Source organism: Phyllopteryx taeniolatus, chromosome 11 (genome assembly GCF_024500385.1).
Source record: "Phyllopteryx taeniolatus isolate TA_2022b chromosome 11, UOR_Ptae_1.2, whole genome shotgun sequence".
Taxonomy (NCBI): Eukaryota; Metazoa; Chordata; class Actinopteri; order Syngnathiformes; family Syngnathidae; genus Phyllopteryx; species Phyllopteryx taeniolatus.
In genome coordinates this window covers 2,649,569-2,710,516 of record NC_084512.1, presented here as the reverse complement: position 1 = coordinate 2,710,516, position 60,948 = coordinate 2,649,569, and the positions used below count along the sequence as shown (strand labels likewise).

Genomic DNA, 60,948 nt, shown 5'->3' with positions numbered 1-60,948 from the left:
CTAAAGCTGACTGGAAGCCAGTGTAAAGACTTTAGAATTGGAGTAATATGCTCTGACCTCTTTGTTCTGGTCAGAACCAGAGCCGCAGCATTCTGAATGAGCCGCAGCTGTTTAATGCTCTTTTTAGGGAGTCCAGTCAGAAGACCATTACAATAGTGAAGTCTAGTTGAGATAAAAGCATGGATGTGCTTCTCCTGGTTTGCTTGACACATGCAAGCCTTCACTCTCGATATGTTCTTCAGATGGTAGAAGGCAGTTTCGGAAACTGATTTGATATGACTGTTTGTTAGATAAATTGTAGAAGTTATCATTTATTTGCTTAGCTTGCATTAGTATTATGGACGATTTTAGATGTCTCGCCTTCGAAAAGATGACTCAGCATCATCCGATGGAAGGGCGCCTGGACCAAGGACGTGATCGGATGTGGTCGGGTCGGGACAAGTGTTGGTCCAATATTTTGTGTTGTGTCTTATTGCTTAGAATACTATGTCTGGGAAAAACCCTCTTATTATCAAATATTATGTGTCGTGTCTTATTGTTTAGAATACTATGTCTGGGAAAAACCCTCTTATTATCAAATATTTTGTGTTGTGTCTTATTGCTTAGAACATTATGATTTGTAAATCCCTCCTATTTCAAATAAATACAGGAGCGAGGGGGGGGGATTGTTTAGAGCGTGTTGAGAGGCTGTGATCTGAACAATCTCCCATACGCCCTCCTCATGAGAAAAAGAAACCAGTGTCTTCATTCCTTTTGTGTCTATTTTTTATAATGTTGGGTAAGATAAATCCAACATTAAATTGGTCCTTCGAGCCGGATGTCAACACACCCGAGGATTCCAGTTGTGGAGCCGACTTCCAGTTAAGAGACCGTGGCACGGCAAGTAAGACCCTTTACGGGACTGGTCTTCGTTCTCCTCAACTGGGATCTGAAGGTTGAGACAATCCACAGGATTGAAGATGAGTGGTGAGTTAAATTTTAAAAAAAAATTTAGGAAAAAAGGATTAAAGAGTGAGTGAATTGCGCGACGAAGAAGTCTGCGGCAGAACAAACCTTGTGTAATACTAGTCACTGGCAAGTGGTCAGATGGACGACGGAGTCCGATAAAATCCGTGGGGACGGCGGGGTCCTGTACGTACTTAAATTCCGTATTTCTGTGTTTCTGTGTTTCCGTGTTTTCGTGTGTTTATAAAAACGTTATTAATATCGTGTGTATGTGTAAAAGTATGAATGTATAAGACTGGATTGTAAGTGACAACTGGGTTTGGAAGCAAAGGCAAGAATTCTCCGCCCCAATTGGGGTAGAAGCTTGAGAATTGCCAAAACTCAGACATTTATTGTCACCCTGTCATTTTTGAATAAAGTCAGTATTTAGGTCACTCTATGTGCAAATGAACTGACTTCCAAATTCACAAAAATGGGAATAAATAACAGTAAACTGGATCAAAAAATAGACCTAACGTGTAAAGATTGGAAATATGTTCAACTACAAAACCATTCCAAAATAGAACATTTAAACACGTGGATAACCAAATACGGTTTCGCTGGCCAGCTAAATTCGCAAAAAATAGTTCAACTTCAAAACGAAATAAAGTGTCGACACAAAAATGATATATCACAAATACAAAAAGATGGATTTGACGACTTACTCTTCTGGTTAAACATGGCGTCTGAAAGAGAAAAAGGAGGGGAAAATAAGAAACACTTAACAAATGAACAAAAAGAGCAGGAAGGTAGACATAAAAATATGTTGTTTCAAAGACAGGAAGATGACGAGACAGGACCAATAATAAGAATTAGCGAGAAAAAGATAATTGAAGAAAGTTGTAAAAAAAATAAGGAAACAAAAGCATCAGCAACCTTGCACCCGGTTTTGCCACCTCATGAAAATCCTCCAACTCAAGAGGCACAAACACAACGAATTTTACGATCGGGAGGGGTACAAATGAATTGGTCTAAAACTATGGGAGAAACATTTTCTCCCACTCCCAAAATAACAAATATAACCTCAGACGAGGGAGACATGGATTTATTTCCGATAATTGAAGTGACAAATCCAAATATACAAGAGGACCAGAAAAAAAAATATTTTGGTCTATAGGACCTGGACTAGGCGGCACGGTGACGACTGGTTAGAGCGTCTGCCTCACAGTTCTGAGGTCTGGGGTTCAATCCCCGGCCCCACCTGTGTGGAGTTTGCATGTTCTCCCCGTGCCTGCGTGGGTTTTCTCCGGGCACTCCGGTTTCCTCCCACATCCCAAAAACATGCATGGTAGGTTAATTGACAACTCTAAATTGGCCGTAGGTGTGAATGTGAGTGCGAATGGTTGTTTGTTTGTATGTGCCCTGCGATTGGCTGGCAACCAGTTCAGGGTGTACCCCGCCTCCTGCCCGATGACAGCTGGGATAGGCTCCAGCGCGCCCACGACCCTAGTGAGGAGAAGCGGCTCAGAAAATGGATGGATGGATGGACCTGGACTAATGAGGATGTGAAAAAGGCCGTAGCCGGCATCACACCTTATCAACAACAGTTAAAAAATGCTTTACATGCGAATTCGAAAGAACACATTAACAGATGGGTAGATAAACATTGGATAAACCTAGCAACTGGCCCTCTGGAGGAATATGTTAATCATGCCCTCCACGCAGAAAGAGTGTTAGACAAAAAAAAAAAAAAAAAGAGAAGATAGATGTCTTCCTCGACGAAGAAGCAGAAATATACTATCAAGGCAGAGAGAGAGATAATTTTAGAGGACGCGGCAGAGACCATGGGAGAGTAAGATATGGTAGAAATCGAAATTATTATGATAATACCATCTGTTGGTGCTGTGGAAACAAAGGCCACATTGCACGTGACTGCCCTAAAAAAAATAAAAATAAAAGAGAATACGGACAAACTACCGCATGACTAGGCCAGCCTGCTTCCCAACTCAGCAAATCCTCTTGTGTAAACATTACAGAGAATGAGGAGGTGGATTTCAATTTACAGGACATTCTGAGTTTGGACACTGAAAAACCTGAAATAACCAAATAATAATGCATTCTTTTCAGTACCAATAGAAAATTACAGTCAATTTTGGTTTGCATTCACATTTGAGAAAAAAAATATATATATACATTTACTAAATTACCGCAAGGTTACTGTGAAAGTCCAACTAATTATTCACAAGTTATGACAACACGCATGTCTTCTGGCATCTACAGATGGAGAGACATGCAAAGATTCATTGACTTTACTGCATCATCTAACAGAAGAGGGACATAAAGTTAACAAAAATAAATTGCAATGATGTAAAAGACAAGTTAAATATCTAGGCCATAATTTAAGTATAGGAGGAAGGACTATATTAGAAGACAGGAAAGCTATAGTCTTAAAAAATCCTATACCACAGACGAAGAAACATATAATAATAATTTTAAGTCTGACAAATTATTGTAGAGCATGGATTCCAAACTATGCAGAAATTGTTGCACCATTGTCAAAATTAATGTATGAAAACAACCTTAAAATGACATCACGTGTTTAATGGAGTACAGAGGCAGAAAAGGCCTTCTGTGACATTAAACAACATTTGGTGTCCAGTGCTGCGCTAGGCCTTCCAAAATGTAATGATAAAACATTCATTCAAATGGTAGATTGTAAAAGCTATTGCATGACCTCCGTACTTACACAACAATACGGTGATAAGCTAAGACCAATAGCTTATTTTTCAACTAGAGAGCAGTTCACCCTTAAGGTCCCACATACAGTGTCTGCTCTCCTATTGCAAACCAATATGGCGTTTTTATCACCGGCAAGACATTTATCTTGCATTGCCATCTTGCTGTCACAACCACATTTGACTGTTGAGCGATGCACAACCTTAAATCCAGCCACACTAATACCCTTACTTGATGAAGGCACGCAGCATGATTGACAGGAATTGGCTGAACAAGCTGCTGAATTAGTAGCATTACCCGAGGCATGCAAACTAATGATAAATAAAGATGGTACAATCTATACTGATAGCCAATATGAGTATTCCACAACAAGACCGTAATTATTGTGAAAAACAAAGTGCAAAACTACAAAATGAAATTTACATTAGCACAGAGAAAAAAAAAATTCAAAATGGGCTGCTATATTGAGCCATGCTGTGTCACATGTCTCAACCGGAGGGATGGTGGCACAGATAGATTGACACTTTACAGCCCTAAAAAAAAAAAAATAGCAGTAAGAAACACGTGGGTTCATTTAACACACTGTAAAAGAGTCATTTCAGCTGAGTACTCAAATAGGGAAGGTGAGCTAAAGTCTGATAACGGAGCGGGAGCAGATGTGTAGATTCTGAAAACGCTTGCTGGTCAGTGAAGAAAAAAGACACCAACCCTTTTAGTGAGAACTCAGCAGAAAGGCACACCCACGTTGGTTATGAGATTCGCTAAGTTGTTACGTAGCAACTTTGGCTACTATGATGTTGGTTTTGTTTTTGTGGTACATGGGACGTCCCACCCTAAATGATACAACCCATTTTTTTTTTGATAGAAAATCACCTACCAACTGGACCAATATGACAAACCCTCCATCCATTTTCTGAGCCGCTTCTCCTCACTAGGGTCGCGGGCGTGCTGGAGCCTATCCCAGCTGTCATCGGGCAGGAGGAGTACACCCTGAACTGGTTGCCAGCCAATCGCAGGGCACCTGGGAACAAACAACCATTCGCACTCACAGTCATGCCTACGGGCAATTTAGAGTCTCCAATTCATGCATGTTTTTGGGATGTGGGAGGAAACCGGAGTACCCGGGGAAAACCCACGCAGGCACGGGGAGAACATGCAAACTCCACACAGGCGGGGCCGGGGATTGAACCCAGGTCCTCAGAACTGTGAGGCTGACGCTCTAACCAGTCGTCCACCGTGCCGCTATGACAAACCCAATAATAAAAAAATTTGAATCATTAACTCGTGTCAAAAGGAGTACAGATAATGATCAAAATTGTGGGCATGGCCTCCAAACGCGGCAAAAAGGTTTAATATTTTGTGCTCCCCCAAAATCAAGCTGCTTTAATCATAATTCCATATGCGGCTCTCACCAATGATGCTCAAGAGAATGGGAAAGAAATTTAACCTAAGCAAAACGGTCCATAGTTTAATATTGAAATATGAATCAAATCACCCAATGTGTTTGATAGTGAGCTTGTGGGCATATACTTTTATATAAAAGATCCCCACTTCCAAGTAGCATTGTGTTATGGGAACCATGTTAAACCAAAAATGCCATTAAAAACTTCAAATAAAGGTGGACAAATTTTAATGGTTAACAACATAACTACTGATGATTGGTTCCTTGTTGTCACAGGAGTTTCAAGACAAAATAACAATTGGTTACTATTGATGGAACAAGCAGCAAATGTAACGAGAAAAGATTGTGTAATTTGCATGGGTCCCAGGCTTTTGTTGCGCATAGTTCCGGCACAATTATCACAAGATTGTATTATTCCATTCATGAACGCTACTGTACCAACTAAGAGGTGTAAATCATGGGATCCTATATATCCCGTAACAGAAGCAGATAAACACAAACCGATGTTTTCTACTTTAGTAGCACCAAATAATTTCACTTGTATGAACATGATTAGTAAAGGGAAAAAATTAGGACCACTGAACGACACACAGTGTAAAGTAATCTTAAAAGTCGGACCAAATTTTGTGCCAGTGTCACGGAGCGACATCTGGTGGTGGTGCGGAGATGATAGACTGTTTGACAGATTACCTAAAGATATAGCTAGATTATGCGCTATTATCACTTTGATATTGCATGTGTCAGTATACCCTATGCCTGTTCAAGATTTAATGGAAAGGGCACTAATGTTTTTGTCCAATCTAGAACATATACAAAAAAGAGATTTGTCCTGGCAAGGGCAAAATAATCCAACATACATCGACGCCATAAGTGTTCCTCGTGGGGTGGCGAATCAATACAAATTGGCTGACCAAGTTGCAGGAGGATTTGAGTCTTTCATATGCTGGTGGTGTACGATTAATACAAATGTTGATGGGATAAACTACATCCACTTCAATGTACAGAGATTAGGAAATTGGACTCAGAGTGGGTTGAAAGCTGTGCACGAGCAGCTCAAGGACGTTCCAAAGACCGCATAGCTGTCGACATGCTCCTCGCAAGAGAGGGAGGTGTTTGCGGTATGTTTGGAGAACAAACAATACTGCTTCAGATGGCAGCTTGACCAGAGCCATCGATGGTCTACGGACCCTCAATCAACACTCCTTGTGGGACAGCTCGGATGGACGTTTTTGGTAAATATAAAACCCTAATTTCACCAATATTGATATCAATTGCTGTTTTTGCAGCCATTCTGACATTATGTGGATGTTGTTGTATCCCATACATTCGGGCATTAATCAGTAAATTAATCACCACAGCCATAACCCCCATGGAGAAATCGTATGGAGCTGATGTATCCATTACTGTATGATGATAATGATGATTATGATGATAATGATGATTTTGCTTTAACTGATTTGTTTCCTGATACAGATGATTACGATGTTTAAACTACAACATTCATATATGACAAGTTTACTCTAGTGTAAATGTATTTGTTTCATAAAAATGATTCTACAGTTAAAAATCGAAATGAAGTGACTGTAAGATGATATGAGAATTTGTGCAAATACATGATAAACAGGAGGGAAATGTTAGATAAATTGTAGAAGTTATCATTTATTTGCTTAGCTTGCATTAGTATTATGGACGATTTTAGATGTCTCGCCTTCGAAAAGATGACTCAGCATCATCCGATGGAAGGGCGCCTGGACCAAGGACGTGATCGGATGTGGTCGGGTCGGGACAAGTGTTGGTCCAATATTTTGTGTTGTGTCTTATTGCTTAGAATACTATGTCTGGGAAAAACCCTCTTATTATCAAATATTATGTGTCGTGTCTTATTGTTTAGAATACTATGTCTGGGAAAAACCCTCTTATTATCAAATATTTTGTGTTGTGTCTTATTGCTTAGAACATTATGATTTGTAAATCCCTCCTATTTCAAATAAATACAGGAGCGAGGGGGGGGGGGATTGTTTAGAGCGTGTTGAGAGGCTGTGATCTGAACAATCTCCCATACGCCCTCCTCATGAGAAAAATAAACCAGTGTCTTCATTTCTTTTGTGTCTATTTTTTATAATGTTGGGTAAGATAAATCCAACATTAAATTGGTCCTAACCAGACCAGAGCCGCAGCATTCTGAATGAGCCGCAGCTGTTTAATGCTCTTTTTAGGGAGTCCAGTCAGAAGACCATTACAATAGTCAAGTCTAGTTGAGATAAAAGCATGGATGTGCTTCTCCTGGTTTGCTTGACACATGCAAGCCTTCACTCTCGATATGTTCTTCAGATGGTAGAAGGCAGTTTCGGAAACTGATTTGATATGACTGTTGAAAGTCAGGTCGGAATCTATCAGAACACCAAGGTTTTGGACTTGGTCTTTGGTTTTTAAAGAGAGTGACTCCAGGTATTTACTAACAGCAATCCTCTTCTCTTTATTGCCAAAAACAATTCTCTCCGTTTTATTGTGGTTTAATTGAAGAAAATGTTGGCTATCCAGTTATTTATCTATCTTGTAAACGTATGACATGATTTCACACGTCCCTCCTTAGTCATAAATGTAAAACATTTTCATACCAAGTGGAAACACCCTATTATATATTAAATGTGATGTATTCTAAACATTTGCCTCTTCAATATGCAATAATGTAACTAACATGTGAGGCTTATTTTTTTCCTTAAATTTAAAACACTTAAAATCCCCTTGCGCAAGAAAGATGTGCAGTAGGCAACATAGAAATATCAGACTGTCCACACTTTTCAGTTTGGTGTCAAAAATATTTAGTCTTGGCGAAGTGGAAGGCAGCAAAATGAGTTCCCATGACAGGAAAATGTGGGATTGAACACAGTAATCAACCTTTCCATCTTAACACTGGCCCTTAATTACTTTACAGATGCTAAGACAATGCACTCTCCTCATGCTTTATCAATGATAATTCCAGAAAATGTGTTTGAAAATCCATTCAAATACAGAAAAGAAAAAAGCAACGAGAAAGATTTTAAATTTCTTATGTGGAAATTTTAAAAAATAAATCACTGCTTTAGAGACACATTTGGTGTCGTACAGATATTCATATGAATCATTTATCATTTAGTATAATCCTGTGAAATGGTATTTCTCTGCCTTTATATATTATTGCAACATTATTGATATTACAACACATTCCATTAAGCTAGTTCATTCTGGTGATGTTTTCTGTTATACAGCTGAAGTTGACTTGACATACTGTCACTAACGACTTACCTGGTTGCTGACGCTATTAGCAAAATGGCCAAAACACATGTAGATGATATTCCTAGAAACATTAACTCACCACAACTTCCAACTTTCCTGATGAGTGCTTTACCAAAGCAGATGGATACTTTCTTTTTTCTTTTTCTCACTCTTAGTCCGATTTGCATAATTCCTGTTCAAATGGGCGAGGCGCAAAGTGCAGCAGCAAGCAGCCCAACCTAACCTTAAATTGTGCAATCATTCACCAACTGGCTGGAGGAGGCTTTGAATTGGGCATGTTTCTGTCTCTCTTCAACATCTCCATATTTATCTTTCCAGACACTTTTAATATGCACTCTATTTTTCCATAGTTGGTCCAATGTTTTAAATATTTGTGAGTCACAGATTTAGTTTCGCTGATCGCATGAAACCGCAGATGAAGAAAAAGCGACGGGGGGGATTGGTGGGTGTATGAGAGCACACAGGTACACATTCTTCTACGCGGGGATGTACAGTAACTAGCTAGCAGCTGCAATACTAAAATCAAGTGCGCAGCTGCAATTTGTTCTTTCTAAAATTTTGCGCCAAATCAAAGTCAAACAACTATATATATACATACATACATACATATATACATATATATATACATACATATACATACATATATATATATATATATATATACATACATACATATATATCCATCCATCCATCCATTTTCTGAGACGCTTCTCCTCACTAGGGTCGCGGGCGTGCTGGAGCCTATCCCAGCTGTCATTGGGCAGGAGGCGGGGTACACCCTGAACTGGTTGCCAGCCAATCGCAGGGCACATACAAACAAACAACCATTCGCACTCACAGTCATGCCTACGGGCAATTTAGAGTCTCCAATTAATGCATGTTTTTGGGATGTGGGAGGAAACCGGAGTGCCCGGAGAAAACCCATGCAGGCACGGGGAGAACATGCAAACTCCACACAGGCGGGGCCGGGGATTGAACTGTGAGGCTGACGCTCTAACCAGTCGTCCACCGTGCCGATATTTATATATATATATATATATATATATATATATATATTTATATATAGCCAGCCAGAGTACCTGGAGAAAACCCTCACAAGCACAAGGAGAACATGCAAACAGATTTGAATCCCAAACATCAGAACTGTAAGACGCATTTGATAACCACTCATTCACTGTGCCGTTGTTGGAAACATAACAATAATATTTTGGTACGAAAATTTAATTGTTTCCAGGGAAAAAAGAGGTCCAGCATCAACTGAATGATTGAGTGAAAGTGCCTCAATACTTTTTGTCAGTACTTATAGTGATGGTACTTTGGTTGACATGTTCAAAGTAGAAGGGTGAAGTCTAATTGCTCTTAGCCAATATTTCTTTTACAAGTACAACAAATATGATAAAATACCAACATAAAGGGACAATAATATCTGAAAAGAACATGAACGACAACAATAGCGGAACAAGAAACAAGCTCAATTAGTAGCATTATTTTCCAAACATAAATGAGGGAAAGATGCCGTGATCTTGCCTCCATCCGTGGACATTAGATAAGTTAACTTTTAGTCACATTGAGTCAAACAGTCATGAGTCAACAGAATCTAAACTTGCCTCACAAGTGGAATAGCCTTGATGGAGCTTGATTTCTTAATGGCTCACTTTTATGTTGTAGTGCGTTTCACGAAGTTCGAACAACTGACATTCTTCTAAGACACATTTTTCAAAATGAGAAGACCAAAAATACTCAGTAGACAGAACATCTGCTCGTCAGTTTTCAACCAGTAGGCTTCGTAGCCAGAAAGCACATCATTGTTGGTGCACAAAAATATGATCGTGACTATGTGCAGTACAATAGTTGGCTAATACACAATAAGGCATGATATGCTCATACAACCCCAATTCCAATGAAGTTGGGACGCTGTCTTAAACATAAATAAAAACAGAATATAATGATTTTCAAATCATGTTCAACCTATATTTAATTGAATACACTACAAAGAGAAGATATTTAATGTTCAAACTGATAACCTTTATTGTTTTTAGCAAATAATCATTAACTTAGAATTTTATGGCTGCAACACGTTCCAAAAAAGCTGGGAGAGGTGGCAAAAAAGATTGAGAACGTTGAGGAATGCTCATCAAACACCTGTTTGGAACATCCCACAGGTGAACAGGCTAATTGGGAACAGGTGGGTGCCATGATTGGGTATAAAAGGAGCTTCCCTGAATTGCTCCGTCATTCACAAGTAAAGATGGGGGGAGGTTCACCTTTTTGTGAACAAGTGCGTGAGAAAATAGTCGAACAGTTTAAGGACAATGTTCCTCAACATACAATTGCAAGGAATTTAGGGATTTCATTCTGCACCTGTTATAACAGCGTGGTTTCGTAGTACAACCCCAATTCCAATGAAGTTGGGACGTTGTGTTAAAATAAAAACAGAATACAATGATTTGCAAATCCTGTTCAACATATATTTAATTGAATACACTACAAAGACAATATATACAAGGAATTTAGGGATTTCATCATATACAGTCCATAATATCATCAAACGTTTCAGAGAATCTGGAGAAATCACTGCATGTAAGCGGCAAGGCCGAAAACCAACATTGAATGCCCGTGACCTTCAATAAGTACAGTTTGGCGCTACATCAGTAAGTGCAACTTGAAACTCTACTATGCAAAGCAAAAGCCATTTATCAACAACACCCAGAAACGCTGCCGGCTTCTCTGCGCCGAGTTCATCTAAGATGGATTGATGCAAAGTGGAAAAGTGTTCTGTGATCCGACGAGTGCACCTTTCAAGTTGTTTTTGGAAATTGTGGACGTCGTGTCCTCCGGGCCAAAGAGGAAAAGAACCATCCGGACTGCTATGGACGCAAAGTTTATCTGTGATGATATGGGGCTGCGTTAGTGCCAATAGCATGGGTTACTTACACATCTGTGAACGCACCATTAATGCTGAAAGGTACATACCGGTTTTGGAGAAACATATGCTGCCATCCAAGCAATGTCTTTTTCATGGACGCTTCTCCTTATTTCAGCAAGACAATGCCAAACCACATTCTGCACGTGTTACAACAGCGTGGCTTCGTAGTAAAAGAGTGCAGGTACTAGACTGGCTTGCCTGCAGTCCAGACCTGTCTCCCATTGAAAATGTTTGGCGCATTATGCAGCATAAAATACGACAACGGAGACCCCGGACTGTTGAACAGCTGAAGCTGTACATCAAGCAAGAATGGGAAAGAATTCCACCTACAATGCTTCAACAATTAGTGTCTTCAGTTCCCAAACGTTTATTGAATTGTGTTAAAAGAAAAGGTAATGTAACACAGTGGTAAACATGAACCTGTCCCAGCTTTTTTGGAACGTGTTGCAGCCATAAAATTCCAAGTTAATGATTAATTGCTAAAAACAATAAAGTTTAACAGTTTGAACATTAAATATCTTCTCTTTGTAGTGTATTCAATTAAATATAGGTTGAACATGATTTGCAAATCATTGTATTCTGTTTTTATTTATGTTTAACACAACGTCCTAACTTCATTGGAATTGGGGTTGTACAATGCAAATACTCCAGTTATGGATTCTGCAACACATACTATATGACACTTATCAATGATCCAAATAGAGGGAACGGCTGGTGTGTTTGAATGTGTTTGAAGAATTAATGGTGTAAGGCAGATATTGTTTTGTAAACATCAGCCCTGCTGCAATATCTTCTGAGGTGACATTGGCAGATTGTCTAACACCTGAATCATTAGTGTACAAAAGTTAATGATGTCCCATGATAAATCCAGAATAGGGATAAGATATCCGGCCAACATTTTAAGATTAGCAACAATAAGTTACAGCACGGGTCGCTATATACAGTATTGTATGTACAGGGTCTCCGAACTCCACACTTCCTTTTTTAACATTTTGTTTCAGGTGTCATTCAGAGGCCAACAGCATTTGACATCTTAGGCTTTGTGGTTTTCGTCAGCATATCCTTCCCTTGCCCATGTATTGACATAGAAGCAGGGCTGCAAAATTGACTTCAAGTTGTTCAGAGGCTACTCAGGAATGTGAGGTCGAGAGAGGTAAAGCTTTATCACTCTCCGAAAAATCTGCTGAATTGAGCTGTTGTTGATGCTGCGTTACAGTGCAGCTCTCCTGATAGACCTTCTTTGCCTTTGCACTCATGCCTGGTCAAGTAGTTCAGTGTTTTCATCAATGGTGATCGTAGCAGGCCTTTCGCTGCATGGTTTGTCAAGAACAGATCCTTGAGAAACTTGTCATGGATAGCGTAAATTGTACTATGCGTTGGAGCATTTTGAAGGCCCTAATGCTTCTCAAACTGTTGCTGAACTGCAGTTGGGGACAAGAAAACTTGTTCAAACTAGTTCAAAGTTCAGTTCACCGTTCCAAAAATGAACTAGGTCATAGTTATTTTTTGTTTTTTCTCAGTATGTTGAAGACTGGCTACTCCCCTTAAAATACTGTACTGGCATTTCATTTTCCTATTGTTGCTAGCCATTCAGTCCACACAAGTAGCCAGCTGCAGCTTTCACCCTGCAATCTCAAAAATATGAGGAAAAACGTGTTGCTTGAATGAAACTTTTTAAAATGAGGAATTCAAACCAACAGGAGTTTTCTCCTTAATGTGCAAACAAAAACACACAACACAGTATTAGAGGAACAATGTGAAAGGACATTGGTAACTTTGCATTCCTTGCAGCTCTGGCTGACAATATTAACAAAATATTTTATCTATTCTTATATTACAAAACAAAAATAAATTCCATGTCATCGCAGTTTTAAGTAAAGTATTCTTATACAAATAAGTTTCCTAGTATTAAATTTTTATAACTATGTACTGTATTACAAAAGAACCACCGAAGAACACTTTCACTCCCATTTATGCAGTGTCCCTGAACGCACCTCGGGTTCTCACGCAGCTGCGACATGCTTTTCGTGAATGGCGGCGGTGGCCGCACTGAATTGATTGCCAAATACAGCGTTTATCTGCCGACATATGAAGGCTCGTATATAGTGTGTTCAGAGGGGTTTGTCCTGGAAGTCTCTAAACAAAACTGGCACTCTTGAATGAAAATGAACTTTCGTTCAAAAACCGTTCTTTGACGCCAGAATGAGCTCATTCATGTCTGTCCAAATGATATCTGAAATGAAATAGAAAAAAGGAAGTGTATCGTGACTTTTGCGACACCCTGTATTTCTAGCAAGTTTTAATACTTATGCTTTTATGTTTTTTTTTTTTTTTTTAAAACGATCACATTTGACTACTTGCCTTTGGTTTGTATGTTTGTCAAACTTAATTTGGGTGTACGGTGGCTGCAATTCATATATACTTATAAAGAATACCCCAAAAAATCAACAAAAGAATAACACAAAAACATCCAGTTTGTCCTCCCTTACCCGTTATTCTCATATTACCGACCGTAGTGTTGGATTTTAGTTGTACAATGTAATTGTGGACATTTTGACCATTATCATTTTTCTTTACTTATGTTTGTAAAAAAATAAATAAAATAAAAGGCATTATCCACTAACACATGCGCCAGGCCTTTGAAATAAACAGGTGACCTACAGTATGACAATACTTTTTTTCCACTTTTATTTCCCATGTTCTATCTGCGCATACAATTATAATTCAAACAGTAACAAATTCAGCACGTGTTGGGTTTGACCCTACACTCAATAGTTTCACGGTACTCCCACTCAATAAGTAGGTCATATAACTGTCACTGACACAATCATCCACAATTTTAGGCAATTGAAGCTAGAGGGAAAAACATCACATGCAAATTGGAAGTATTGGAAACACGGGACAAAAAAAAAGCCTTTCCATGACATCAAACAGACATGAATTCGGTGACTATTTGAAATAATTAGTCAACATTTTCTTCAGAACACTTCTACTGTCTACAAAGTGCTTTTTAAAAAAGCTGTCTATAACAAATAAGGCTGTTGGCTGTTACACGGTGCGCTTGCAAACAGATGAAGATCCACTTTGGTTTTCCTTGGTACAAGCGCTAATAAGACAATGAACAGAGAAGACTGAACCCAAGATATTCACATAGAAACATCTTGGCTGCTTTGTTTTGTTGGTGTTTTTTTTCTGTGTACCTTGGTTTTATACAACAAAATAGATCCTCTGAACCCTTGTTCATGTTACCCTGCATGGCTGATTCCTCTTAGTCATAATCATCATAATCCGGATCCATGTTTTCACCTTGATAGTAATTTCCCTGCGTGGAGTAGGACCTTGTCTTCATTGAACAGTTGGTGTCCATCAAAATAGCCTGAAAGAAAGAAAATGTGGATTCATCTATGACAGTAGATGTATGATTGTAGTGCTGGTGTCAGGCCAAAAATTTGTATGTACAAATTTGATCAATTTCATATTTTTTGATCACAAATCGATACTATTGGTCAGTCCCCGGTGGGTATGTTACTATTATTATTATTATTTTTTTTTTTTACAAATTATTGACCAATATGACGTGTTGAAAATGGTGATGTTTTTGAAGCTGCGAGGTTTCTGCCTAATTCCAGTGATTTCTTAGTTCACAGAAATACAAGTGCAGCTTTACACGCACGCACACACCCACCCACACACACACACACGCACACACGCACACACACACACAATCGATCGATCTATCTATCTCTATCTATACACAGTATACGACTATACACATACAGTATGAGGTGGTTGGATTCTTTGGGAGGTGGTGTCTGATTTTTATCCAGATCCAAATAACTCCAAATTTATTTCACACCCTTCTGCAAAGTTTCACAGAAAACAGCTGTGTAATTTTAGGGTAATCCTGCCCAAAACACAAACAAACAATTAGCGATTAAGACAAACTAACTCTATTGGAGCCGGTATTCTCACCACCACCACCAATGAACTACCATTTGCTTCAAAAAGAACACACCCAAACAAAAATGCTTACGAGAAAATCAAGAAGGTCAAGAAGGATCTGAGTCCATGTACAGACAGAAGAAATGACTGTAATGCTACACTGGCCAATCAACAGACAGTAGAAGGGACTGTAACTCTAGACTGGCAGACTAGGGTGGTGGTCCCTCTTTTTAGGGGAGGAGACCAGAAGGCGTGCAGTATCCAACTACAGGGTTATTCCATTCACACGATGGAGAACCTCAGATCCGGCAGGTACAATGTGTAACATTGGCCCAGCTCTATAGCCTCACAAGGATATTGATGGGTGCACCTTTATATGATTTGAGGACTTAAAGAAGACATTCACTTGTGTCCCCCATGATGTTCTTTGGGGAGTGCTCAAGGAGTGCAGGTCTGGGGCCTGGTTCTGTGGGCCATTCCATCTTTTACAATCAGACTGGGAGCTTGGTTTGCATTGCTGGCACTGGCAGTTAAACGTCTTCACTGAGGACGATGCATTTTGGCAGACTGCCCTTTTTTACCTGCTCTGTTTATTATCTTCATTGACAGAATTTCTAGGCCAGCGTGTTCTGTCCTCTTGCAGACAAAGTCGTCTGATTGCCTAATCAAAATATGACCTTCAGTGTTTTTTCGGGCGTTTTTAGTGTTAAGCCTCTAGTATGAGAATGTTAGATGGCACTAGTGCTCAAAATAGATAAAGAAACGTGTATACCGTATTTTTATACCGCACTTAAAATCCTTAAATTTTCTCCAAAAGCGACAGTGCGCCTTATGTATGAAATCTGGTTGTGCTTACTGACCTCGAACCAATTTTATGTGGCGCTCAGAAATGTGTCAAAATATTTTAGTATGACTTTGGTAAACTACGAAGCCGGACTGTCGGAGCATTACGGAGTAATACTCGCGGAGTAATACTTACTGTACTTCAACATAATATTATGGTGTGTGTATAAGTGACTTATCTGACTGTTTTGTTTCGCTGAATGCGCCTTATAATCCGGTGCGCCTTATGTATAAAACAGACCCGTTCATTGATAGTGTGCCTGCGCCTTATACATCACGGAGTCCTCAAATCATATAAAGGTGCACCCATCAATTTCCTTGTGAGGCTATAGAGCTGGGCCAATGTTACACATGACTACGTTATTCACAAAATGGATGCACACACATATGGAGGAGTAAGCAGGACACAGAGACTGCCTGCAACACCACAGTGCAACAGTTCATGTTACATATACACATCAAACACATTTTGACAAATTGTATGGCCAGATTGCGCTCTAATAATGAGTCGATAAGGACAACTCTTTTTTTTGGGGGGGGGGAAGTGGACTTGCCGCTGGAATGTTTATTGAACCCCTGTACACAATTCCTGGAAGGAACATTGGGCTGGACTTTCTGGAAGGACTTCAACAAATTAGCTGACATGTATAAAAATGAGTCTAATCCTGTACTCTCTCGGTTTTATTGCAATTAAACTCATTTGAATCCTCAAGTCCAAGTCTTTACACAAGTTTATGTCATATTGTATAAATGTTTGGGAAGACATTTGCTCTAACACTCCTAATAGCAGGCCATGGCGCTCAGCCAGAAAAAGGTGTATTGTGCCCACCAGGTTGGGATTGAAGTTTTGCCTTAGGTGCTATACTATAAAGTATCTTGGGGTCTTGTTCATCAAAGAGGTATATAGATTATGATTGACAGACTGAGCATTCCAGTGTCCGCAGAATTGCATCAACTATCAGACTGTAGAGAGAGCTTTGCCAAAAGGTAAATGTCTCAATTTACTGACCAATTTATGTCCCAACCTTCATATGGTCACATGAATTGGGTACTGAGTGAAAGGACAAGGTTGAGGATATGAGCAGTGGAAATGAGTTTTCTTCTCAGCGTGTCTCAGCTCACCCTTGGAGATAAGGATGAAGTGCTTGGCTATTCCGGAGGGATTCAAAGTACAGACGCTGCCCCTGAAAATTAATATGAGCTAGTTATTTGGAGAGTTATTTTGGATGGCTGCTGGACCTTGGTAAGGTGTTCCAGGCATATTCAAGAGAACAGGGAGACATCGGGGAAGACCTAGGACATGCTCATGCGACTATTGCTTACAGCAGAAAAACGGATAAATGGAGTAGGAGCTACATAGGCGATACATTGGTTGCTATTGGTGATGAGATACAACTGTTGCAAAAAAGTGCATAGAGGGTTTGTTTCAAAGTCCCATACCATTGGGACTGGTTGGAGGGGAGAGGGGGGGGGGGGGAAGACAAGAGGCAGAGCATGGATAAGGGAGTATTACATTTCATCCAGATGTAACATAGAGCCCTATGAATACTTCTGGAAGATAGTTTTCTGGGGTGAACTGCGTTTCTCACCACATCTCATAGAGGAAGTGCCTGACAGGGTGGTGTGGCTTTCGTTGATCGGTAAGCCAAATACGACCACTCTTTTTTTGAAAAATGGTCACTAGAGGGGTTAAAAAATTGCTAAATATTGCGACAAAGTTGCTATGTTGGCAACATCGGTGTCAGGGCTGCTACCTCAGCACCTTGAACTCCTCCTTCTTTTGGGAGTGTGTGTGTGTGTGTGTGTGTGTCTCCCGCGTCCCGAACCCTAACAATTGGTGGTTAATGTGTGTGTGTCAATATGACTTTAATTTGTCCATTATCTATTCCTATCAGAAAGAGTCAGATATGATGATACATATTTTATATTTTCGCATAAATGCTCCTTCAAGTTCATAAGATATAAATCTTTAATAATTGTATCCACTATGGCGTTTTTGCGGAAACATGAGTCTTTTTAACATGATAATGCAGTGTTGGTAATTTTCTTGAACTAGATTTCAGGACTACAGTATTTCTCCATGTTTGAAATCTTACAATTTTTTCCTCTTGTCCAGGTGGGTTCCTGAGGAAGAGGCAAAGGGGGGCAAATAAAATGTCCACTATTCCAATAATGGTCATCAACCAAGGGAAGCCAATACTTTCAGCTATGGAGCCTCCGATAGATGGCCCTAAAACAGAAGAAGATCAATGTGATAATTGCCACTTTGTTTAAAGAAACATTACACTACACAGCTTAAACTGACTGTTAGTAACTCAATCTGAAAAGCTTGAATGATTGTGGGTTTCAAACAAGCAGCCAATGAAACAAGCACGAAAAAAAAGAATTTGTTGCTAAGTTGTCCTCTCAATGTACTTCCCATGAACTGTTGAGGTGCTACCTAATTAAGGCACCAATGGACCAACTGCTCTGCTTATGGGGTGCCATTTGTAAAGCGCCTGACGTGGAAAATAACAGCAACATTTTGTCACATTTAGCTTCAAACAATGACAATATTTGTCAACATTAATAATTGAATCCAAATATGAAACGTTACACCTAAATGTTAAATCTAAATGGTAAATATATATCTACAAACCCCTATTCCAATGAAGTTGGGACGTTGTGTAAAACCTAAATAAAAACAGAATACAATAATCCTTTTCAACCTATAGTCACTTACTACTGTTTTTTTGTTTTTGTTGCAAATATTAACCAATTTTGAATTTGATGCCTGCAACATGTTCCAAAAAAGTTAGGACAGGGGCATGTTTACCTCTGTGCTACATCACCTTTTCTTTTAACAACACCCAATAAGCGTTTGGGAATTGAGGACACTAATTGTTGAGGCTTTGTATTTGGAATTCTTTCCCATTTTTGCTTGATGTACAACTTCAGTTGCTCAACTATCCGGGGTCTTTGTTGTCCTATTTTGCACTTCATAATGTATCACAGATTTTCAATGGGAGACAGGTTTGGACTGTTGGCAGGCCAGTCTAGCACTTGCACTCTTTTACTGCGAAGTCAGCTAACACTAAATAAACTAATAGCTGATACGCAAATTAAAACTGCTGATACCTGGAAGTATCAAAATAAAAGCTCAACGTCAGCATGTTTGCCCTGTCAAATAACGTATAAAATGTATAATGTATAAAAATAAACATCTTAAATGCACTCTTGGGCAAACTGTAGATTATCATAATAACTACCTGAAATAATTAATTTGGATAAACTTTATTTGACGAGTACTTTGTGTTTGTAGTCTCTTTTATTGTGGTGTTTCCGGTTATTTACATATAAACTAGATATTTAGTTCCACTCGAAACACTTAGATTTAACATTTATATTTATATTTAAGTTTTAGATATTTATTTAACGTTTAGTTTTAACATTTAGATGTAACAATTAATATTTGGATTTAACTATTTAAATTGTACCTGTGCAGAAAAGTCACTCTCAAAAATTCACGTTTTTAAACACGATTTGAAACTAAGTTTAACAAAATGTTGCTGTTATTTTCAGCCTCAGCCGCTTTACACCCCATACTCTGGAGCATGACACTTCTTGTCTCAAAACCTGCTAGTGAGTTGTCCTAATTAACAAGCATGGGAAGAATATCTATTTACCGTTGAAGTATGTCTGCTTAGCTACCATACATTGTGCTACTTGTAGGGCCACTTATGGCCTCTTTGATTGTTTATTTTTCTGTTTACTGATTATGTCACAAAATATATACAAAATATCCACCAGTTTAGAGTATACCTCATTTGACATTTGCTTTCTTTATTCTTCATTGTGGAAGGAACAGAAGCACATGTGCAGATTGTCTGTCCGATTCACTGTCTACATGCTGCATTAGCTGGACTTGTAACCTCATTATCAGGGTGTTAGAAAAATTCAAATTCAACTAAGGTGTTTATATGGGCCTGGTCTATTGTCAGGTGGACAGTCCCAATAATTAGATTTTCTAATGCCATGTAAAAAGATCATCTGTCCTCAGAGAGGACAATCGTTCCTCGGGATACAGTCCATCCATTTTTTGTAGTGCTTGTCTTCAAGGTTGCAGGTGAGCTGGAGCCTGTCCCAACTGACTTAGTGCTCGAGGCGGGTTACACCCCTGACCGGTTGCCCAATTAACAGGCACCTATAGTCAACAGCCATTCTTACACACATTCACACTTATGGACAATTTAGAGTCTTTACTCTCCCAATATGGATGTTTTTGGAAAGTGGGAGGAGGCAGAGTACCAATAGAAAACCAACACAAGCACAATGACAACATGCAAACTTTGCACAGGAAGGCTGGAACCAAGATTCGGACCAAGAACTGTGAGGCATAAGTCATTTCATGACTTTATATATACATCGGCTGAAATAAGTATTTCACACATCACCATTTTTCTCACTAAATCTATTTCCAATGGTGCTATTGACATGAAATTTTCACCAGATGTTGATAACAACCCAAGTAATCATGTATGTATGGAGAAACTAGTCGCATGCATTGCTCCGATGTAATTTTGGCCCATTCCTCCACACAAGCAGTATTCAAATCTTGAAGGTTCTGTGGGCTTCTTTTATGGACCTTGAGTTTCAGTTCTTTCCATAGATTTTCGATTGGATTCAAGTCAGGTGAGCGGCTGGGCCATTCTAGCAGCTTTATTTTTTTTCTTTGAACCCAACTGAGAATTTCCTTGGCAGTATGATTTGGATCATTATCCTGCTGAAATGTCCACCCTTGTTTCATTTTCATCATCCTCGTAGATGGCAGCAGAATTATTTTGTCAAGAATGTCTTGGTACATTAGCCCATTCATCCTTCCTTCAATAATGTGAAGTTTACCAGTACCATTTGCTGAGAAACAGCCCCACACCATCATGTTTCCACCTCTGAACTTCACTGTTTGTGAGGTGTTTTTAGGGTGATGTGCAGTGCCATTTCTCCTACAAACGTGGTGTGCATTATGGCATCCAAAGAGTTAAATTTTGCTTTCACATGATTTTTTTGCAATCGGGTATTGCGTGGTGAGCGTGCATACAGGTCATGGCGGTGGAGTACATCACTCACTGTTTTCTCTTGTGACAACAGTACCTGCTAATTCCAGGTCTTTTTGAAGCTCTCCACAGGTGGTCCTTGGCTCTTGGAAAACTCTTCTGATAATTCTATGCACTCCTCAGTCACAAATCTTGCGAGGAGCACCTGATCGAGGCAATTTTATGGTGGTATGATTAGCTTTCCACTTAGGTATTATGTCCAAAACCGTGCTCACTCACTGGAACATTCAGAAGCTGAGATATGCGCCTGGAGGACGCATATCAGAGCGGGGACAGGGCCCTGTATAATCGAGCTAGAAACCAGCTGACTAAAGAAATTAACATTGCAAAGAGGAACTATGCAGCAAAGTTGGAAAAACAGTTTAGCGCAAGCAACTCTAAATCAGTCTGGCATGCATTCCAATCGCTGACTAATTACAAGCGACGATCCCCCCCAAGCTGAGAACAATAGCACACTAGCCAACGACTTGAATACCTTCTACTGCAGATTTGAAAAGGACAGTTTCACACCACACACCCACCCGGCCGCACCCGCGACCACAATCACACCTCTGACTTCTGCGTTAACCATCCATGAACAGGATGTGAGACGCATCTTCAAACAACAAAAGATTAACAAAGCGGCAGGCCCGGACCATGTGTCCCCATGCGTGGACCAGCTCGCTCCAGTCTTCACTCAGATCTTCAATAGATCTCTGGAAATGTGTGAAGTTCCATCCTGTTTCAAACACTCCACCATCATTCCAGTCCCCAAGAAACCTGCAATCTCGGGTCTGAATGACTACAGGCCTGTCGCTTTGACATCTGTGGTCATGAAGTCCTTTGAACGTCTCGTGCTGGACCACCTCAAGAGTGTCACAAGTCCCCTGCTGGACCCCCTGCAGTTTGCCTACCAAGCGAACAGTTCTGCGGATGACGCAGTCAACATGGGACTGCACTTCATCCTAGAACACCTCAACAGTGCAGGGACCTACGCGAGGATCCTGTTCATGGACTTCAGCTCAGCGTTCAACACTATCATCCCTGAACTCCTTTCATCCAAGCTTCTCCAGCTCAGCGTCTCACCTGCCATCTGCCAGTGGATTTACAGCTTTCTGGGCAGGACACAGCAGGTCAGGCTGGGGGAGGCCACCTCATCCACACACAGCATCAGCACTGGGGCGCCTCAAGGTTGTGTCCTCTCTCCGCTGCTCTACTCTCTCCACACGAACGACTGCACCTCAGCGAACCCGACTGTCAAACTCCTGAAGTTTGCAGATGACACCACTGTCATCGGCCTCATCAAGGACGGTGACGAGTCTGCATATCGACAGGAAGCGGAGCGGCTGGAGCTGTGGTGCGGCCGACACAACCTGGAGCTGAACACGCTCAAGACTGTAGAGATGATCGTGGACTTCAGGAGGCATCCTTCGCCACAGCTGCCCCTCACGTTGTCCAGCTGCCTTGTGTCAACCGTCGAGACCTTCAAGTTCCTGGGAATTACAATCTCTCAGGACCTGAAGTGGGCGACCAACATCAACTCCGTCCTCAACAAGGCCCAGCAGAGGATGTACTTCCTGCGGCTTCTGAGAAAGCACGGCCTGCCACCGGAGCTCCTGAGAAAGTTCTACACAGCGGTCATCGAATCAGTCCTGTGTTCTTCCATCACAGTCTGGTTTGGTGCTGCTACAAAAAAGGACAAACTCCGACTGCAACGGACAATCAAAACTGCTGAAAGGATTGTCGGTACCCCCCTACCCACCCTTGAGGACTTGCACGCTGCCAGAACTAAGACAAGGGCGTGCAAAATCCTCTCGGACCCGCCGCACCAGCTCTTCCAGCTCCTTCCCTCAGGTAGGCGCTACCAATCAATGGAAACTAGAACTAGTAGACATTCCAACAGCTTCTTCCCTCTTGCGATCAACTTCTTAAACACCTAACCTATAATTCCATTACAACAAGATGGCAATTTTTTGACTTGAGTTCGTTGTCACATTTCTGTCGGGCCAATTATGTATTACTCGTGCACTCACTGTAGTTGTCTCGCCATGTTGCACTATTTGCACATACTGGCCACTCATGCCAGAGTAGCATCTGCTCCATTTGCACACTGATTGAGGAGTATCTGTAACATTTGCACAACCAACATTGTCCCAGATTATCGCACTACTCGTCACTTTAAACCGCAAACACTCCTTGAAGTCATTGCACCGGACTATTGCAATATTAGTCATTCGAACTGCTCTAAGTGCTAGAGGACTCTGCATCTTTTTGCACAATTGTTTTTTGTCAATGTCTTTGTCTCCAAAGTGTTCTGTAAATTGACTGTCTGTTGTACTAGAGCGGGTCCAACTACCGGAGACAAATTCCTTGTGTGTTTTGGACATACTTGGCAAATAAAGATGATTCTGATTCTGATTCTGGAACCAATGCCACCGTTATGTTTTGTTTTACTTTGCCATGGCCTTGAGACAGCTCTCTGCTCTTACCCATCATGAGATGTGTCTTGACTCACACCTTGGCAATGAGACCTTTTTGTGGGCCATCAATTTGGACTGAACCAGCTGATATCCATTTGCACTGACAAGTGGCTGGATTGCTGTTTGATTATTGATAGATTTTAGGTGTTGTCTTGGCTTTCCATGCCTTTTTGCACCTCCCTTTCTGCATGTGTTCAATACTTTATCCCTATGTCATTTCACATTATTACACACAACTTCTGATTTTATTTGTTCTACTTTCTTTGTATGTATGGATTACTTGGGTTGTTCCCAACATTTGGTGAAATTTTCAGGTCAATAGCACCTTTGGTAGTATATTTAGTGAGAGAAATGGTGACGTGTTAAACACATATTTCAGCCGCTCTGTGTGTGTGCGTCTGTGTGTGTATGTGTGTATATATAGTATAGTATAATAACATGAAAAAAACAAAAATAAATGAACACATAAATAAAATACTGTGGCTATATTAATGTTGGTGGGAAGAAGTGGCAGTGGGGTGATCAATACAAGCATTTAAAAAAGTGAACATCAACTCGGGATGAAAAAAAACCTTTTGGTATGCAAATAAAGAATGAGTTCAGCTTCAACACTGTATTTCTTTACAGCTAGCTGTTGCTAGCTGCAAAATGGAAACAAAGCCCTCTGGGGTGGTTCAGTGTCATAAAATTGCAAGTTCCAAGGTATTGTGTCTTCCTGCTTACCGAGCGCAAACCCCATGCAAAAAGCCACATCAGCAATGGCGTACACACTTCCATAAACTGACACATGCCGCAAGTCAACCAAGTATCCCATTATAGGCATCATAGAAGAGTCCACCATACCTGTAACAAATTTTTAACAGGTTACAGATTCAGCGTGGCATATGGAGCTGGCAGTATTATTATTTTATATATTTTACATACTTACCAATGGCAAACCCAACCCCGAAGTTTGGGAGAATGAGACCATAGATATCCCTTGCAAATGGAACCTACAATAAGTAGATATCAAGTCACAAAATAAAAATCCAAACAATAATATATATATATATATATATATATATATATATATATATATATATATATATATATATATATCCATGAGTCACTGATGGTTAGTGGTACAGGTACACCTGGCTTTGGGGCAGGCAGCGTGGGTTCAGTTCCCACTCAACATCAATAATAATAATAATAATAATAATAATAGAGTGGCGGCACAGTGGGGACTGGTTAGAGGGTCTGCTTCACAGTTCTGAGGACCGGGGTTCAATCCCTGGCCCCGCCTGTGTGGAGTTTGCATGTTCTCCCCGTGCTTGCGTGGGTTTTCTCCGGGCACTCCGGTTTCCTCCCACATTCCAAAAACATGCATGGTAGGTTAATTGACAACTCTAAATTGCCCGTAGGTGTGACTGTGAGTGCAAATGGTTGTTTGTTTGTATGTGCCTGTGATTGGCTGGCAACCAGTTCAGGGTGTACCCCGCCTCCGGCCCAATGATAGCTGGGATAGGCTCCAGCACCCCCGCGACCCTAGTGAGGAGAAGCGGCTCAGAAAATGGATGGATGGATGGATGGATGGTTGGATGGATAATAGAGTGGTGGCACGGTGAGTGACTGGTTAGCACATCTGCCTCACAGTTCTGAGGACCAGGGTTCGAATCCCGGCCCCGCCTGTGTGGAGTTTGCATGTTCTCCCTGTGCCTGCCTGCGTTTTCTCCGGGCAGTCCGCTTTCCTCCCACATCCCAAAATATGCATGGAAGGTTGATTGAAGACTCTAAATTTCCCGTAGGTGTGAATGTGATTGTGAATGGTTGTTTGTTTACATGTGCCCTGCGATTGGCTGGCGACCAGTTCAGGGTGTACCACGCCTCTTGCCTGAAGATAGCTGGAATAGGCTCCAGCATGCCCGCGACCCTAGTGAGGATAAGCGGTACAGAACATGGATGGATGGATAATAGAGGGTCTATTTTCATAGATTGTACAAATGGTGCGGAGCACAAAAACTGGCACATCTTGAGTTTCATGCAAGCGCCAATTTGGCATACCAGTTTGTGCCAAGCTGGGCGTACCGACGCGACAAGGGTGTGTATTTGGAGATGTGCCTGGAAGCGTGAACATTTGGTGGCAGAAAGTCAGTCTAAATGTACACCTAGTAAGACCACATCTAACTTTTGGCGTTAAGTAGACTGCTGCTCGAAAGCGATTTGATCTGGGTGCAGGAAGACAGATATGCGACCTCCACATACATGTGTGGTTAAGGTCAGAAATATGTGAACATTGGGAATCAAACCCTCTGTATCATTATAGAAATCAATTCATTGTACGCATTAGTATTATCATTATTATCATCATCATCATCATCACACAGCTATGGAGGGAGGGGGCACACGAACCATCGGGGATGGGGATAGATACATGAGGTCCATGGACATATTTAAGTCGCCACGGGTTATCAGCAGCTCATAATGTATTTAGTAAGGGTACCCGTTCACATAGTCTGTTGCCACACCCGCCAAGAGCATTGATATGCTCCACGCATGCACAGATCGCTGCGATTACACATGGTCCTCTACAGCACATAGACGTCTCCATGCGAGACTGTGATTGCGCCACATTTGAAGGGAATGAGAGGAGCCACTTTAATTGGCTGCGAATGAAGTTGGCCGGAGACTTTGGTGCAGCCCGCCTACCTGCAGATCCGGCGGGGTACAATGGTCTATGAAATTACCAACACCGGTCTAACATGTCCCTGATGGAAGGATGCACTGCCCACCGTGCCGGATTTACATCGCTCACGAAAATAGAGCCCCAAGCATACTGTATACTGGAAGTCCACTGTACTTACCCCTATTACACAGACTCCAACCACCACCATCCCAATCAGGGCACAAAGCCATCTGTTGGGGGAGAGACAATTGATCAGGGAATTATAACATTGTCTCTTCAGTCTTAAATCACTCATAGCAATTACATTTAGTTTTTCTTTCTTTCAAACACGACATTTTTAAAATCCTTTATTTATTTTTATTTTTTTTGCAAACGCTTCCAGATAAGAAAATGTGACTCAAGCCAAAAATGTCCTATTGAAAAAAAGGGATTCGGGGAACAAGAATAAGAGTGATCCTAACCAAACAAGTGCCTGAGGAGAAGGCTGGTAAGACCTTTGAACCAGATGAAAATGTCATGTTACCTGAAAGGGCACCTCTACTCATAAAACTGTATACAATGTTAAAACTGCTGAATTTGAATAGAGTAGAAACTAAGGGAAGCATAAGAGATGGAATTGTTGTCATATGAGAAAAAAAAATTCAATGACCTAAAACAAAATCATTATTGAATGTAACATTATTTATTAAAAAAGTACTGTAAAGTCAGTCAAAAATCATTTCCTTTTTTAAACTATGTAAGCGATCATCCAAAAGACGTCACAAGATCACAAAAGTTCTCAGCAAATCTCACGAGACTTAATCCAAGTAAACCTAGAAAAGGATAAACTCCGCATGTATCTTTTTTTTTTTTTACAGTAAAGCTACCATAAAACTGTACCAGAGATGACAAAAAGAAAATGTGTGAAGATGACCATAGATCAAGATATAAAATGGACTGTGACGTGTTGGGAAAGTATTAGGCATGTCCCAGTCCTGGCTGCTCAATGCATGAACATATGGGTAATTTGACAACAAGTTGACAAGAACAAAAAGATTTCAAATCACTGATTTACTTCAGTTTGTTCTTTGCTCAACAAAACCATTTACGTATTTATTGAGTTATATGTAGTTTTTTTGGTCGTGTTATTAACAAAATATTCAAACACCTTTAAGCTTTTTCAAAAGATTTATACTTTATCCTTCATCACTAAAAATTGACTAGTAACAAAGGCGAAAACTATTTTAAACATGATACATTAACTTATCTTGAATCCATCATTTTTATGTGTTGTCACAGTAACACACTCACTGCAGTCAGTGTATTCGAGGGTGATGGTAGAGGTCCACACGAATACAGTACCTGTATGTTGTATTGTCTATAATTGGATTTGGGCATCATCAAATCAGTCATGATAAAAACAGAGCATGTAATCAGGACCTTTGGACTGGTAAATAACATGATTACTGTTGTTATTTTAAATGGGTTGGATTACTTGTTGCTGACAGCTGAGATACAAAATTAAAGTTAGTTGGAGGAAGAATATTTTCAGAAGCATCGTTTTCATAGTCATCATAGTAATTTCTAAAAAGAGGTGTAGTAGACACTGATAACCAAGTTGAACTGCCACTGGAACAGGTGACATATCCAGCGAGACATTATGACGCACTGTAGCATCAAGGCTTCAGTGAGGCCAGGCTCACAAACACTAAAAACACTGAAATCTAATTTTGAAAAGCGGAAACAGATATCGCACGCACCCGAGGGAGTGAAGGAGAGACTGAGAATAGATAAGGCTTATTTCCCTCCTACCTCCCCATCTTGTGCGCCAGCGTACCAAAGATGTAGGTTCCAATAAGGTAGGAGATGGATGCTGGTAGGAAAGCGACTCCTAGACAACAGACACACACACACACACAGAAAAACAGGCGGTACAAAAGACTGAAGGTGTGGTAAGGCTTTGGAAGATTAGCAGATTCTATCAGTGCTTCATCATCAGGCTGCTGTACATCTTCCATTGCCTGTGCATTCCACCTGCCAGCACACGACACCCTAATATCCTGTTCATCGTTTTATTTTTATCGGCCCAAGACTTTATATACAGCAGACTAAAGGAGCAAACCAATAAATATACCAAACCAAATATAAAACTAGATGGAGAAATGTGGTGTATGGTTTATAATTTTGCTGATTGCTCATCAGGTGCTTAAGTTTTTACATTGGTTTCCAGTTAGTACCAGAATACTCAGGTGTCCAACTTAGTACATGGCTTAGCCAAAAGAACCTGACTGATATGTTTTAAAGAAGCTATAGGTTAACAATGCACACATTTTAGATTAAAGTAGATCAAAAGGATATGAAAATGTTATCTAAAGATTTGAAAATGCCAATTGGTAGTGTTCACAATATGATAAAGAAGTGGGTAGTCAAGTAAATTAGCGGTTCTGTTGAAACCAAGCCACAATTAGGTTGACCGACAAAGATTTCAGCCACAACTGCCCTGAAGACTTTTTGGGATCTATCCATCCATTTTTCATACCGCTTATCCTCACTAGGGTCGCAGGCGTGCTAGAGCCCATCCCAGCTGGCTCTGGTCGGGAGGCGGGGTACACCCTGAACTGGTTGCCAGCCAATCGCAGGGCACATAAAAACCAACAACCATCCGCACTCACATGCACACCTACGCGGAATATCGTCAAAATTGTTGGCAAGATGACTGCTGCAGGTTATCAGAAAATATTGGGGGACAATTAGCATTTATCAGCCCGGAAGCTGCGCATGCGACACACTTGGACTTGCCAACATGACAACATGACCTCAATACCATTAAGCCACTCGGGTGAGATCGCAAACATACAGTTCATGTAAGACAACCCAATAATTTAAAAGAACTGGAGGTTTTCTGCCAAGACGACTGGACAGCTTTACCACCTGAGAAAATAAAAGTTCTCATCCACAACTATGATGAAAAACTGCAAGCCGTCATTGTGGTTTCAGAACTAAGGGTATGCATACTTTTGAATTGGGACCATGTCATTATTTTCTTTATTGCTATGATTGTGCTATTGTGAAATGCATTCTCGTTTAATTTGAATTTCAATAAAAATAAAATGTGTTTTGCCTGATCAGTCATGCTTTCTTTGAATCTACTACCCGAAGGGCAACTGTCCTGATACAAAGGTGAATGAATTCAGAACTGAGTGGAGCATGAGCGTGCCACAGCGTGAGAGGGAGTGAGACTACCCGGAGGCTAAACGGAGGCGAGGCTAACTAGAGGCAAGACTAACCGGAGATGAGCCTAACCAGAGGCTAACCAGAGGGGAGGCTAAATGGAGGTGAGCCTAACAGCAGGCAAGGCTACTGCTCAATGCACATACACCAAAATCCATTCAGCCATTCATTTTCTACACCACTTGTCGTCAATAGGGTCACGGGTGAATTGGAGCCTATCCCAGCTGAATTTGGGCGAGAGGTGGGGTAAACTCTGGACTGGTCGCCAGATAATCACAGGGGACATCAGGACAAAAACACATTCACTATGATGACAATTGAGTATCTTTAATTAATGTACAATACCTGGAGGAAACCCACGTAAGAGGGGAGAACATGCAAACCCCACACGGGAAAGCTTGAGCCAAGATTCGAACCAAGAACAATGCCTCACAGCATGCATGCTAACAACGACCTCGCCATGCTGTCTAGATTCGAGGCTGACATTTTGTCAGGAATTTCACTATTAATAATGGGTTTGGGCAGGAGCGGGAGTGAAAGTCACAGGGAGCGGCGGGAGGGGAAACGAAAGTCACCGGGAGTGGACGGGAGTGGAAACCATGACAACTCCCGGTGACTTTTCAAGGAAAAAAAACAGAGGAGGATGGACTGGGAGTAAAAATGGGGGGTTAATGGGAGTGGGAACATTTGGGCTCAGTATTGGGAGGGAATGGGATCAATCTCTGTTGGAGTGGAAGGGAGCGGCAGTCCAAATACACTCTTCTGTCAGCCTCTAGTCCAGACCATTATGTATTTTGAATGTTTTTTAGATAGCTGATAGTACTTTTGGCATGTCATCATGTTATGATTGTGAATGGCACCTGACCCAAACGTTCAAAGTTGACATTCATGTTTATGTGTACTTATGGTATGTTTAAGTGCTAAACATCCATCCATTTTCCGTACTGGTAAATACCTAGCTGCCATTTCCTGGCACACATGGTCTCCATCATCCAGATTGGCAGTGTTGGCTCGAGCATGGCAATGGCCATATTCCCAAAACAAATAGCACCTGTGAAGAAAGATGAAGGATAAATGGATCGAAGTTTTTCTTTTTGAATAATTTATTTTTATTTGATGAAAATGACAGCAAACAATTCTGATGTACCGAATGCAAAGCTTTAGCAGTACTCCAAAAACGTTAATTCACACATCATTAGTGACATTACATTCAATTTGTTTGTGTCTACTGTCCTGGTTTTATGTTCTTACCAGCTGCAATAACAATGTATGGATCCCTCATGAGGGTTAACAGTGGTGTCCCCTTCTGAGTCTATTAAAGGCAAAGTGAAATAAGTTAAAACAAAAGAAAAAAACTGTGTATTATTTAAATGAAACACATGTTTTTCCCCATTTGTTGGAATACTTTAATGCACGAGGGGCAGTCAAAAAGTAATGAGCCCAATTCATATTTTTCACTCAAATTTTCACGGTTTGTAGCTTAAATACTTGTTTCGACGTTTATTTAGTTTAAGCCTCTTCCTGTCAGCCATTTTGAAAATTATGTCATTGTTGGGTGCCGATCAGAAGCAGAGAGCTATGATTGAATTTCTTGCTTTGGAAGGGGAACCGCCACTAAACGTTTTTCAAAACGTTGCAAAATGTGTATGGGGATGCTGCAATAGGCTACAGCACAGTCGAAAAGTGGGTGTCCAGGATCAAAGGCAAAGAACAAGAACTTGTTAGAGTAACCTCTGTGGCAAGCAAAGGAGTGGCAGACCATCTGATCAGAGAAGATTGAACAGTCGCCATTGATGAAATGTGTTATCATTGATGACATAGCCTAACCTCATACACAATTTGCAACCTTTTAGAAATGTTTAGTCGTGGTTTTCCTTCAAAAGCAAGAAATTCAGTCATAGCTCTCTTGAAAATACCCCCAAAATCAATTATTAGTAGGTTAATAATACATAAATTAATAAATTAAATTGGGCTCATTACTCTTTGATTGTCCCTCATAGATGTGCTCTATAAATAAATATATACATTTGTATGATATTGAGATACAAACCCCAATTGTAATAAAGTTGGGACATTGTCCATCCATCCATCCATCCATTTTCCAAGCCGCTTATCCTCACAAGGGGGCGTGCTGGAGCCTATCCCAGCTATCTTCGGGCAGGAGGCAGGGTACACCCTGAACTGGTTGCCAGCCAATCGCAGGGCACGCATAAACGAACAACCATTCACACTCACATTCACACCTAGGGGCAATTTAGAGACTTCAATTAACCTACCATGCATGCTTTGGGGATGTGAGAGGAAACCGGAGTGCCTGGAGAAAACTCACGCAGGCAAAGGGAGAACATGCAAACTCCACACAGGGATTGAACCCCGGTCCTCAGAACTAAGAGGCAGACGCTCTAACCAGTCGTTCACCATGCCGCAGTTGGGACATTGTGCAAAATGTAAATCAAACAGAATACAATAATTTGCAAATCCTTTTCAACCTACAGTATGAATACACTACAAGGACACGGTATTTATTGCTCAAACTGATGAACATTATTGTTTTTTGGAAATATTCTGTCATTTTGAATTTGATGCCTACAACACGTTCCAAAAAAGCTGGGACAGGAGCAACAAAAGTTGAGGGACGCTCAAAAAACACCTGTTTGGAACATTCCACAGGTGAACAGGTTAATTGGAAAAAGGCTAGTGTTCTGATTGGCTATAAAAGGAGCATCCCCGAAGGCTCAGTTCTTCACAAGCAAGGATGGGGCGAGGTTCACCACTATGTGAACAACTGTGTGAGCAAATAGTCCAAGAGTTTAAGAACAACGTTTCTCAATGTCCAATTGCAAGAAATTTAGGGACTTCATCCTCTATGGTCCCTAATATCATCAAAACATTGAGAGAATCTGGAGAAATCTCTGCACATAAGTGGAAAACCAACATTGAATGCCGTTGACCTCCCATCCCTCAGGCAGCACTGTGTTAAAAACCAGCATCATTGTGTAAAGGATATTGCCACGTCGGCTCAGGAACACTTCATAAAACCATTATCAGATAACACAGTTTGTCACTACACCTACAAATGCAAGTTAAAACTCTACCATGCAAAGCGGAAGCCCTACTTTAGTCATTCTTCTATTTATTCATTTTTACCATATTTCATTGTATCTTTTATTGTCATTCAGTTTTTATCCTGTCCTACTGTCTTTTAGTCTTTTAAGTTGTACTCCAGTGTCTCCTCATGGGAGCCTCCACACTTGGGGGTGAATTGGGTCTGCCTACGGGGATGTCATCTTGCAGTTTCCTGAGATCAAGGGGCTAGGGGTAGCCGCACACTGTGGGGAGTGCCTCCAGGTCTACCTTGGTCATTGTGGTCTCTGTGATTGCATCATCCTCTGTGGCTGAAGGCTGTGGCACCTCCCGGGGTGGATGGCTCCCACAGGTTGTCTTTCCTTGCTTTGCCATGTCCCTATACTATTAGTCAAATAGATGCTGTGTTTGTGGGTATCTGTTTTTATATGGGTGTGTTTGCATATATATGTGGAGTTAGGAGGGGTGTTTTTTTTTTGGAGTCTTCGTGCTATTTTAAATGAAACATTTTTTATCACTGTGAAGCACTTTGTTTTGCATTCCTTATGTATGAAAAGTGCTATATAAGTAAAATTTGATTTTATTTGATTTTATATATCAACAACACCCAGAAACGTCGCCGGCTTCTCTGGGCCCGAGCTCATCTGAAACAGACTGACACAAAGTGGAAAAGTGTGCTCTGGTTTGACGAGTCCACATTTCAAATTGTTTTTGGAAACTGTGGACGTTGTGTCGTCTTGGCCAAAGAGGAAAAGGACCATATGGATTGTTATCAATGAAAAGTTGAGTGTTAATGTTATTGTTACTACCCATGTCCTTGCACATCTGTGAAGGCACCATTAATGCTGAAAGGTACATACATATGCTGCCATCCTGCTTATTTCAGCAAGACAATGACAAGCCAAGCCACAGTCTGCACTTGTTAAAATAACGTGGCTTCGTAGCAAAAGAGTGAAGTACAAGACTGGCCTACCAGCAGTCCAGACCAGTCTCCCATTGAAAATGTTTAGCGCAATACTTGAAAAGATACTCCCGTCAATAATCCACTCTGACCAGACAGGTTTCATTAAAGGTTGAAGTTCCACAATAATGTCAGACGTCTATTAAATTTAATACATTTGTCACAGCGTAAAAACCTAAAAGCAATCATCATGTCACTGGATGCAGAGAGAGCTTTCGATAAACCTAACTGGTCTTTCCTATTTGCAGTGCTTCGCGAAATTTGGCTTTGGAGATTCATTTCATTACAGATGCTGGTGGGGGTGGTAGGGTCCCCTGTCGCTCCTCAGGCCTGCTTGCTCCTCTGCGTCTGGCTGCGGTCGCCTCGCCGTCTTCTTGTGGGGGAGCCCTGTGGGGTTTTGTCAATACCTGGTCTGGGGGCGGGTTCGCCTCCCGCAGTCTGGGGTGGGTAGTGGGTACTGGCTGGGACTCTGGGGGGGCGGCACCGCGGAACTGGGTGTGACAGTCCTCTCTCCCTGTGGTTGTCCCGCCATGCCTCTTAAGTACATCAGTGCTGGATGCTTTGCTCCTCTGCCCTGCCAGCTCCTCAGGTCTTTTAATGCATTACACACACTCATCCCTTTTTCAATGGACAACTGATCTCTGCTGGGCGGTGGGATTTACCCTACCCTCGCCCCCATCCTCGCCCCCATCCTGTCAGTCGGGAACCTGACAGTCATATTAACAGGGGGGAGGTGGGTTTCCACTAGGTTCATAGCGGTGTTGCTGGGGCCAGGCCCCTATGGCTGGATGGCTGCTTGGGGTGGGGGCTCCCCTCTCATGCCCCGTGGCTGGTCTCCGGGGTTTGCCCCTTATCCTTCCCCTGTTTCGCATCCCTATGTGCCCTGCTTTCCACCAAACACGGGACACTGTCTTGCCCCTTGGGGGGAGGGGGGGTTGGGGTGGTTGGCTGGGTGGCTGGGGGGTGGCTTTGGGCTGCTGCAGCCTCCTCTGGGTGGGTGGTTTGTGGGCGCCTCGGTGAGGCCGGTGGACCACCCTAGCTCCCTCGGTGTGGGTGCGGTCCCATCACCAGGCCGCTCTCAGGTGGGTGGGGCGGGCTCCTCAGCCCCCGCGGTGCAGGCGCAGCAAGTACAGGTCACTTCTGACGGTTATTGTGCATGTGAGACGGTGTCAATTCACTTGCATGTGTCTGCAGATACTCACCTCTGGGACTTTTTCGCCTGGTGTGGGGCCACTCACTCATTGCAATAAATAACTCATAACTATACAAACTTCCTGGGTATCCACTCACTTGCACTCTATAGACGTTTAGAATTTACATAGCTTTCTCCCACCAAGCTTCAGTTGTACAGCTGGGTCCACTACCTCTGTCCTGGCTGCTTCCCCTCCTGTCTTTGTCCTGTCCAATCCTGTCCTATATTGTCCTGTCCTTCCTTCACAGGGTGTAGCACTCCTGTCCCATACAACACTCGAATCTAATGTGTCATTGTATTAGGCATACTGTATAATGATTTACTTTCCTCATCTTTCTTACAGCTAATGTCCTGTCTTTTGTTGTATTCTCTTCTTATATTATTTAGTTATTTTTTCAATGTCTGTCCCTTTTGTTTTTTTTCTGTCACTCCTCTTTAAACTTTGTTCTGTCCGACTGAATTTTCAATAAAAGCCATCAGAATACAAAGAACCACAGTGCCAGCTTAAAAACTGTTCCGGCATCCAGATTCACCATTCTGCTTGACCTTATAGCCGAACAGGACAAAAAAAAAAAAAAAGAAAAAAAAGAAAATTTTGAAGTGCAAAACACGAGAAACCCTGGACTGTTGGGCAACTGAATGTCATGAAACAATGGGAAAGAATTCCAGCTACAAAGTTAACAATTAGTGTTCTCATTTCCCAAATGCTTATTGAGTGTTGTTAAAAGGTAAGGCGATATAACACAGTGGTAAACATGCTCCTGTCCCAGCTTTTTGGGATCGTGTTGCAAACATCAAATTCAAAACGAATATTTGCAAAAAAACAAACAAAGAAACAATAAAGTTATAAGTTGGAACATTAAATAAAGTATCTTGTTTTTGTAGTGTGTTCAATTGAATAAAAGTTGAAAAAGATTTGCAAATCATTGAATTATGTTTTTATTTATGTTTTATACAATGTCCCAACTTCATTGGAATTGGGGTTTGCACTTTTCTTTATTGAAATTATTTTGCAGTGAGATGAAACTACTTACCTCTGGTTCTACTTTGGTGGGCTGGAGTATAAAAAGCTGTAAAGCTGTTAAGGAAACAATTAACAAAATAATATCAAAATGAAGATTCACTATTATAATAAGCTTTTGTAGTAATATTATTTTTTTTTATAGTAATTATTGGTCTAAAATATAATGTCATTGTTGTTTACCTCCATCAAACAGAGCCAGAAAAGCCAGAACAAGGAATGGAGCAGTTTTTCCAATGAACTCATACATCACACTACCAAATGGGGGTCCAACTGTGGAGAATAAACTGGATTGTCAGTGAAATAGATGACAATTATACCCACTTAAAATGTTGTGACTTTTTAAGAGCATTATTACCACTTTTTTTTTGCCAGGTTACCTATTAAAATTGCAGTGTGGCAGTGTGTGTGTGTGTGTGTGTGTGTGTGTGTTTGTATATATATATATATATATATATATATATATATATATATATATTTCTTAGACTTAGCATACCAAAACATCCATCCATCCATTTTTTTCTTTATCCCACTGATCCTCATGAGGGTCATGTGGGTTTGCTGGAGCCTATATCAACTGACTCTGAGACGCAGGGACTGGTTGCCAGGCAATCACAGCACACCAAAACATTTTGGTTGAATTCACAAAGAAAAAAAGAGCTGGAGCAGAAAATAGCAGCTCAACTTCATATTTTATTTCATTTATGTTGGTGTAAAGGCAAAGTGTCCTGATACTTTTGTCTGTAGGGTGTAATACTGTACAAATAGTTGCCTACCTAAAACTCCCATTGCCAGACCCCCAAGGGCAATCCCTATAGCATGTCCTCTCTCCTCATCATCTGTGTATACACTTGCAAGCATTCCCATGCCTGAAAATACAGACACATACATTGTATTGACATTTACTGATCATATTTTACAGGTCAAGTCTGTATGAATGGCAGAACACGGGATGTTGTGTGTGTGCCGCTCCAGATAATGAGCTTGGTAACACTTTTGCTATGAAGTAATACTGTACTGACTGTGACCAATGCAACAGGGATGCATTACTCCTATTCAAACTCAGGGAAAATAGTTTGTTCAACTATTGTTAAATTAATTTTAAACAGGAGTTTGGTAACCAAAAAAAATAATAATTGCTTGAAATATTTCAACATTATTGTGAGATAAAGTGAAGACAATTTGCAATTGTGGTACAGATTAGAGAAAGAAACGTGAAATAGATTTGATGATTTGTTTTAGCGGGCTACATAAAATTATGTGGTGAGCCGGACCTGGAATTATCGCCAGACAGTATAATAGCACGGTGATCGTGAAGAGTGGGAAACAGCAAATGGGCCAAAAATGATAAATGACTTAATAGAGTGCTATTAAGTCATCTATCATTTTTTTTCATTTTCGACTTTTGCTTCATTAACAGTACCGTTCTTTGTTTATTGGCTGGAAGAAATCACATGATTCTACTTCTCTAATAGATGTGGCTTCCATTTAGACTAAAGATTAGGCTACAAAATATGGTTAATTGCTGAATATACAGTAGGGCATTTCATGCAAAATATTGTGTATAGCTTAATAGATGACTTATGAGAACCATACAAAGAAAATTAGTTCTTACCGGCAACAGATGAGCAGGAGGAGCCCACACCTTGAAGTGATCTGGCCAGAAACAGCAGAGCGTAGCTCGATGAGAAGGCGAACACTTCACAACAATAAGAATAAAATAAATACGGGCGAGGACACATCGGGCATGAAGCAGGCACTTTATTTTCTTTCAATAATAAACATATAATGTATGTATTGGAACTTACTAATTGTAGAGATGAACATGATACAGAAGCCAATGAATATGGGGAGCTGGTATCCAATCCTAGGGGCATAAGAGCCAATCATTTAAAACTGCATGCATTGTTTTCATATGACTACTACTACTACGACTAAAACTACAACAAAATCAATTATTTCAACATGTCATGACTTTCAGCTTGTTCCATCAGGGATGTACATAATAATAATAATATTATCCATCCATCCATCTATTTTCCTAATGTCGCAGGGGTGCTCGAGCCTATCCCAGCTGACTCTGGGTGAGAGGCGGGGTACACCCTGAACTGGTCGCCAGCCAATCACAGGGCACATACATACAAACAACTATTCGCACTCACATTCACACCTACGGACAATTTAGACTCTTCAATCAACCTACCATGCATGTTTTGGGGATGTGGGAGGAAGCCAGAGTGCCCGGAGAAAAGCCACGCAGGCACGGGGAGAACATGCAAACGCCACACAGGCGGGGCCGGGATTTGAACATGCGTGGTAGTTTGATTGAAGAGTCTAAATTGCCTGTAGGGGTGAATGTGAGTGCAAATGATTGTTTGTTTCGATGTGCCCTGCGATTGGCTGGCGACCAGTTCAGGGTGTACCCCGCCTCTTGCCCGAAGATAGCTGGGTAAACTCCAGCATACCAGTGAGGATAAGCGGTGTAGAAAATGGATGGAAGGATGGATGAGTATTATTATTATTATTACAGGAAGTCCTCGATTTACGAACAAGTTCCGTTCCTACGCTGGCGACGTAACCCGAATTTCACTGTAAGTCGGATTTTACCGTTAAAGTCGAAATTTACGTCAAAATACTTCTGTTACGGGCAGCCGTGGCCCAATGGTTAACCTGCCCAAACATCGCCTGCCACCGTGGGGGACCTAGGTTCCAGACCCCGACTGGACCATCTGCCAACATCCCCCGGTCTCACGGCTGTGGTGTCCTTGAGCAAGACACTGATACCCCGAAATGCTCTCTGGGCGCTTCAGCTGCCCCCTGCTCCAGTGTGTTCCACTAACATGTGTATGTGTTCACTGTGATGGGTTAAATGCAGAGAACAAATTTCGTGTGCATGAATGCATGTTCAGGACAATAATAGGTGATTCTATTCTATTCTATTCTATTCTATTCTATTCTATTCTATTCTAGTCTATTCTATTGTCCCACGTGATTGTGACAGCAAGCTCAGTGTGTGTGGGTGTGTGCGTCGATGTGTGAGTGAGACGGGATTGTGTAGGAGGAAGGAGTGTGCGCATGTGTCAGTGTGTACAGTGGCAAGTGTAGTGACGGCGACCGGTTAAGAGTAGCGATTAGCGGAGGACTAGTTGACGTTGAATGTGCAGAGGAGCAAATAAAGCCATTAAAGCAGCAAATCGGTGCTTCGTGCCTTTATTGTTGGCGCCACACAGCTCAGCTGTGCAACGAGAGAAGGGAGTTTAACCCCGAGGAGGACAACCTATAAAGAAACTAAAATACATTAAAATAAAAAAATAAGATGCTGTACTTACCATTACTGCTGAGAGTGTGAAAAAAGGAGGTTTGAAAAAGGCAAAGATAATCCCGGCGCACAAACACAGACAAGCACTATGCACTAGCTAAGCAGAAACACTATGGTGCTGGGGACAAAATGGCGGACGAGGCACGGGCGTCGTAAAGTCGAAACGTCGTAGGTCGAGTCCGTCGTAACTCGAGGACTTCCTGTATTAGTGGTAGTCGTGGTAGTGCTATTGTTACTATTATTATTCATTATATTTTCTTAATAAAAAAGCAAATCCCCACAATCAAAACTTTTATATTCATGGTACAGAGTCAATTTGTCTGACTTGTCTTGTGTTGTCCTTTGTCAAGAGGGAAGGTGACTATACACAAGTAATAGTGCTGTTCGTCTTCTCAATTACGCCTTTTCTGAGTGTGCACCTGAGACACTAAATACTACCTTGGAGGTGCATACCAATAATGTTTGCGCACTCAGAAAGCCACAATGTGATGTCAACTTTGCTGTGAAAGATTATGGAGTTGTAAGAGCCATTGATGTATCAAAATATGCTGACATGATTGTTCCAACATTTATTGGTCATATTTATGACAATCTGAATTTGTATATCATTGATTTGATTAATTACCTCTACATTCATGCAATTTGAGCTATCCCACCCATTGTGTAATTATCCATGTGTGGAAAAAAAGGAAATGCTTTGCCCACACATACAGTATGTAAATGCATACAATCAGGAATTCTGCGCTGTTGACTGAGTAGGGGGATATTTGTAGCTGTAACTGAACCATAATCAATTTATACTTCTGTCAATTTGAAATAATGTCCTGTTTTTTAATAACAAAAAATAGAAATAAAAAAATAATCAGATTCATTGATTAATCAACAGTTTAGTCTATTATTATAATAATAGTTGCAGCCCTAAAATGAACACAATTAATGCATGGATGAGCAAAAACCTCACCTGTTGGTGAGTGGCCCTATGAAGGGGTTGGTCAGCAGCTGCACGGTGGCCTTTGAGGCAAACAACATCCCCACTTTGACATTCTCGTTGATCAGTTTACTGGTCGAGTGCGGGCAGTCGGAGGAGTTCTGTGGCAGCTGGGCAGCAGCTGCGGCAGGGGTGGACGTTGGCACGACCACGTCAGTCGACCTGGCTGTGCTGTTGGAGCCTGACAACCTCACTGTGTTGTCGTATAAGGACACGATCCTATCGAAGGCTCCCGGAGGAGTCTGTTGCTGTGATAACGTGTTGTTCAATGCCTGATCTGTTGATTCATCCAGGTTGTACAGGTAGCTGGGGATGATGGGCACTGTTGGGCATAAAGAGGCATCAGATGACTGATGAGATTAAATCTGACGTGACCACTGACTGATGAATTAGGCAGGATGCTATTCTGGATGACGTTGCTATACTGTGTATGTATGGAGACAAAGGGTGCTGAGTTGGTTTGTTTGTTGGGACCATGCCTCCAACCCTCACACGGGAATAATGCATATGATATTTACTCTGTATCAGTGGTTCTCAAACTTTTAACAAGTACCACCTCAAAAAAATACTTAGCTCTCCAAGTACCACCATAATGACGACATTAAAATACAGTAACGCAGTAGGACCAAGTGTTCATCAAAAATTATGCAGAAGAGTTATTCCTGTAGTTGTTAATGTAAGCACACTCTTAACGCTATGCACAGTTTGAACAATAACACTGCACTTAAATATGGGAAAAGAAGACAATGCTACTTCATGATTAAATTAACAATTATTGCACATTTAAGGTTTAATAGAAATTGGACTTAAATGTTTGAGAATAAAGTTCTTAAACCTATTGTGCTATTTGTAAATGTTAAATACATCTGAACTGTGCTTAAAAAGTAAAGAAATTACGTATTACCTTCAAAACACAGAATCCACACAGTCCAGGCCAACATTCAAACCAGCGACGTCTTTATTGTAATATGTTTGAATGTACAGTATTTCATGTTTTATATGTTGTAAAATTGATTTGTATTTCACTTTGAGAACCACTGCTCTTTATAATTTTATCCTTAATGGCATTATTAAATTATTCCAGCCTCTATTCCAACCAAAATGTATGCATTAAGCTCTTTGCAATTAGTAAACTAAACACACCCAATTGTGGAGAACTCTCTAACTAATAACAAGCTCAAGTTTTACAATGAAGAGCTTTGCCAAAATTCTTATTGAGCCAATAAGGCCATCATGCTTAATGTTGAGGCAAATAACAAGGGGAAACAAATACATAGGTTCGGAACTTGACAGTTTGTATGTACTGTGTGTATACGAACAAGTGACAATGAGCAAACTATACTGTCTTCACACAGTTCATTGAATAAAACAAATCTGCAACCTGCACCACAAATTTGCATCACAAAATTAGCACTTGAACTTGATTCAAAGACAAAAAGCTACATGAATGCTAATGACTGAAACAGAAGCATGGGGCAGCTATGTTACAGCTAACGTTACATTTAAAATCTGGGCTTGGCTGTTGCTTCTGGAAAGTAAAAGTAATTTCATTACATAATTGACATTTCCACCACATTCAAGAAACACTGGAGTTTCACAACACATCTTTGACGTGTTCCCTCATGCTTTTATTGACAGGGAACCAGAGGCGAGATATAAATGAGATATGACAAGCAACAAGGAACGGCAGCCAGACTCAAACCAGGGATGTTCAGTTCAGCACCCTGAGCCCCCCGAGGCCACGGCAGTGCCAGGAAAATGAACTTTATTTAGAGTAAGAGGAAAGGGGAGGTGATGTAGCACTACACGAGACAAAAACAGACAAGACACAGGCAGCAGCAGTCAATATTAGAAAATAAAAATATATACTGTATGTGTACATTTGGAGCAAGATGTCTCAGAGTGATATAAAGCCTTCTATATAAATGTCTTCTTCTGAGAGAAAGTGGTTTCTTGTTAGAATTGTGATTAAATCAAAAGCCACATTGCTGACGCTGACCATTAAAGCTACAAACACACAACAACAAAAACAACAACACATTCATTTGACGTTTGGGAGTCTATTATCGTAGACAGCGCATCTGAAAATGGGCATAACCGGATTTTCGTTCAAGCAAAAGGCTCATGTTTACCAATTTGGCAGACCGGTCTGCGACAAACTGGGCTTAACGGCGCAACGAGTGTGCGTCCTTTGGCATGTGCCTGGCGCAGTGACAATTCGATGGCAGAAAGTCATCCTAAACTTACACCTGCTGAGACCACGTCTAAGTTCTGGTGCAGCTGGTCGAACGCGATTTTGGTGAATTTGATCGGTGCAGGGAAACATGATATGCGAGTTCCATGGGCATGTGTGGTGGATGTCAGACGTATTCCATTCAAAAATATGGGAAAAGCGGGCATCAAACCTTCTGAATCATTAGAAATCAATTCATTGAATGTATTCTTCTTCTTCATCATCAATCAATCATGTAAAGCACATTGAGTTACCTTGTGTATGAATGCGCTTTGCTTTGCTTCGCTTTCTTATTATTAACATCATTATCATTATTAGGTGGCACAGTGGACGACTGGTTAGAGCGTCTCCCTCACAGTTCTGAGTACCATGGTTCAATCCCCGGCCCCGCCTGTGTGGAGTTTGCATGTTCTCCCCGTTCCTCCGTGGGTTTTCTCCAGGCACTCCGGTTTCCTCCCACATCCCAAACACATGCGTGGTAGGTTGATTGAAGACTCTAAATTGCCCGTAGGTGTGAATGTGAGTGCGAATGGTTGTTTGTTTATGTGTCCTGCGATTGGCTGGCAACCAGTTCAGGGTGTACCCCGCCTCCTGCCCAAAGATAGCTGGGATAGGCTCCAGCACTCCCATGACCCTAGTGAGGATAAGCGGCTCAGAAAATGGATGGATGGATTATCATTATTAGATTTTTTAAAACATCCCACTGCTATGGGGGAGGGGGGCACACAAACGATCAGGGGTACATGAGTTTCGCAGACTTAATTATGTCTCCAGCGGTTATAACCAGCCAGTACTGTATTTAATGGGGGTACCCGCTAACATTGTCTGTTTCCACACCAGCGTAAAGCAGTGACAATGCTTGGATCGCTGTGATTATGCATTGTCCTCTTCCGCACACAGATTTCTCCATGAGAGACTGTAATTGCACCACATTTAAAGGGAATGAGAGGGACCGCTTTGATTGACATCATTGAAATCGGCTGTGCTCACACCTACAGCTCTTTTAATGCGCTAGCTTGCATTTGTATTCGAAATTACCAAAACTTGGTCTAACCCACCTCCGTGCAGATTTACGCCGCCCGCTGCGTGAGATTTAGGCCGGTCAAAAAAATAGAGCCCTTTGTGTTTGAGAAAAAAAATGCTATAACCAAACATTGCAAATATTGTAAAATCCATTCATTAAGATAAGAAGAAAATGCAATTATTTTGCTACCATAGAAACATTTCACACGCATTTGACCAGGAGTTGAAAAGCTGACTTTAGGAGAAAAGATGGGTACACCCTGAACTGGGCACTCGCCAATCGCAGGGCACATACTGTACAGACAAACAGGCATTCACATATTCACACCGATGAACAATCAAGAGTGTCATGTTTTTTGAGATGTGGATGGAAGCCGCAGCACCGTGAGAAAACATCCGCAAGCACAGGGAGAACATGCAAACTCCACAAGGAAGGGCTTGAGCCCAGATTTGAACCCGAGACCAATTGATTTACCTTTTTATTATAGCAATTTGTAAATTACTAATTGTACTAAAGTAGTAAATAATTAAATTTAGTAATGTCAAAGGCTTTTGCATTCAAACAACAAAATGCATATATGTCAACCTTAAACCATGTCACAGACACATTTCCATGTACACTGATAGACATTTCGTAGGGTTTTTACAGTAACTTACTCGCAACAGTGTTGTTGTTAAATAAGGCACACAATCAATGAACTACAGGTAACATAAACACACATATTCATGTTATGTGAATCCTGATTGTATGTTGGGAGCCACGGAGCTTGTGCTACAAAATACATTAACTTTCTGTGTGACGTCAACCAAAATGCAGTGTAAACTAGTTAATTACTGTAAAATCACTTTAAAGTACTGTATTTTACTGTATGTGGTAAATAACTGTAGAATTCTGTAGAATAACAGTGTATGTTATGCATAAAACAGGAAAAAATTGATTCTGATGAAAGGGGACCTTTGAGACATAAGCTGTCTATAGTATTGAATAGATGATCATAAAACATATTACCCATATTTTTCAAAAAGTGGTTATTTATCTATTAACAAAAATAGTAAATGCCACAAAATTAAATGAGAAAATCGAGAAATAATGAATGAGTTATATTTTCTTTGATGCGTGAGGACCTCCTGACCTCCTAAATAAGGAACGTGCCTGAAGATCACATTTGTTGTAAATTGGCACTATGTAGACAGCATTTTATTTTACTGGCAATAGCCTCTAGATTAGATGATTATCTTATGTAATTATGGCAATTGTCTCGAAACTTTCGATTATGTTTCCCACAAAATTACAAAATAGCCATCAAAAGACACATTCACATAGGGATCACGTAACAAATTAAGTGTTTCAGGCACAGCAAGCAAAATGTATGCATGCACGCACGCACCCATACACACACAAGTATGACAAATTTCCTTAGTGGTCATAATATTAATTCATGTCAAAGATTAGCCCATTTTTGTTTGTATAAGATAATGGAGAACATGATCACATATTTCTTTTAAAAAAATAGCTATTTACAAAATATTTTTAGATATGTAAAATGTCCCTTTTGGTGACCTTTGCACCTTGCAGTTGACTTAATTATGTAATTATGGCTGGTAATGAACCTCTTAATTTAAAACAATGCTCAGTGCCATTCGCATGGGCGAGCTGAGCCACTTGTTGCACCAAATCATAAACAATAATATAGAATAATGTTTTTTTTGTTTTTCAAGTGAGGCGTGTGAGAAACGTTTGCACCTACCGACCACGGTCAGCAGCATGTTATCCAACAACAGAGCCACAAAAACAATGAAGAGAATAAGTTTCCTCGACTGCCTTTCCTCTCTGAGCCAGTTGAGTAAATTAAACTGGCGGAAGGCGTCCAGTCTGCCCATGGTGTTAATTCTGTAAAAAGAGCAGGATGAATGGGTGACAGGTGGTCCTGTGAAGACAGACAAGCGTTCAAATCCATAAAAGCATTCTAGCGGGGCAAAGTGTGGACATGCACGGTCTCATCTTACCTGGGATGCACAGAGGTCAGTGGCAGCCTTGCAGGAGCGTGCAGCGAGCGGGTGCGCTGAATCTTTCTACTTGCCGATGACGTCATACAGCATGCTTCGCGAAGGCTCCTATTAGACACGCACGCACAGCACTTAACTGTTAACAATACACAGACAGACAGAAGTCGTCATCAAACTGTTGGGATCTGTGACATGAAGGATTGTTCATTGATCAAAAATACAACTGAGACTCATTTCTAGTACCCATTTATTTTGTTATTGTAATTGCTAAAAACTCTGTTGAATTTTCTATTGTGTTTCGCATAGGAAATAAAAAGTAAAGGCGTCAGATCTACACTATAACCTCAGTAAATGGCCGGGTAAATTACTGAATTGGGCTAAAAAAAATTTCTCCTCTATTTTCTCGCTAAGCCATTTTTTAAAACCTCAATTTCGTGTTAATTCAGTATCTTAGATGTCCAATTTTTGGTAGCAGTAGCTGGATAAGTACCTAAAAATATTCCTGAACGATCTTTCCAGGGACACGAGTTCATCAATCACTTTATTTCCAGTTAGCCAGTTCGATTTTGAAGTGAACATTACGTAGTAAACACAGTCAAGAGGATTTGGGTAATTCCAAAGCATTACTTTTAATAACGGTTTTGGAGTGAGACCTGTCTCTGTTGATGGGACATATTAAGGCAGTGATGTCAAACCTATGATCTATGGGCCATAAGCAGCCCCCCAAGGGATCAAATAAGACTGGGTTGGATGACTTTTGCAAGGTGTAAAACTAAGAGAACGTATGAACTACATTTTGTCAATAAAATCAACTGTTGTTGCTAATTTTGTCGACTGGAGGTCGCATTGACACAATGTTTTATTTGTGTAACATTTTATTTCTGGGCGGCACGGTGGCCGACTGGTTAGAGCGTCAGCCTCACAGTTCTGAGGTGCGGGGTTCAATCCCCGTCCCCGCCTGTGTGGAGTTTGCATGTTCTCCCCGTGCCTGCGTGGGTTTTCTCCGGGCACTCCGGTTTCCTCCCACATCCCAAAAACATGCATTAATTGGAGACTCTAAATTGCCCGTAGGCATGACTGTGAGTGCGAATGGTTGTTTGTTTCGATGTGCCCTGCGATTGGCTGGCAACCAGTTCAGGGTGTACCCCGCCTCCTGCCCGATGACAGCTGGGATAGGCTCCAGCATGCCCGCGACCCTAGTGAGGAGAAGCGGCTCAGAAAATGGATGGATGGATGGATTTTATTTCTGTGAAAATGACAGCGCCTGTATTGATTGTATTGCATTGACATGTGTGTTACAGTATGTTATTACCTCTAGGTGTTAGTAATATGCAGGACATGGAGTTGAAGGCCAGATGTGTTGTTGGGAAAACCCCCAGCAATAAAAATGTTCTGAGTACGTGACTTCGGTGTGGTACGTCCATAACAATTCATAGTACCAGGATAAAAAGGCAAAAAGGTGTAAATACCATTCGCCAGCCTGATGAATTCAAACTGTCTGGTAATGTTGATGAGAACTGGAAAATGTTCAAACAAAGTTTTGAGCGCTATACCTTGGCTATCGGTCTCGAAGATGACGATAGGAGGTAGTTACCATGGATGTGCACAACACTTTTGTCTTCACGGAAGATGAAACGAATAAGTATGACGCTGTCATAGCAAAGTTTGAGCAATACTGCACACCGAAGAAGAATAAAACCTATGAGAGGTACGTCTTCAGAAACAGGCTGCTAAAAGAGACAGAATCAATTGAAAAATATGTCACAGATTTGTAAAAAAAAGATGTAAAAAACAGACATGCAACTTTGGAACATTATGTGATTCAATGGTAGGAGACCAAACAGTCATTGGTGTTCTTGATAACAGAGTGAGAATGCACCTGCTAAAAAAATGAGATCTCACGCTGGAGAAGGGAATGAGAATATGCCAAGGGTCAGAGAGTGCCAAAGCGCAAATTAGGACTTTCGTCCATGACAAAGAGAACATGGGGGTGGACATGGTGAATAGAACTGACAAGTGTGCCTCAAATATAGGAAAAGCCACAAGCCTGAAGAAAGAAACAAACGTCTGTGAGCGGTGCGGCAGTAAACATGCGCCTAAACAGTGTCCAGCATTTGGAACAGACTGCAGAAAATGCGGAGGAAGAAATCACTTTGCGAAGTGCTGTTTTTCAACAAAAAAGTACAATTCTTGGAGAGGACCAATGTCAGCGAGGATGGGGATTCACTAGCCTATGTGGGAACTGTAAAAGATGACATCAGTGACACGGAGGATTAATGGTTCGCATATCTGGACGTGAACGGGACAGATGTGAAACTGAAACTCGACACTGGGGTACAAGCCAATATACTGCCTATGAAAGACTGTGAGACTGAAAACAAAGCCGAAGGTAAAATGTAAAAAGATGAATCTGAGATCCTATGATAACACACCTATACCCCACCGTGTTTTGAGTAACTGTGACAAGGAGTAGAACATCTGTCAATGCTCTTTTTGTTTTGGTGGAAGGTAATAGAAAGGCTATATTACGGCTGAATATATGTTCAAAACTGGGCCTGATTAAGCGAGTTGATAACATAAACAAATAGAAAGTAGCAGGAAATACACAAAATCAGACTAAACAGTCAAAACACTGTGACTGGGTTAAAGAATACAGTGGTTGTCAAAGGAATAGGGTGATTACCTGGAGAACATAAAAAAAGACTTGCAGAAAATGCAGTGCCAGTTTCCCACCCAGCCAGAAAAGTACCCATACTTTTAAAAAAGAGGCTTGGGGGAAAATTGGACACACTGTAAAAGAAGTAATTGTTAGAAAATAGAATAACCTACACTTCCTTAGTTATCCTAGAAAAAGCAGACAAGGAATTGAGATTGTGCATAGATCCAAAGGCTGCGATTGGCTGGCGACCAGTTCAGGGTGTAGCCGCCTCTCGCCCGGAGTCAGCTGGGATAGGCTCCAGCATGCCCACAATCTTAGTGAGGATAATCCATCCATCCATTTTCTGAGCCGCTTCTCCTCACTAGGGTCGCGGGCGTGCTGGAGCCTATCCCAGCTGTCATCGGGCAGGAGGCGGGGTACACCCTGAACTGGTTGCCAGCCAATCGCAGGGCACATAGAGACAAACAACCATTCGCACTCACAGTCATGCCTACGGGCAATTTAGAGTATCCAATTAATGCATGTTTTTGGGATGTGGGAGGAAACCGGAGTGCCCGGAGAAAACCCACGCAAGCACGGGGAGAACATGCAAACTCCACACAGGCGGGGACGTGGATTGAACCCCGCACCTCAGAACTGTGAGGCTGACGGTCTAACCAGTCGGCTACCGTGCCGCCCGGCCTGAAACTAAAGAAAAACAAATGTCAGTTTGGGGTCAGCGAAATAACTTATCTAGGAGAGAAATTGTCAGCTGAGGGAGTACAACCTGATCCGGAGGAACTGCGGGCGATAGTAGAAATGCCTGATCCTGTGGATGAGAGAGTCCTGCAAGAGAGCCTTAGGGTTGAAAAACTTCCTGGGAAAATTTGTTCCAAATCTTACAGCCAATACAAGAGCTTTAAGAACCTGTTGGAATAAAAAAACTATGTGGCAGTTGCAGTCATAACATGCCAAAGAATGGGCATGAGTAAAAAGCTGTTTAAGCCAGTCCTGAAATGTTATGACGAGGAAGGTGTCCACAGAAGCAGTTTTACTCCAGAAGCATGACACAGATTGATTTCCCATTACCTATGCGTCATGTAAAAAGATGAACGCAGCAAGAAATTATGTGCAGATCGAAAAAGAGATATTGGGAGCTGTGTAGGGTTGTGAAAAATTTTATGAGTATGTCTATGGAAGGTCAGTGAAACTAGAAACAGATCACGAACCACTTATTGCCATATCACAGAAAGCAGTTGGTGATGCACCACCTCGTAATCAAAGACGAATGACTCAAAGACTACAGAAATATGACCTCAGGTTTGAATTTAACCCAGGTAAACATTTAGTTGTCGCTGATGCGCAGAGCAGGGCCAGTCTGCAAAACACCAAGAGCACCACAGAGAATGAAGGGCAGATTCACATAGAACCTGTTAGAGCACACTTACCTGTGTCAGAGGCAAAATGGTTAGAAATAGCCAAGGAAACATTCAGAGATGTTAAATTAAACAGAGTTATGGCACAGATACACTTAACAGATGTTAAGTTAGAGAAGCCATGTCAGCACTTTAAAGGGGAATTTAAAGTATTAGATGTGTTCTTTTGAAAGGTACAAAGACTATAGTCCCTGTATCCATGCAATCGCAAATGTTGAGGCTAGTGCATGAAGGACACTTGGGAATTGAAAAGGCGTGCGAGAGAAACGTTATATTGGCCAAGTATGCACAGTGACATTGAGGCGATGGTGAAACCCTGTGAGATGTGCCAACATCATCAATACAGGCAACAGAAGGAGCCAATGATGTCACACAGCAAACCTCAGGAGCCATGGAGGAAGGTGGGAATGGATTTATTTCAGCATAGGGGCAAAGACCACTTGCTGATTATTGACTATCATTCCAACTACCCCGAGTACGCGCTGTTGACCAGTACTACAGCTGAGCATGTTGTGGCACGCAAAAGCCGTATTTGCACGACATGGTATTCCCATGACTGTAATAAGTGACAATGGTCCACAATTTAGAAATCAGTTCTTTAAGAACTTTTCTGTCAATTATGGTTTAGACCATGTAACTTATAGCCCCAGTTACCCTCAATCTACAGGGTTAGCATAAAAGGGAGTGCAAATAGTGAAAAGGCTCCTGACCAGAGCCATGGAAGCAAAGGAAGACTCTTATTTAGCTTTACTCAACTGTTGGGCAACTTCTTCTTTCTTCTTTTCCTTTCGGCTTGTCCCGTTAGGGGTCGCCACAGCGCGTCATCCTTTTCCATGAGAGCCTATCTCCTGCATCCTCCTCTCGAACACCAACTGCCATCATGTCTTCCCTCACGACATCCATCAACCTTCTCTTTGGTCTTCCTCTAGCTCTCTTGCCTGGCAGCTCCATCGTCATCATCCTTCTACCAATATACTCACTCTCTCTCCTCTGGACGTGTCCAAACCATTGAAGTCTGCTCTCTCTAACTTTGTCTCCAAAACATCGAACCTTGGCTGTCCCTCTGATGAGCTCATTTCTAATTTTATCCAACCTGGTCACTCCGAGAGCGAACCTCAACATCTTCATTTCCGCCACCTCCAGCTCTGCTTCCTGTTTTCTCTTCAGTGCCACTGTCTCTAATCCATACATCATGGCTGGCCTCACCACTGTTTTATAAACTTTGCCCTTCATCCTAGCAGAGACTCTTCTGTCACATAACACACCTGACACCTTCCTCCACCCGTTCCAACCTGCTTGGACCCGTTTCTTCACTTCCTGACCACACTCACCATTGCTCTGGACGGTTGACCCCAAGTATTTAAAGTCCTCTACCCTTGCCATCTCTTCTCCCTGTAGCCTCATTCTTCCCCCACCACCCCTCTCATTCATGCACATATATTCTGTTTTACTTCGGCTAATCTTCATTCCTCTTCTTTCCAGTGCATCCCTCCATCTTTCTAACTGTTCCTCCAGCTGCTCCCTGCTTTCACTGCAGATCACAATGTCATCTGCAAACATCATGGTCCACGGGGATTCCAGTCTAACCTCATCTGTCAGCCTATCCATCACCACTGCAAAAAGGAAGGGGCTCAGGGCTGATCCCTGATGCAGTCCCACGTCCACCTTAAATTCGTCTGTCACACCTACAGCACACCTCACCGCTGTTCTGCTGCCCTCGTACATGTCCTGTATTATTCTAACATACTTCTCTGCCACTCCAGACTTCCGCATGCAGTACCACAGTTCCTCTCTGGGTACTCTGTCATAGGCTTTCTCTAGATCTACAAAGACACAATGTAGCTCCTTCTGACCTTCTCTGTACTTTTCCATCAACATCCTCAAGGCAAATAATGCATCTGTGGTACTCTTTCTAGGCATGAAACCATACTGTTGCTCGCAAATACTCACTTCTGTCCTGAGTCTAGCCTCCACTACTCTTTCCCATAACTTCATTGTGTGGCTCATCAACTTTATTCCTCTATAGTTGCCACAGCTCTGCACATCACCTTTGTTCTTAAAAATGGGCACCAGTACACTTTTCCTCCATTCCTCAGGCATCTTCTCACGCACTAGAATTCTATTGAACAAGCTGGTCAAAAACTCCACAGCCACCTCTCCTAGATGCTTCCATACCTCCACAGGAATGTCATCAGGACCAACTGCCTTTCCATTTTTCATTCTCTTTAATGCCTTTCTAACTTCCCCCTTACTAATCATTGCCACTTCCTGGTCCACCACACTTGCCTCTTCTACTCTCCCTTCTCTATCATTTTCCTCATTCATCAACTCCTCGAAGTATTCTTTCCATCTACCTAGCACACTGCTGGCACCAGTCAACATATTTCCATCTCTATCCTTAATCACCCTAACCTGCTGCACATCCTTCCCATCTCTATCCCTCTGTCTGGCCAGCCTGTATAGATCCTTTCCTCCTTCTTTAGTGTCCAACCTGCCATACATGTCATCATATGCCTCTTGTTTTGCCTTTGCCACCTCTACCTTTGCCCTGTGTCGCATCTCAATGTATTCCTTTCGCCTCTCCTCGGTCCTCTCAGTGTCCCACTTCTTCTTAGCTAACCGTTTTCCTTGTATGATTTCCTGTACTGTGAGGTTCCACCACCAAGTCTCCTTCTCTCCTTTCCTGCCAGAAGATACACCAAGTACTCTCCTGCCTGCTTCTCTGATCACCTTGGCTGCAGTGGTCCAGTCTTCTGGAAGCTCTTCCCGTCCACCGAGAGCCTGTATCACCTCTTCCCGAAAAGCTGCACAACACTCGTCCAGTCTCAGCTTCCACCACATGGTTCTCTTCTCTGCCTTTGTCTTCCTAATTTTCCTCCCCACCACCAGAGTCATCTTACACACCACCATCCTATGCTGTCTAGCCACACTCTCCCCTACCACTACCTTACAGTTGGTGACCTCCTTCAGATTACATCGTCTGCACAAGATGTAATCCACCTGCGTGCTTCTACCTCCGCTCTTGTAGGTCACCCTATGTTCGTGCCTCTTCTGGAAAAAAGTGTTCACTACAGCCATTTGCATCCTTGTTGCAAAGTCTACCACCATCTGTCCCTCCAAGTTCCTTTCCTGGATACCGTACTTACCCATCACTTCTTCATCACCCTTATTACCTTCACCAACATGTCCATTACAATCTGCACCAATTACGACTCTCTCTCTGTCTGGGATGCTCAGAACTACATCATCTAGCTCCTTCCAGAATTTCTCTTTCACCTCTAGGTCACATCCTACCTGTGGGGCATAGCCACTAATCACATTACACATAACACCCTCAATTTCAAATTTCAGCCTCATCACTCGATCTGATACTCTTTTCACCTCCAAGACATTCTTAGCCAACTCTTCTTTTAAAATAACCCCGACTCCATTTCTCTACACCATGGTAAAATAATTTAAACCCTGCCCCTAAACTTCTAGCCTTACTGCCTTTCCACCTGGTCTCCTGGACACACAATATATCAACCTTTCTCCTAATCATCATGTCAACCAACTCCCGAGATTTTCCTGTCATAGTCCCAACATTCAAAGTTCCCACATTCAGTTCTAGGCTCTGTGTTTTCCTCTTCTCTTTTCTCAACTGTTGGGCAACACAGCTCCAAAATGGACTCTCACCAGGAGAGCTTCTTATAGGAAAAAAGCTGTGGACAAGGCTTCCATCAGTGAGTTATTAACAGGAGCTGAGGTTACCACCAGTTTCACAGGTGAAACAAACCAAAACATATGACAGAACGGCATAGGGTTTGGGTTCACTTGCACCAGAGGAAGTAGCGCGAGTGAGATGTGATGGGCAGTGAGCACCTTTTGCAAAAGTTCTCAAAGAGACACCACCGAGGTCATATGAGGTCATCACAGCGCATGAAAACATGCTGAGGCACAACAGTAGACATCTGTTGAAGGTTCCTCAAGACAAACACAAAATGTTGGACAACCGCATACCTACCTGGTAATACCAAGTCAATCAGCTGAAATGCAAATAAGTGATACACCTGATCTGTCTGTAATAGAAAATAAAAAGGGGGATACTGACACACAAACAGAAAGATGCAAGAGACAGATTGTGAAACCAAAGAGATTAATAGAGGAGAAAATAAATAATAATGGTTGTTTAAGAGAAATGTTATGCGGAAAGAGTACATTTGCAATAAGAAGAAATGTTTCCTTAAATAGCCCTGCGATTGGCTGGCGACCAGTTCATGGAGTACCCCGCCTCTCGCCCGGAGATAGCTGGGATAGGCTACAGCACACCCGCGACCCTAGTGAGGATAAGCAGAATGCAAGATGAATGAATGAATGTTTCCTTAAATACAGCATAACTGGATTTCCTGCAAAGAGGTGCTTTTAAATTGGTAGAGAAACAATTTGCAACAGGTTATTCTTTTTGAAAAATAAATAAATAAATAAATAAAAAAGTATTGTAACGGACATGCTCTCGCTCGATGGCACCGTTGACCCCAAACTCGAGACCGAGCTGCACCACTGACGACCACGGAGATGGCAGCTTTAACTTTGTACAGGGACGCTAAATGAATTACAGACCGTCCCAAGTAGCATCAAAGCTGAGGCACAGACACCTGGTTTCACACCCGGACGCTAAATTAATTAACTTCCACCCAGCCAGCCTGAAGAGGCTCACCAACAAAGACTTCGCTTTCCTGCTGTGTTCAGTGACACCTGCCTGGGACAATGGATGGAGGACTAGCGACACCCACAGGTAGTGGAAATTCACTGCAACCCCGGATTAACTAATCAAAATCTTCACTGGACCTGAATGTTTTTTAATATTGTAAGAACTTTACATGAACGCCACCAGGGTTACCATTGGAATAGCGCCACTAGTGATTGTATTTCTACAATTTTGAATGTCTGACCGAACTGGACCGAATGAAATGTTTTACCCCACACAACACAAATGCCACATTGTAAATATTACAGTGTTCTCAACAACCACATACAATTGAAACATTCGTTACAGGGATTAAAGAGGATAGGTGCGGGACAATGTAATGCAAATGCTCTCGTTACCTTAAATCCAATAATTAATATTTTATTCCACTGGGTTTAAACCACAAAATAATCATAAAATGGAAAAGTAACATTCAGAGGCGATCCAGCTTCACTTTTGGTCCCAGAGGTGTGGGGGGGAGGGATATGTCCGGCACCCCCTGGGCTGCTGGGCTCTGCTCTTTTCTCGTCCAACCAACTTGCCGAAGACTGGCCCAGCCAGGACGCGCCACCTCGCACCACGAGGTGGCAAGGACACATTGGACACTTCCCCACCACAGGGCATCCTGCCAGCGCTCCGAACTACCCTCTTTGGGTGCTTGGGCAAGCTCCATGGGGACGGAAGTGGAGAGCACACGTTGGCTCCGAACGTCTTGCGAGCAACGACATCTGGGCTCCGGGCGTCCTGCCTGGGAACTTTTTGTGCTCCTTTTTTTTTTCCTCCTTTCCGCCAAATCCACCTTTTCCCCTGTACGGACCTGGCTGAACATTCGGAAGCTCCACGAGCCTGCCTCAATCATGTTCAACACATGTAAGTCCAATTTGCGGTCTACTAAAGGTACAGATTAGTGCATATTTGGGTTTAAAAAAAAAGGGAGATGCTATGCTATGTGACAGTACAGAGAGACAAGAGTGGAAGAAAGTCCAACCCCTCTCGAGAGGACTGGTACCAGAGCCCAAGCTGTGTGTGGAGGTGAGTCTGACTATATGTAGTCGGAACCTCTTGACCTCACACACCAGCTCGGGCTCCTTCCCTGCCAGAGAGGTGACATTCCACGATCCGAGCGCCAGCTTCGTATCGGATCGCCAAGGTCCCTGCCTTTGGCCACCGCCCAGCTCGCACTGCACCCGACCCCTATGGCCCCTCCCTCAGGTGGTGAGCCCATGGAAAGAGGGACCCACGTTAACCTTTCGGGCTTTTCCCGGCGGGGCCCCATGGGTGCAGGCCTGGCCACCAGGCGTTCGTCTTCGAGCCCCACCTCCAGGGCTGGCTCCAGAGGGGGGCCCCGGTGACCCGCGTCCGGGCAAGGGAAAACTGAGTCTATAGTTTTTGTCATCGGGTCTTTGAGCCGTGCTTTGTCTGGTCCCTCACCTAGGACTTGTTTGTCATGGGTGACCCTGCCAGGGGCACAAAGCCCCAGACAACTTAGCTTTGAGGATCATTGGGACACACAAACCCCTCCACCATGATAAGGTGACAGCTTCCAGGAGGGGGACTTCAATGCTCACGTGGGCAATGACAGTGAGACCTGGAAAGGTGGGACCGATCCTGACAATTGGGTGGGGGGGCGTTTCTCCCGAGAGGAACGCCCCCCCCCCGGTCAGAACCCGAGAGTTGTTCTGCTATTGGACTTCTGTGCTCATCACGGATTGTCCATAACGAACACCGTGTTCAAGCATGAGGGTGTCCACATGTGCACTTGGCACCAGGGCACCCGAGGTCGCAGTTCTATAATCGACTTTGTGGTCGTGTCATCGGACTTGCGACCGCATGTTTTGGACAATCAGGTGTCAACTGATCACCAGCTGGTGGTGAGTTGGCTCGGATGGTGGGGGAAGATGCCGGTCCGACCTGGCAGGCCCAAACATATTGTGAGGGTCTGCTGGGAACGTCTGGCAGAATCCCCTTACAGAAGGAGTTACTACTCCCAAATCCGACAGAACTTTGCTCATGTTCCGGGGGAGACGGAGGACATCGAGTCCGAGTGGACCATGTTCCGCGCCTCCATTGCTGAGCTGACCAGAGCTGTGGCCGTAAGGTGGTCGGTACCTGTCGTGGCGGCAATCCCCGAGCCCGTTGGTGGTCACCAAGGGTGAGGAATGCCGTTAAGCTGAAGAAGGAGTCCTATCGGACCTTTTCGGCCTGTGGGACTCCTGAGGCAGCTGATGCTGATGCTGGCCAACCGGAATGAGGCTTTGGTGGTCGCTGAAGCAAAAACTCGGATATGGGAGGAGTTTGGTGAGGCCATGGAGAAAGACTTCCAGACGGCTTTAAGGAATTTCTGGTTCACCATCCGGTGTCTCAGGAGGGGGAAGCAGTGCACCATCAACAATGTGCATAGTGGGGATGGGGTGCTGCTGACTTCGACTCGGGACGTTGTGAGCCGGTGGGGAGAATACTTTGAAGACCTCCTCAATTCCACCGACACACCTTCCCATGAGGAAGCAGCGTCTGGTTTCTCTGAAGCGGGCTCGCCTATCTCTGGGGTTGAGGTTTTTGAAAAGCTCCTCGGTGGCAAGGGCCCGGGGGTGGATGAGATTCGCCCTGAATTCATCACGTGGACATCGGGGACAGTGCCTCTGGATTGGCAGACTGGGGTGGTGGTCCCCCTTTTTAAGAAGGGGGACCAGAGGGTGTGTTCCAACTACAGGGGAAGGTCTAATACTGAGGCCACCAAACCGGACCCCCTCTACGCCTCGGCTGCGCCTAGAAATTCTGTCCATAAAAGTTATGAACAGAATCGGCGACAAAGAGCAGCCTTGGCGGAGTCCAACCCTCACCGGGAACGAGTCCGACTTACTGCCGGATATGCGGACCAAACTCTGACTCCGGTCGTACAGGGACCGAACAGCCCGTATCAGGGGGTTCTGTACCCCATACTCCCGAAGCACCCTCCACAGGACTCCCCGAGGGACACGGTCGAACGCCTTCTACAAGTCCACAAAACACATGTAGACTGGTTGGGCGAACTCCCATGCACCCTCGAGGACCCTGCCGAGGGTGTAGAGCTGGTCCACTGTTCCACGGCCAGGAACCACAGTGTGGAAAACCACACTGCTCCTCCTGAATCTGAGATTTGACTTCCTGACGGACCCTCCTCTCCAGCACCCCTGAATAGACCTTACCAGGGAGGCTGAGCAGTGTGATCCCCCTGTAGTTGGAACACACCCTCCGGTCCCCCTTCTTAAAAAGGGGGACCACCACCCCAGTCTGCCAATCCAGAGGCACTGTCCCCGATGTCCACGCGATGTTGCAGAGGTGTGTCAACCAGGAAAGCCCCACAACATCCACAGCCGGGCGAATCTCATCCACCCCCGGGGCCCTGCCACCGAGGCGCTTTTTAACTACCTCGGTGACCTCAAACCCAGAGAGAGCCCGCCTCAGAGAACCCACACTCTGCCCGCCTCAGAGAACCCACACTCTGCTTCCTCATGGGAAGGCGTGTCGGTGGAATTGAGGAGGTCTTAGAAGTATTCTCCCCACCAACTCACAACGTCCCGAGTCGAGGTCAGCAGCGCCCCATCCCCACTATACACAGTGTTGGTGGTGCACTGCTTTCCTCTCCTGAGACGTCAGATGGTGGACCAGAATTTCCTCGAAGCCGTTCGGAAGTCTTTCTCCATGGCCTCACCGAACTCCTCCCATGCCCGAGGTTTTGCTTCAGCGACCACCACAGCTGCATTCCGCTTGGCCAGCCGGTACCCATCAGCTGCCTCAGGAGTCCCACAGGCCAAAAAGGCCCGATAGGACTCCTTCTTCAGCTTGACGGCATCCCTCACCGTTGGTATCCACCAACGGGTTCGGAGATTGCCGCCACGACAGGCACCGACCACCTTACGGCCACAGCTCCGGTCGGCCGCCTCAGCAATGGAGGTGCGGAACATGGTCCACTCGGACTCGATGTCCCCCGCCTCTCCCGGAACATGAGCAAAGTTCTGTCTGACAGGGGATTCTGCCAGACGTTCCCAGCAGACCCTCACAATACGATTGGGCCTGACACGTCGGACCGGCATCTTCCCCCACCATCGGAGCCAACTCACCACCAGGTGGTGATCAGTTGACAGCTCCGCCTCTCTCTTCATCCGAGTGTCCAAGACATACGGCCGTTAGTCCGATGACACGACCACAAAGTCGATCATCGAACTGCGACCTAGGGTATCCTGGTGCCAAGTGCACGTGTGGACACCCTTATGCTTGAACATGGTGTTCGTTATGGACAATCCGTGACGAGCACAGAAGTCCAATAACAGAACACCGCTCGGGTTCTGATCGGGGGGGCCGTTCCTCCCAATCACGCCCTTCAAGGTCTCACTGTCATTGCCCACGTGAGCATTGAAGTCCCCCAACAGAACAATGGAGTCCCCGGTGGGAGCGCTCTCCAGCACCCCCTCCAAGGACTCCAAAAAGGGTGGGTACTCTGAACTGGTGTTTGGTGCATAGGCACAAACAACAGTCAGGACCCGTCCCCCCACCCGAAGGCGGAGGGAGGCTACCCTCTCATCCACCGGGGTGAACCCCAACGTACAGGCGCCGAGCCGGGGGGCAATAAGTATACCCACACCTGCTCGGCGCCTCTCACCGTGGGCAACTCCAGAGTGGAAGAGAGTCCAACCCCTCTCGAGAGGACTGGTACCAGAGCCCAAGCTGTGTGTGGAGGCGAGTCCGACTATATCTAGTCGGAACTTCTCGACCTCACACACCAGCTCGGGCTCCTTCCCTGCCAGAGAGGTGACATTCCACGTCCCTTGAGCCAGCTTCTGTAGCCGGGGATCGGATCGCCAAGGTCCCCGCCTTCGGCCACCGCCCAGCTCACACTGCATCCGACCCATATGGCCCCTCCCACAGGTGGTGAGCCCATGGGAAGGGGGACCCACATTACCCTTTCAAGCTGTGCCCGGCCGGGCCCCATGGGTGCAGGCCCGGCCACCAGGTGCTCGCCTTCGAGCCCCACCACCAGGCCTGGCTCCAGTGGGGGGCCCCGGTGACCCGCGTCCGGGCAAGGGAAAACGAAGTCCATTGTTTGTCGTCATCATTAGGGTCTTTGAGCCGTGCTTTGTCTGGTCCCTCACCTAGGACCTGTTTGTCATGGGTGACCCTGCCAGGGGCATAAAGCCCCAGACAACTTAGCTCCTAGGATCACTGGGACACACAAACCCCTCCACCACGACAAGGTGACGGCTCAAGGAGGGGTAAATTGCAGCCATTTGTTAAAATAATGTAAGTTCATTTTTTCACTCAATGTACACACAGCACCCCATATTGACTGAAAAAAGAAAAACTGAAATATCACACAGTCATAACTATTCAGACCCCTGCCTGTTGACAGCTGGGATAGGCTCCAGCACGCCCGCGACCCAAGTGAGGAGAAGTGGTTCAGAAAATGGATGGATGGATGGATGTACTTTCCTCTACATTAAAAATTTAAATAAACCTTTGAAATATAAATACATATGTATGCATCTGCAGTATTGGTCTTGTCTTTAATATCTGAAGGCTGCTATGAAGGCCTGGTGAAGCTCCAGGTAGGAAATTCAGCATGTGGTGTTCATGGACTGCATGAATTATGATATTTATGATGATGTAAAGCGGCACGGTGGACGACTGGTTGGAGCATCAGCCTCACAGTTCTGAGGACCCGGGTTCAATCCCCGGCCCAGCCTGTGTGGAGTTTGCATGTTCTCCCAGTGCCTGCGTGGGTTTTCTCCGGGCAGGCACACCCTCCCACATCCCAAAAACATGCATTAATTGGAGACTCTAAATTGCCTGTAGGTGTGACTGTGAGTGCGAATGGTTGTTTGTTTGTTTGTGCCCTGCGATTGGCTTCAATCACAACTGTAATTTCAACACCAAACGGTTCAAGTTCAGCAACAGACAACATGAAGCACTTGGTTGAAAATAGACTCCACTTTAGAATGAGCTGAGTGCCCTCATTTGTCTTTCCCATGACTGCAGTTCCATCTTGTGGAAGTGGAATGTTACTGCAACTGGTAAACAGATGTTTACAATACAATACATTCTTAAATGGTTTTGTATTCAATGTATCACAAAGTAATGTCATACCATTACATGGTAATCAGTGCTCAAACAATTGCGTTCATCTAATTAAAAAAAAAAGATAATTCAACACATAGACTTGAACAGCTTTCTCCCCCAAAAGTGCCTGTTACGTTAGTTAGCAGAAGAAGTCATGGAGGATGACAGACTTGTCACAATGCAGATTTAGGACAGTATTTTAAAATGTCATTACCGTTGGTAAAAAAACAAACAAACAAAAAAAAAAATTCTGGGGCTTTCTCGGCGAGAACTCTCCACTTTATACTAGTTACACACAGCGATTTGAATCCCAAAGCTTTGGTTGGACTTTTACACATATTTGCAGTTTTTATCGCTTAAAAATGCTTCCCAGCGTCTGCTGCACACTTTTTTTATTTTCACTCATAACTTCCCACAGGATGATTTCCGAGAAAATTTTCTTGCATTTTAGAGTATAACTCTCCCCTTTATAAGAGTTACAGGCAGTGGTTTGAACCCCAAAGCTTTGGTTGGAGTTTTACACACATTTGCTGTTTTTTATTGCTTAAAAATGCTTCCCAGCGCCTGCTGTACACTTTTTTTTTATTTTGAATCATAACTTCACAAAGGATGCTTTCCAAGTAAATTCTCTTGCATTTTAGAGTATAACTCTCTCATTTATACTAGTTACAGGCAGTGGTTTGAACCCCAAAGCTTTGGTTGGAGTTTTACACACATTTGCAGTTTTTATCGCTTAAAAATGCTTCCCAGC

General features: G+C 42.7%; 1 protein-coding gene across 2 annotated transcripts; it reads right to left on the bottom strand.

Moving 5' to 3' along the window:
* Positions 1–13,935: 13,935 nt before the first annotated feature.
* Positions 13,936–45,418, bottom strand: slc18a2 (solute carrier family 18 member 2). 2 transcript variants are annotated; one of them, XM_061790822.1, is made up of 16 exons: positions 45,305–45,418; positions 45,046–45,188; positions 40,015–40,363; positions 37,543–37,601; positions 37,350–37,433; positions 36,511–36,603; positions 35,918–36,007; positions 35,748–35,791; positions 30,728–30,788; positions 30,432–30,527; positions 28,058–28,136; positions 26,445–26,496; positions 24,530–24,593; positions 24,325–24,444; positions 18,146–18,279; positions 13,936–14,640 (listed from the first exon to the last, which is right to left on the bottom strand). In XM_061790822.1, the coding sequence occupies exons 1-16, from the start codon at positions 45,388–45,390 to the stop codon at positions 14,533–14,535; spliced, it is 1,662 nt and encodes a 553-aa protein (XP_061646806.1). In that variant the 5' UTR covers positions 45,391–45,418; the 3' UTR covers positions 13,936–14,532. The 2 variants fall into 2 exon arrangements, with proteins under 2 accessions (XP_061646806.1, XP_061646807.1); XM_061790823.1 differs by having other exon boundaries at positions 45,046–45,225; positions 45,305–45,366.
* Positions 45,419–60,948: the final 15,530 nt, after the last annotated feature.

What these genes read in the sequence shown, in the direction of transcription:
- slc18a2 (XM_061790822.1), bottom strand. Translation starts at nt 45,390, where the DNA reads ATGACGTCATCGGCAAGTAGAAAGATTCAGCGCACCCGCTCGCTGCAC. An exon ending in TTGGAGTCTGTGTAATAGGG is followed by an intron (nt 24,594 to 26,444) that starts GTAAGTACAGTG and finishes TACTTATTGTAG; the next exon opens with GTTCCATTTGCAAGGGATAT. An exon ending in CGGGGTTGGGTTTGCCATTG is followed by an intron (nt 24,445 to 24,529) that starts GTAAGTATGTAA and finishes AATTTGTTACAG; the next exon opens with GTATGGTGGACTCTTCTATG.